Source organism: Nothobranchius furzeri, chromosome 5 (genome assembly GCF_043380555.1).
Source record: "Nothobranchius furzeri strain GRZ-AD chromosome 5, NfurGRZ-RIMD1, whole genome shotgun sequence".
In the NCBI taxonomy this organism is placed as follows: Eukaryota; Metazoa; Chordata; class Actinopteri; order Cyprinodontiformes; family Nothobranchiidae; genus Nothobranchius; species Nothobranchius furzeri.
In genome coordinates, this window is record NC_091745.1 from 4,154,738 (window position 1) to 4,226,826 (window position 72,089).

At 41.1% G+C, this 72,089-nt stretch overlaps 2 protein-coding genes and 1 long non-coding RNA gene across 5 annotated transcripts in view; 2 read left to right on the top strand and 1 right to left on the bottom strand.

The window, feature by feature from the left end:
• Nucleotides 1–6,246, bottom strand: part of baiap3 (BAI1 associated protein 3) — a 76,076-nt gene extending 69,830 nt beyond the window's left edge. For all 3 annotated transcript variants that reach the window (XM_015948596.3, XM_015948594.3, XM_015948593.3), the window contains exon 1: nt 6,050–6,246. The gene's annotated coding sequence lies outside the window, so the exon portion shown is untranslated. The remainder of the gene's footprint in view (nt 1–6,049) is intronic.
• Nucleotides 6,247–16,132: 9,886 nt separating this feature from the next.
• Nucleotides 16,133–49,114, top strand: usp31 (ubiquitin specific peptidase 31). The gene is made up of 16 exons (XM_015948597.3): nt 16,133–17,253; nt 17,366–17,500; nt 17,612–17,706; nt 17,785–17,877; nt 23,573–23,708; nt 23,977–24,124; nt 24,200–24,380; nt 24,488–24,599; nt 26,590–26,684; nt 27,328–27,405; nt 28,074–28,203; nt 28,672–28,791; nt 34,223–34,448; nt 34,535–34,693; nt 35,410–35,562; nt 41,806–49,114. The coding sequence occupies exons 1-16, from the start codon at nt 16,729–16,731 to the stop codon at nt 43,290–43,292; spliced, it is 3,873 nt and encodes a 1,290-aa protein (XP_015804083.3). The 5' UTR covers nt 16,133–16,728; the 3' UTR covers nt 43,293–49,114.
• LOC139069941 (uncharacterized) lies at nt 28,803–34,216 on the top strand. Its single transcript, XR_011520609.1, has 3 exons — nt 28,803–31,249; nt 31,392–31,572; nt 31,908–34,216. It is a non-coding gene; the product is annotated as an uncharacterized lncRNA (long non-coding RNA).
• Nucleotides 49,115–72,089: the final 22,975 nt, after the last annotated feature.

Below are 72,089 nucleotides of genomic sequence, written 5' to 3' on the forward strand. Positions count from 1 at the left end.
TCCGTAAGCTTCATGTTCAGCCAATCAACTACTTTGACGTCATCGGCAGTCAAAGGACCCCGAGCCGATTCTGCACCCGAGCATATCCTGTACCGACACCACCATTGTTATCAGCTAATGGTGCGTTCGCTTTCTCCTCGGAAACTCTAACTTCCCAGTAGGAAAAATCAAATGAAAAAGGATGGCAAGAGGAATTAAGATACACAGTAAATTTAGTTCACAGTAAAGATGTTTGCTTCAGTTTACTTATCAGCTTATAAAACTACAAGGACGATGTTAAAATACAAAGAGTTGTTTGTTATTTATCGTGATATTTATCAAATATGTTTACATATTGAGAAAAATATACATTTAATTATAAAAGAGAATTAAAATATTAAACACTCAAACGTATCGAAAATTGGTACCTTTAAGTACCGGTATCGATTCTTAGGTACCGGGAATTAGTACCGAATCGATTCAAATGTCAAAGGTACCCATCCCTAATTACGGGGCTCCCTGGGGCAGATAAGAGTTGGTCTCTCTCCGAGAATAATTATGAATTTAACAATGATTACTGCCTGATGATATTTTCCCAAATCTGCAAAATTCACTGGAAGGACACAAACAGAGAACAATATTTCCCTGATATAGGGTTTATTACTCAAGTAAGGGTAAAAAAGTATCTGATTAGAAGGCTACTTGAGTACTGAGTATCATCTAATCTAATATTTGTAAAATGATGACAAACAGACAAAAAATAAGAAGTTATGGGCAAATGTTGGTATTTTAAAGACTAAAGGGGACATATGTAAACAAATAAACTACATAATTACAAAATGACACATTTTAGGTTAAATTTATACACAAACTGAGGACAATATTTTCCTGGTATACAGGGTTTATTTTGAAAATATAACACGTTTAAAAAAATACCGCAATAATACCGAAAACCGTGATAATTTTTGTCACAATAACCGTGAGGTTAAATTTTCACACCGTGACAACCCTACATAGCACCTTTATTTCTATAGCACATTTAAAAAACGTCATGTGCTGCACAAAACAATCAAAAAACAACATCACAATACAGATAAGAACAATCAGTAAAAACTCAATAAAAGCACAATAAAAGAGTTAATGCCCAAAAGCCAATTTGTACCAATGAGTCTTCAGCCAAAATTTAAAAACAGCAATGGATGAAGACTGTCTAATAGAAAGGGGTAGTGCATTCCAAAACACTGGGGTGGCATACACAAAAGCTTGCTGCCCTCTTGTTTTATATTTCATGGGCGGAGTGCAGAGCAGCAAGCAGTCAGCCAACCTCAGTGATCGAGCTGGTACGTAAGGTGTAAGCAGATCCGACAAATAGGTTGGAGTAAGACCATTTAAGGCCTTAAACACAAAAAGCTGAATTTTAAATCTCACCCTGAATACTACTGGAAGCTAATGTAAAATCGCCAGAACCGGGGTGATGTGACTGCATCTATTTGTGTTTGTTAGGAACTGTGATGCAGCATTCTGTATTAACTGCAGCCGGTTCAAGGCTGAAACCGTAGTACCAATGAGAAGTGCATTAGCATAGTCCAGGAGGGAGGTGATGGAGGTATTATTTGCTTTTAAACATAGCTTTTTATTAACCCTCTCAGGCTCAAAATAAGTTTTGATGAAAGGATGAACAACTAAGTCCTTCAAGGGTACTTCTGAGTTAAAAAATGCTCATGAAATACGCATGTGGAGTAACCAGGTAGGTAGGTTTTAATGTTGCTTATCTGCAATGCCTGCCTCCAGAGGGTTAAAATGTTCCATATTCTAACTTTAATACTGCAGGTAACTAATCAACGTTTGTGCTTTTACCAGCTGAGGCGCTCATCTAAGATTAAGTCGATCCTCACAAAACAGGAGTTGGAAACCGTGACCAATGCTTTCATTACCTCAAGATTAGAGTATTGGAGCTCTCTGTATGCTGGCTTGAGCCAGTGCTTACTGACTCGGCTGCAGCTGGTCCAGAATGCTGTTGCCAGGTTTCTTTATGGAGCACAGAAGTGGGAGCATGTCACTCCCCTCCTGACTGCTTTGGACTGGTTTCCAGTGAAATACTGTATCTCATTCAAGATCCTGTCTTTGTTTTTAGCACTTTGTCTGGAACTACCCCACCACATTTGGCCTCACTGCTGACCCGCTGTGCCTGCAAGATCGCTACGTTCGGGTCAGAGTGACCCCCTGGTGGTTCCGCGGTCAAAGCTTAAGTCCAGGGGTGATCGTGCCTTTTCAGTTCTGGGTCCTCAGCTTTGGAAGAAACTGCCACTAGAAATGAAACAGTTCACATCGCTGCCCATTTTTAAAGCTAGGCTGAAGGTACAGCTTAGGTCTAATTCTTAGCTTTTGTACTCACATTTTTAATGTTCTGATCATTTTAGTTTTATGACTTTTTTAATCTTTTACTGCCTTTTAAATGTTGTATTTCTGCATTTTATTACACAGCTGTTTTGTTGTGTTTTTGTTGTTCTTAACACTATGTTCAGCACCTTGGGTCCCCTTGACTGGGGTTAGGAAGGGGCTTTATAAATAAAGTTGAATGAATGAATGAATGAACTAGCACTGCCTATCATGTTAGCGCCATTTACCTTACACATCTCCATACTAGCAAACTCCAGCAACAAAGGTCCGACTTGTGGTCAGATTTTTCCCATTCTGCAAAAGCTACAGCAACTCTGCATCGAGCCAGAAGACGACTCTGCCTTCACAGGGAGCAAAAAGGAGAACATTTGGAAAGATCTTTCCAACCGATTCAGGTACAAATGAATATTTATCATAAATAAACTGACAGTTATTTTGCAGGAGCCATGCACAATTAGTTTTTTGCCACCTGTTTAACTACTCTAGAATTGATAAGAGAATTGATAAGAGAATTGATAAAGAATTGAATCGATAGACTATGTCATTGATATTGATGAAAACGTATCAATTCCCACCCCTAATCAGGATAAAACTAGAAGCCCCAACTGTTGTGTTTTGCAGCTGACTAATAAAACAACTTAAGTTACCTAATTAGACCATCTCACTTGAGTTTATAACCTTGAAAGGCATCCACACACAAATTCACATGTACTAATCACAACGTTCACACGCACAATTAGAAATCTGAGCTAGTGGGCCTTAAAGCCTCCCTCAGGTGCCTCCACCCTCACGCTGTGCTGCAGCTATTTTTATGTGATTTTTGCCACCGCAGGTGAACAACTGTTCAATGCTTCATGCTCCATTGAGTGACTTCTTTTCACCAGTGCTTTGTGCTTTATGTGAGGGCCAAACATCTGTATTACCTGAGGCGTGTTCACTAATTGTGGTGAACCAGGAAAAAAATCTAAGTCAAAGGCGTTGTAGGCTGGATGATACCTGCCCGGGAGTTCTTTCATTTCCACCTGCATACGTATACGCTAGCGAGCATGGATTGTGACAGCTAACAGGCGCTGCAAAGCAGCTGTCTCCCAGGTGAACTCATTTCAATTACAGGGGTGTATTTCTCCCAGCTGGATTTCACACTGCCTCAGTCGTCAACTCATGGTGACAAAACGGGTCGACGTGCCGCCTTGGTCGGGCCTCGGGCTGCCAAGGAAACACTGTGAAAGCTAAGTAAATGCCTTTCTCTCTACGCTGGTGCCGAAGTCATGCCAGGGAGACACTTGCTTATACCAGTGTCTCTCCTGTAAGCGCCGAAGAGCCCTGTAGCCAAAGTCGACTTGCTGTTAGGGATGGAGCGTCTCTATGGTAACAGTGATGGGAAAGGAGCCGGTAAATACAGGTAAACTCTACAAAGGCTGGAGAAAAACATCTAGCCTGATGTTCTAATGTGTTCATCATTTACACATGTCATAATGACAGGGTTAACAGCCAAAGCAGACTCCTGCTGCAACCAGACAAATCCCAGCTTCCTCACCCACCGGTGTCAGCCAAGGTAAGAGTCTCAAGGATATTCCAGCGAGAAAAATGAACTCAGACATGTCAGCTGACACATTTCTCATAAAAAGCTTTGCACAGGAAGATCAATTCGTTACAGATTAAACTCTTTTCTACACTTGTCGATTAAAAGCAGCCTCAAACAAACACATGTCCTTGTGCGGGTTTCAACAACTCCAAATCAATCAAATCTGAGCCGTGCAGCACAAAAGGATGATCAGCTTGTTTTCATTTGGATGTAGGCAAGATGTTCAATTAACAACTCTTATTTTTTTCTCCAAAGCTGTTTTAGGCCAGCAGCCAGAAGGTGTCCTTAATCATATAATAACATTAAGAAGATTACCCTGTTCCTGATGCTTCCTGATGAGCTTCAAGACAGAACAAAGAGCCTTATCGTGGACAATTAATGTCATTATGCAGCAGGTGCTTTGGGACACATGGACTAAATGGATCACACTGTCAGGTCTGAGTCAAATCTTTAAAGAGCTTTCCCGGGAGCGTGATGGCTAGATGTAAAAGTGTGCAGATGTGATTGTGATCTATATGTTGCTGTGGACAACACATGATCTATAATCCTGCAAAAAAAAACTTTTATTCTCTATAGCTTATATTGTTCACACACATGACAGGCACTTTGGCTTCAGCATTGATTGTTAGATAATGCCCGATTTAATGCTTTTGTAGAAAACGTCTGCAGCACAGCCTTCGCCAAGCAGCAGAAATCACTGACAGTTGCACACAAAATGTAAAAATTGCACAATGGTGCAATTTCCTGCTTATTATCATGCAGATAATAAATCCTTTGTTGCCCTGATAACACTCAAGGAGTACCTCTAGTGTCAAAAATAGCAGCCATTGAGAATTTCTGCAAAAAAGCAACAGAGCCACCTCCATAGTGTACACCAAAGCCTTGATCTGCACCTATGAGGCACTGTGGGGCAATATAATTCTCTGTAGTCAGACTCAATAGGCTATCAGTGAAATCCTGCTTCTGACTGTTTGTACTGCTCTACTACAACCTGTAACGCCTCAGTGCATGTTTTTATAGATCTGTTTTTATAATAGCCACAAATGTACTCTACGTGGTAATGACTAATTAATGACCAGTGAAGGCTTGATGATGATTAGCCTTAAGTGAGGATACAACCTGCACCAGCTCGATTCTTGAGAAATTAGATGGAAAGCTCCACAAGGAGAACAAGAGCCACAAGTGACATTTATAACAATTATTCTCTGAAAAGATGAGCCCTTTTTTATTAGTGTGCAGTTTCATTTAGAGGATGAATTATTCCTTTTATTACCTTTTTAAGCAAATGAATGTATAATTATTGTCAATATAGACAGCACAGGTGAATTAAAAGCTCTGAATTGCTGTTGCTGGGAAAAAAAGACACTGATCAATGATGTGTGTGCATGTGTGCGTGCACGTGTGTCTGTGTGCACAGGTTTGTCCAAAGCCCCATTACTAAAATGAGCCAAAGAATAAGTAAAAGGGTGAAATCAAGCTGATTTTAACCTGAACATGAAGTTAAAAAAAGCTCTTAACCCACTTTTTCCCTTTAAAAATGCAATTGTTTCCATCAGGTCACACACACACACACACACACACACACACACACACACACACACACACACACACACACACACACACACATCCGAAGCTGGAACATGCATTTGTTGTCGCATCTGTGCCAGGATTGAATCTGTGTCATTCTACCGACCAAGCTTCTGGATTCAGGTCTAATATCTGTTAGTTGGAAAGGGAAGAAACTTCTGGCCATATTGCAAACACACAGGATGGCATTTTATTTGTTTATCCCCAGCATGTGCCCGTCGTCTGGTTCCTGTGATATAAAACCCCACGAGCCTCATCATCAGCCATCATTCCTCATATTTCTACATTTTTTCATCAGGACATCATATGAACTTTGCCACTATTCACAGAAGCTTAATTGGAATTATTTAAAACTCCAAGGAATTCCCATCAACAGGTGTCTTTTGTTTATCTTCATTTTCAGTTACGGTATCAATTGCAGCATAGCTGATTATTTTAGCTATAACTGCATTAGATAAATATATTTCCCGTGATGTTAAAAGATAAAATCCATCTCACCTGCGACTCCAGACAGTTTTCCAGAAATGTTTTAGCTGCTTCGTGTGTCAGAGTTGCTCTGATCTCTGCAGCAGCACGTCGCCTCTTGCTGTGAACGTGACGCACTCAACTTATGAGAAAACAACGTTTGGATCTTTTACTTAACACATACGACAGACGAAAGCTCATTTTAGCCCCTCGAAACGTTCCCCCACCGCTCCCCCGATGCTCACCCAAATATGGACAAAGGAAGTAAGGAGATAGTTCATGGTCCTCCACGGCTGTCGGAAATAATCCTTTCCCTCTACGAAAAGGGAAATACAGAAATGTAACATCAAAGTAGAATTGTGTTGCTTGTTATTGTGCTACATGACTAAGGTTACCAACTTTTTAAAGATAGAAAATACGCAGCTTCCCAGTGTTACATCCTTAATTATACATTTAGCTTTACACAATTATAAATCACATTTTTCATTTTCCTGAAGAATTCTTTAACTTTGTTCTTTTTTCACCACGAGCTGTAAGACTTCATGATTTTACCACATGTAAGTAACTTTAAGTTGTATAGCACTTATCACAGAAAGAGAATCACAAGGTGTTTCACAGAGACCAACAAAGCATATAAATATATACTCAATCAATGATGGTACTTCACTCAGCCGTTGTAGATGGCGTTGGGTTTCCTGGTGTATATTTGTGTCATTATCCTATCTCTCCGGTTAGTTGCTGCCTTGTTCAGAGTTGATGTTAACTTCCCTCTGACCTTCTCCCCCTTGCCGTAGCATTTGTGTTGTATCTCGTCTATCTTAAGTTGTGATAGCAGTTGCGGTTTGTGAATGTTGGAACACAGTGCTACTAGTTGTTTGGCTATTAGTGTTGCGTGCCAGTTTCGAAGTAACCATTCTTACCACATTGTTTGCATGGGTTCCTGGACTCATAGCATTCCAATAGACCCAGTTTCTTGCATCTTGCCTATTTCCGTCTTGTTCCTGTTCCAATAGCCCTTTTCATCGTGGTGCTTTGGTTCCCCAGCACCTGACGCAGACCTTGTTTGGTCGGGCGACGTCTGAGCCGGCATCTCATTCATTTTTTTTGGCTCTCACTATGTTATGAGGTAGGCGAGTAGCACGAAGGTTCTTGCCTAAGGTCCCAAACTGGATGTTGGTGTTTTTGCCCCAACCCTGGTTTCTAACCAGGGAACCAACCCGGGTTTCGAATTGGTTTCTGCTTGTAAGTCCAGTGCTTATCTAGTTGGCTCTATCCAGCCGCTTTGAGCAGAGTATGGACTGGAAGCCCCAAGGTCAAAGTAGGGTAACACCCCCTAAGGTGGTTGAGAAAAAGAGAGCTATAGCTCCTGTGGGACTTCCAGATCCAGACTGACAAAATGGTGAAGGCAAACCAACCGGGCATGGTGGTGGTGGACAACACAGGACAGCCTCCTGGACTCCTCCCTGGTGAGGTTTTCCAGGCATGTCCAACTGGGAGAAGGCCTAAAAATAGACCCAGGACACATTGGAGTAACTCTGTCTCTCACCTGGCCAGGGAACGCCTTGGGATTCCCCCAGAAGATCTGGCCCAAGTGACTGGGGAGAGGGAAGTCTGGGCCTCTCGACTGCCCCTCGCGACCCGACTCCGGATAAGCGAAAGAAAATGATGGATGGATGGATGGATGGATGGATGGATGGATGGATGGATGGATGGATGGATGGATGGATGGATGGATGGATGGATGGTCATAAAATCACAATCATCTTAAATAAATTAAAATCAGGAAAACAAAGCAATGAAATTATGAAATGATAAAAAAACGAAAGATTATTCTAAATCTGAGTTAAAAAGAAGAAAACAAAATATGTAGGTTTAAGCACCTTTAAATAAAAGAGTCGTCAGCTGTTTTTTAAAAGTGTCCAGACTGTCAATGCTATGTAAGGATGAAGGAAGTTCATTGGGGTGCAACAGTCTGGAAGGAGCGATCACCTCGACTTTTGTATCTGGTCTTTGGAACTCCTAGAAGGTTCTGGTGTGTAGACCTGAGGGCTCGGGTTGGAGCATACGGCTTTAACAGTTCAGTAATGTAGGGAGGAGCTTGATCATGTAGAGGCCTGAAAGTTCTAGTCAGGATTCTAAATGAACTCTAAAGTTAACGGGTAACCAGTGCAGAGACATTAGAATAGGAGTGATGTGTGCTCTTCTGTTTGCTCCAGTTAGGAGCCTCACTGCAGAGTTCTGGACCAACTGAAGGTGGTCCAGGCATGCTTTTTTGTTAAAACATATGAAGAGTATGTAACAGTAATCTAGACGGGAGGAGGTAAATGCATGGAAAACCATTTCAAGTTCATGTTTTGACGGCAACCTTCGCAGTTTGTAGATATTTCTTAAATGAAAATAATAGTTTCATACCAATGTTTTTCAGTGGCCTTCAATAGACATTGATTGGTCAAAAACAACACCCAAATTCCTCAAGTTTGACTTGACGGCAGAATATAAATGACCAAGTTGTTGACTAATCAGAGGAACCATGCTCTAAGGGGCAACGGTCAGACATTCAGTCTTTTCAGAGTTTAATTGAAGGAAGATTTCTTCTAGTCAGCTGGTGATAGCCGATAGACACTCTGTTTCAAACTGTTTTTAGACCTCAGAATCCTTAAAGGAGACCAATAATGCAGTTTATCAGCAATATAAAACGGATCTTTGAACCTCTTTAAAGTATATAAACTTTTGTTGGAGCTTAAATTGTCTCAGAAGCCCCGCTGCCAGCAGAGTTTAAATAATACTGATGCTGAAGTGGATTGGAACATGTAACTGTAGCAGGAGTGGTTACCTTGTGACGTTACTATGAAAGCTTGCTCAGAAAAGGAGACTTTTTTCCCCACCTTTTTCAATTTTCTAATTTACATAAAAAGTAGGTCACATACAGTTTAGACTTTTTGGCATGAGTACCGTATTTTCCGGACTATAAGCCTCTACTTTTTTCCCACGCTCTGAACCATGCAGCTTATAATGAGGTGCGGCTTTACTGAAGATTTTCCTTCACCTGCCAGGGGGCGTTTCAGCAGAAGGTGAAAACAGGTGGAAGTCAAAAGTGGAAATTGAAGAAAGTGCTCATTTTAATTTTGCTCATGCAAGCAGCCGGCACGACGAAGAATTTTTTTCAAATCCATACCCCCTCATCATGGAAACTACACGTATGAGTTCATATGTTGCCGCATTTAAGTTGAAGACCATCGATCTGGCAGTAAAGGAGGGAAACAGTGCTGCCGCACGTAAGCTTGGCATGAATGAATCCAAGGTTTGGCGCTGGAGACGGCAGCGGGAAGAACTCATTCAAGCCAGCTTCACCCGGGGATGATGACAGCAACACGGACGAAGCTCTTCTGAGGCTGTTCAACTCCGACACTGAGCAAGAGGACTTTAATGGCTTTAGTGCGCAAGAGGAAGATGAGAGCGAATTACTTTTTCTGGTTGGCAAGTGTGTTTTATTTACTAACCAGGCATGTTTTGTGTGCAGTTTTTATTTTCTAATCGTCCAGGGCTTATTAATGCTGTGTCAGCGATGTTCTTTTCTTCTAAACATGCAAATTACCGGTAATAACGTGTCAGTTCTGGTTTTATTTTTAACCATCCAGAAATATGAATGCTATCAGTGCTGCTTTCTTTTCTAAACTTGCAGGCACGTTCACCCGTGTTTAAATTCATTTTGTTGAATTAAAATGACAACGAAAAACCTCCGTGTAGCGTCTTTCTGTCTACTTATCTTATGTTATGGCCGTACATGCGCTGTGCGCCAGAGACCTGCATGTGGCTGCTGCGCCGCGGCTTGTATTCGAGTGCGGCGTGTGTGTGTGTGTAGAAGAACTTTTTTGTTGGTGCGGCTTTTATTGAGGTGTGCTCTATAGTCCGGAAATTACGGTACTTTTAACTACCCAAGCTGTCTTTATTCAACAACAACAAGGAAAATGTGAGTTTACATTCTTGGTCTCCTTTAAAGGAGCTGTACAGCAGAATGTCAACTGCATATAGGTGACAAATGACATTATGGGGGGAAAAAATCAGTTATACATGTGTGTCTATATATATATATATATATATATGTGTATGTATATATAGTAGAAACACAAATGGACCCATAACAGAGCCGTGGGTTACCCCAAAGAACTGATCAGTAGGATCCAATAGTAATTGCTTTATAAAGACACTGTAACGTCTGTTAGATAGGGAACGATCTAGACCAATCTAGAACTGTAGAGATTCCCAGCCACAAAGTTTTAATTCTGTTTATTTTATTGATGTTGTTGTAAACTTTTATTTTATTTGGTTGATGGCCAATTGTATGTATTTTTCCTTGGCAATGTCATTGTTAACTTTTTAGCTGATATTAATAAAGTTGTTTATTTTTTTTAAATGGTACAGGACAGAAACCGTATTCAAGATCCATAAAACTTTAAAAAGGTTTAAGTTTTGCTTTATGCTTTTTTTATTTTGATATTTGTGTTCATTTTTACGTCGTTGTTTATAATGTTTATAATGCAAAAGAGGCTGGATTAGGGAACTGAAATCCTTTACAGTGACTGTTCGCATCTTTTGAAGTTGGGTTCAGTAGACGTGTGGTTTTACAGTAGCTTAAGTTTGGAGTAAATGGGTGTTACAACCCAGCTCAGTCAGGGGGAAGAGAAGTAACATTTAATAAAATAACCAGATGTAAAAGGTAAAAAGGTAATAGATTTATTCAGTGCAGAGCTTTTTCCTCTAAGTTTCACAGAATCCACGGTCACATACCAAAACAACAATCTTGGCTCAATCCCGGAGCTCAGGGATGGAATGCATCACGCTGTGAATGCACGAACTCATATAATTGTCGAGATGAGTCATAAGCTTGGAACTTTGGCTGAGATTCAGGCTCTGGCACACAAGGTGGATACCATCAAGGAGAGAGTAGGCGGATCAGCACGGATTGGGATTGATTAATTACACCATTATTGGATCTAGAGGGGTTGTAGACCAACAGAACACTAAGGCAGAGAGGAAATTATCTCTGTCTGTCCCCAAAACAATTCTTATCTGAATATGGTGCCCTTGGAGACTGTGAGGCTGAAGTGAAAACTCCCCCCAGAAGAAATGTGGAATGCTGTCATCGCATTGAAACTCTTTCTCCCTATCCCAGCCTGGGCGGGACTGTGACCAGTGAAGACCGTGGAACCGTATCTAGGAGTCACTGTGCCCTCTAACCCATTATCTCCCTCCCCTGTCCAAACAGAGGTGTTGAGCGCTGCCCCATGAGTCCCAACTCCACCTCCCCACCTAGTGGACACTTATGTTGTGTAATGTCTGAAGTCTGTGTGCATATCTGTCTGAGGTGGGGTTTTTTTGCATAGCAAAGCTGCCCTCTCTGTTGAGGGTAACTCTGAAGTGCCTTTTTCCCCTCCCCCTGACTCTATCCTCATATAAACCCTCTTGATCTATTACAATAGCGCGACTCGGGTTGCGAATGACCGCAGCCACCAATTCTTGTCATGTGTCTATGTACGTATGTCTGATCTCAGAATTGTGTGTACTGAAACTCTAATTTCCCTCTGGGATTAATAAAGTTTTTTTGAATTGGAATTTGAATTGAAATAGCACTAACATGAAACGGGCTTCAATGAACAAGAGTGTAAATTAAGACAGAGTAACCCAGTTCGGGACTCCCTACTAACAAACCCAGAAGCATACACCATAATTAAGAAGAGAAAAATAAATATCCACACATCAATGCCTCAGCGGGAGTTAGAGGCAACGGGTTGTAAATAACTACAACGCCAAAACTGAACACAAGGGAATAAACACTAAACACTTGATATAAGTAGGTTTCAGAGAAATGCTGTAACTGCAACACAACTTGAAAAGAATGAACCCAACCAAGATAGGCCATTGGCTGTAACGACGGGATTGGCAGAACAGATTCCAGCAGTTGGGAAGGTTTTTACTTTCTTTCACATTTCAATCCATTTTAGTTTGATGTAGTTTTGTCCTTGTTGGGTTGTGTTTATCTCTCCCTTTGTCTTTCTCGTTATTTGTTGTCCATCCTTTTTATCTCTGTCTCTCCGCCCTGCAGAGCGGCTCTTGTCATAAGATCAATCAAACCAATTACGTAAATGGAGGAGTATTCTACACTTCTTATTGTCAAGTAAATCTGCTTGGAGGAAGGAACGTTTCATTGCTATCAGCCAGAAATCTAATGTGATTCCATGAAGAAATAACCCGAACCTGTTATGCACCATACAGCATATATGATTAAACACTTTGTATGAGCCTCTTTCTTTTGCCTTTAATATTTTACAATCCAGGCAACCGGTTCATTGATGGAGCTGGAGTTAACGGAGTGTACATGAACGCATCATTTGACTGTTGCTGAGGGATGTCGCTGAGAAAAAAAATCCTCTGCAGAAAAAGGAACAAGTTCAGCTGTCAATCAAATCGTGATGCATGATTTTAATTTCCCTCTTAATTAGATTATAAAATCGTTTTATTGTAATGTTATTGTTTAAACTGACAGTGGCATCATACATATGCAGGTGGCAAAGGGCGCAGGAAGAGTGCCTGTCTCCCAAGAACACATAAGGCTGTGGTCACGTGTCTTTTATTTTCAAATTAATGAGTGAAATGAAACATTTCTGTTCTATTTTACCCTGAAAAAAAAAGAAAACATTTGGAGACAGCAGCTCAAAATTGTGTTTTTTAATTTCCAACCAGATTGAACACAGCATTATTCTTAAACACTGCTGGCTACAGTTCAACCATGGTTTACCTGAAAGTTCTTACCTTTGTTTCATTAAAAGAGGTGGATATTTCTTTAAAAGCTCTAAGGTCCTTATTGCACCACATTCTTAATTGCTCATTAACACACATGAAGGGAAAGACAAGCATGCTTTAAATAGGCACAAGGACATTGATGGCATGCTTTCAGGTGAGATCTTTTTCACACATGACCTATACAGAACCTGTATCTCCTCCTATGGAACAGAGTTTACCATCATCACCAGTAATGTCCACAAAAGTCCGTTTGGAAGTATTTTGTTGTTTGACCACAGAAAAGGTTCAGAGTACTGGATTAAGTTAAAGCTGACTGCAAATTCCCACTGCAAATATCAAGTTTCTGAGCTATTTTAGCAACTGCATAAAAGTACAAGCACACTGAACTTTGGACACATAAAACAATGCTGCGTTCAAAATGAAGGCTTCACTGCTTTTCTGCCCAAAGCTAATGACTAATGAATGTTTGACTCTTGGTTGGATAATTGGGTTTGAGATGTTTATTTATAGAGGATTTATTTATTTAATTCATTTTGCTTTAGCCAAAAATGCTAATAAAAGCAGCATTTTAATGACTGATGTGAGTGTCTGCAAACGATGCAGAGTGTGACAAGAGAATGTTATCATTTTCACATCCACTGATAAAAAAAGGCAGACTTCTATGTACTTGAAATGTCTTGATATCATGCTGAAAATCTTAAAGCAAGGAAGCTTTTCCCCTGTTGAGTGATAAGACACATGTGAGCGTGTGCCTGGTTTCCATGGACACAATGGAGAACTTCCTCAGTGGGTACTTTTTCTACAGTCACTGGTTGATGCCAAATACTCGATGGCAAAGGGCGAGTGAAGCCTTTAGTCATAACCAGGACCAGAGCAAAAAGGACTATGAGTTTCACACTTAGTCCTGATTTGGTAATAATAATGGACTAGAGTGGATGTATGCAATCATTTCATGACACATTTTGTTATTTTAGTGCAAATTTAAATGACTTGGAGCTTACAAAGAAATTAGCTCAAAAATGAGCTATTTCATACATTTTCCCCATTTAAACCCACATTTAACTGTGCAAATCTTCCCTTTTGCTTGTGCTCATTTTAGTCGAACTGATTGATTCTTACAGATGGTCTGAAATGCTTTTTTACAATCTACTCAGATTATTACTGTTAATTTGAATAACATCTGTTTTAAATGGCCGGGTTGAGGGAACGCATCACATGTTGTTCCGATTTAGATTTTGTATTAGCTTTGGTTTTTATTACAGACTTTAAAATGTTTTTTATTTTAAAAATCATACCAGCTCAATTTTGGCTCATTTGCCCCCATATGACTCACTGGGGAAATGGATTTCTGGATGCAAAATCACTGAAACCCTGCTGACTTGTGTTGGGAAGGGGTTTTATGTAAAAGTGCAGCACAAATGAAGACTGAACTATATAAATGGACAAATATTATATGTTTTTAATAGTACTACTGCAAATAAAAAGGATTCAAGCAATATTCATCCTATTTCAAAACAAATATGTTTCTGTCTTGCTAGAAACAGCAGCAACACATTGGTCAGGAGGACACAATCAAATACATAAAAAAACACCTGCTTGCATTTTTGATTTGGAACTTAAATATTATTCATCTCAACTTATTCTTTTAGTTTTTGCCTTTCTGTTCACATGCCTATTGTGCCTCCTGGAGGAAAAGAAAAGGAATGACAAAGCAACCGCAGCAATTTTTCTTTTCTCAACTGTTGTCTAGATCTGCCCTTTACTGGTGGATAAAAACAAACAGGAGAATCATCATAGTTAAAGTGTAACGAGACGGAACACGCATGCTTTTTCAGAAGGTAAATAAAACAAATTAAAATAAATTCTGGTTAACAACCTGGTCCAAGTGCCAGTTAAGTTACATTTTTTCTGCCTAAAATGAACCAGAACCTCATAATAAACATTATATATCCAAAGATTTAAAAATGTTCTTCCTGCCACCAAAAAGACAACAAACAAACAAACAAACAAACAAAACAAATAAGAAACCCCACAACTTTATGTTCTTTGTCGGACTACAATTGCAAAATAAAACCTGAGCTCAATTATACATTCCAACAATAAAAAATGAGAGTAAACTCTCTTTGATACATTATATTAATTATCTGTTTCTACTAATGACTGACAAATATCCCATACTTATGTATTTGTAAACAAATATCCCATGTCTATGTATTTGTAAACAAATATCCCATGTTTATGTATTTGTAAACAGTAAGTTGTAACCTTTAAAAAGTCTTGATTACTACCATCCCTAAGCATGGTCGGTTGAATAGTAAAACTGGAAAATATTTTATGAACATTTAAAGTCACAACAACAGAAAGGATTAATTATTTACTGTACAGTAAGTCGGGCTCGTTCCCAGTGAGAGTTGGACCCTGCCAAGGCTGCACCGATTCTGTTCAGAGCTTTTATGGACAGGATTTCTAGATGCAGCCATGGTAAGGGGATCCGTTTTGGTGGCCTGGGGACTGAGTTTCTGCTTTTTGTAGATGATGTGGACCTGGTGTTGTCCTGTTGGCTTCATCAGAATGTAGTCTGGCTTTTGCTGGAGCAGTTTGCAGCCGAGTGTGGCTCATCTGGAATGAGAATCAGCTTCTCTAAATCCGAGATCATGGTCTTGAGTCGGAAAAAAGTAGAATGCCTTCTCCAAGTCAGGGATGAGGCCATTCACCAAGTGGATGAGTTTAAGTATTGCAGGGTCTTGTTCATGAGTGAGGGAGAGACGGGTTAGGACAAACAATCATGCACACACACACACACACACACACACACACACACACACACACACACACACACACACACACACACACAGAACATGCAAACTCCATGCAGAAAGATCCCAGGCCGGGAAGCGAACCCAGGAACCCAGTCGTTGCTGCAAGGCAACAGCTCCAACCACTGTGCCACTGTGCTAGTAAACCAAAAAGAACAAATGTGCTCAATTCTATGTAACTAAGTGAACTATTTAAGGTTTGGCTTTAATCAAGTGTGTTTTGTTATAAAAATAGAAGGTTTAACCATTTGTTAAAATTAACATTCTGTGAACATAAAAAATGCTACAGATTAATGTTGTTGTAATTAAAACAAAACTTTTCAGTAATTCTAATTTAAACGCAACCTTTCCAAATATTCTTTTCTTTGTAGCTGCACGAAATCATTGTCTTAAAAATAAAGTTTTATCTAATTAGGTTTATGGGTTTATTGACGTCAGGTCGTTGTTCTCATCAAGCCCGGCAGATGGCGGTCACGAGATTGTAAATGGGACACGCGCCTCCTAATTGAAGGCGAAGAAGAAGAAGAATCTTGTCCAGTATGCTCCGAATGTGCCTCTAAATGTGCTTGAAATGTGAGGAAAGTCGATCTTCACGCCTTGTCTACTGTACCTGTCATAGCCTGCATACCATGGGTGAATATCAGCTCCATCTGAACTTTACTGTCTCGACCGGAGAGGACTGTCTCTGTTTTTGTGGTTCGTGTTGTTATTTCAGCTAGCACTAACCTCGGCTAAATTAGCTCACGCTGCTGTTTTGACTTCAGCGACACTGATGCCGAGTCGTTGCTGCAGGGCAAAGCCCCGCAAAACAAGGAGACTCCACAGCAAGTAGCAGGAATAAGAAACCAACCCGAATAATGTTCATGTGAGGTCGTGATAAACTGGCGTCTTACGAGGGTCCGATGCCACCCCGCTGCACACAACTGCTGAGCTTTTAAAAGAAACAACTCAGCCCAAACATGTTAGTGCGCGTAAGGTCAGCCAACACACACACGATACGCTTTAACGTGAACCAGCTGGCGTCCTCGCTGTCTGCGTGTTTCGGGACGGAGCAGCGGACTGCCGCTGGGCATCTGTCTGAGTGAAAAGTCAGACATGTCTTGCAAAGCCGCCACCAAGGACAAGAAGTCCAGCTTCAGCAAGAAGCTGTTCAGGCGAGGCTCTGTCCGCTCCGTGGGCAGTTTTATGAGCAGAGTCCTGAGGACATTAACAACATTATCACACTTTGGATCTGAGGTACAAACAAAGGATGACAAAGACGATGGAGGCTTCTCCACTTTTAAATCTGGAAACAAAGATGCCCCCATGGAAGATGGAGACCTGGGAGGATTTCTCTCAGGAGAGAGAGTTCCTGGGGTGTCAGGTCTGAAAAACCACGGGAATACCTGCTTTATGAATGCTATTCTGCAGTGCCTCAGCAACACCGAGCTGTTTGCTGAGTACCTTGTTTTGGAGCACTACAAGGGCGAGGAGTTGGATGAGGACAGGCCAAAGACAAATGGCATGCATTTGCAGAAGAAAGGACTTCTGGGTAAAGGAGAAGTGACCGAGCAACTGTCAGGACTTGTTCGAGCTTTGTGGACGTTTGAGTACACACCCCAGCACAGCAGAGACTTCAAGGTAAGACGTCACATGATGAGTGTGGCCTCCATAAAATACGGCTAGAGAATCAGTTTCTGCTTTTCATTTCTAGACGTTTGGTCTGAAGAGAATAAAATGTTATTGGTTGCAGAATGCCGTCTCCAAAAATGCCACTCAGTTTAAAGGGAACGCTCAGCACGATGCTCAGGAGTTTCTGCTGTGGCTGCTGGACAGAGTGCATGAAGATATCAACACCGTCCACCCCAACTGCAGGCCTGCTATAAAGGTGACTCTTGGAAGTTATAGATTTCTTATTAATGTCACCATTTCTCACAAGTAAAGAAGTGTGTGTTTACAAAATACTGATGATCCAAAAAGCCTGTTTGTATCTCATCAGCCTCCCATAGAAGAAGATGACCAGAGCAGAGAGGGGCCGTCCCCCCCCCTCTCTGCTGGGTCGTTTGTACAGGAACTGTTTCAGGCGCAGTACAGGTAGGCCTGATTCAGTCAGTCTGGTCCCAATGCCTCCTAATCACAGATCAACACATTTGATTTGAACTTTCCCTACAGGTCTTCTCTTACCTGCCCACATTGTCAAAAACAGAGCAACACCTTTGATCCCTTCCTCTGTATCTCCTTACCCATTCCGCTACCACACACTCGGTGAGTTTTGCTTTTACTGCTCTTTAATGACAGGAGCTGGTTTCCAGACTTCCTCCTGCAGGTTCTTACAAGCTCCTGAGGGATTGTTTAGTTCTACATCTAAGAAAGGAAACGCTGCATTTGAGGTTTTCAGCGCTTTGACATCTTTTGTCAAAGGTCAAATTCAACGCGTGTGTGTGCATGCGTATGTGTTTTAACAAATTTGAGAGGGTGTGAAGAAAATATCAAGGTGTGTGTGGTTGTAAAAGGAAGAATGCAACCTGTTCTGTCAGGAGTGGGTGAGTTGAGAGTGCAGGAGCACGCACTTTTAATATTCACTAAACTGTGAATATTCAGGGCAGAAAAAGGAAAAATAGACTGATTAAATGTAGCTATCTAGCTAATGGCTGAACCTTTAGGTAGTGTGCTTTCTTTGTTCTGGCTAAATAAACAAATACATGTCTTAGTTTGTCTATTTAGGTTGAAGTGCAGATGTTTTAGAGTAAAAGGGTCATGAGAAAGACTATCAAGCACTAATATGCTAATACCAACAGTATTAACATTTATGAATCACACAAACATTCAATTAAGGTTTTAAACTCCAGAAGATGCTTTTCAAATACTGCTTCTAAAAATGATTTTGCAAAATCAAAGTATTCTCTGTCAATTGTAAATGACAATATAAAACTTAAAAAATGCCCTTGTTTAGATTTGTCTCCTTGCCTGTTTTGAGTTTCAGTCCAATCCAGATTAATTTATATTTAAGGTTGTCACGGTGTGAAAATTTAACCTCACGGTTATTGTGACCAAAATTACCACGGTTTTCGGTATTATCTCGGTATTTTTTTTAAACGTGTTACATTTTCACACAATTAAATAAACCGTATATCAGGAAAATATTGTCCTCAGTTTGTGTCTAAATTTTGCCTAAAATGTGTTATTTTGTAATTATGTTGTTTATTTGTTTACATTTTTTCCCTTTAGTCTTTAAAATACCAATATTTGCCCATAACTCCTTAGTTTTTGTCTGTTGTCATCATTTTAAACATATTAGATCAGATGATACTCGGTACTCAAGTAGCCTTCTAATCAGATACTTTTTTACCCTTACTTGAGTAATAAACCCTATATCAGGAAAATATTGTCCTCGGTTTGTGTCCTTCCAGTGAGCTTTGCAGATGTGGGAAAACGTCATCAGGCAGTAATCGTTGTTAAATTCATAATTATTCTCGGAGAGAGACCAACTCTTATCTGCCCCTGGGAGCCCCGTAATGCATAGCGTCATTTCAACATGGCGGTGTCCGCGACACGGTTTATATGCAGGTAGCGGCGCTGCGGCTGCTTTATATAGCGACTCGTTTTATTCTCCCTCAACCCAAATCCTCGGATCACGCATTTTAGCTAAAGCGCTAACGTTAACTTGCCTTGCGTTGACTGTAGAGTTGTGGGTGATGGTCACGCAGCTGTGTCGATCTGAAGCGTTGCTGCCTTTCACAGACACTTTTTCTGCACGTGCTGCAAACAGGATAGCCGTCTTCTATCAGCTGTCCCTCTGCATTCTTCAAATATCCAAAAAATTCCTGTACTTCCCACTTTGTCTTCTTTGAGGGATAATAAATGTCCTGAGTGCTGCTGTCTCCTCCTTTGGCCATTATTTCAGCTTTAGCTTCAAGAAAGTTTTGGTTGTAAACAACAAAGTGCGCATGTGCCGCCGGCAACTTCAGCAGATGATACGGTGGCTGGTAAGGGTCACCGCGCCTACACCGCAGCCACGGTAATCCATGAGATAATAGATTTAAAAAAAACAAGACGGTTATTATTATTGTCAACTTTTTTACCGGGGTTTACCGCTACACCGGTTACTGTGACAACCCTATTTATATTACACATAAATCAACAGCATGACAGCTTAACACAGTGCTGACAGCTGGTCAGGGTTGATCTTAGGGCTGCACGATATTAGGAAAACCTGCGATATCCGTTCCTGGAGACCCCCGCTTGGATCCGAGATGTCAGGGAGTCTGGTGACCCCTGTGCCTCGAGGTTCGTAGGATAATTGTGAGGCGACCAAATCAGTCCTGAGATGCCTCCGGGTATCAACAATAGAGGGAATTGTTTGTGTCTAGAACAGCTGTTTCTGAGTAGCTGAAGGCAGCTTTTGGCTTGTCAAAAGACTTGATGGTTCAAAGAGTTTTGCTCCGGCTGGCCGGTCCGGAGCTCTTCTCAAACTAACAGACTCACTTAGCAAGTGATTCTGTTTTTAACAATCGCCATATTTTGATTTACTGACAAATCAGAATCTTACAAGTAAATGGGTTTTGCCAACAAACCTCAGAAACCACACCTTCCATCACATACAGGAGTTCTGATTTGTGGAACAGAAAGCAATGTGTCATGAGATTAGTTTTACCTTGTCATCGTCATGTGTGTGAGTGTGTGAGCTGTCAGTAGATAGTGATTCACTTGTTAAGTCAAACTTAACTGATCACAACATAATAATATTCATTTCAACTTCAGTAATTTAAGCACAGATTAATCAAAACATTGTTGTTATTCTTCAGCCATTATTATTCATTCAACCAAATTATTATTTACGTATTTCATTGTGTCATTCAGTATTCGTTATTATAACGGTTCATTCTTATAAAAGTTCATTGTTCTTTTTCTGTGAAGCAAAGCAGATAAAGATAAGAGGAAACTTGAGAGGGACCTTGGTCAGGCAACAGTATCTTTCTTGCAGATTAAACGCTCCATTTAAGACTTACGTCTCCATATGACCGGATACTGAAGAGGTCACTTGTAGATGAAAAACGGACCATTTCTGGATGCTACAATAACAATGATTAATATTGTGATGACGATATTACCGGTACTTGTGATAAATAAAAACTTAACTCAGGAACAAAAATAATCAAGAAACAAATAAATAAATAAATAAATAAATAAAAGAAAATGAACAAGAAAAGGCAATCAGTGGATCCCGGGAAAAGCAGAATCAGCAAAAGAGAAGAACAAAGCTAACTCAGGTGTTTGCTAACCATCAAAATTAAGTGCCGTCCGCCTCAGGGGCAGACATCTGACCTATGAGAACCCACCCAATTGACCAAATGGGTGAATAGCTCTATTTGATTTGTTAAAGGAGTAAGGAGTGTGCACGTACAGCATGCGCGCCTCGTGCACAAGCCTACTATTGAAGCTGCCGTTACACTTTTGGCCTGAGGGGGCAATCGTGAGCATAAAAATTCAAAACTCCATGAAGTCCCTTTAAAAAAACATGATGTTTCCGTTTGATCGAATGCGTTGTGTAGCAAACATTTGAGCTGACTATTCATTGCGATATTTATCTGTTCTTTGCGATATGCGTATTCTGCATGCTGATATCTCTATAACGATATATTTACGATATATTGTGCAGCCCTAGTTGATCACTTTATTTTCAGAATACTACCGGTATTTAGATAAGGATACATTATATTATTGCTATAGAGCAGCAATTACAAAGATGTGTTGTTAATTGAAAATTAGAACTGCTTTCCATACTGGTTGTTGTAGACAAAAACAGGGGAAATGTAGTCCAACTAAATGAATTGTAACATCCTCTGCGCATAATCCAATCACTAGATGGTGCTCCACAGCCAAAGAACAGGTCTCTATTTGTAATTATCTGAGGAAATTTAAAAATCCTATTTTTGATCAGTCAGGCATGTTTCTTTTTCTGTTTTGATGATAAACATTTAACTCATTCGCTGCCAGCCGTTTCCTTATCGGTAAAGCCTTTCGCTGCCAGCATTTCTCACTGTTTTTACAGTTTTTCTTAAGAGTTGCAGAACGTTTCCTGCTAGGATGATGTCGATGCCAAAACAGCCGAAACAAAGCGAAGACTCACCTCTTACATCAGGAAGAATCCGCGCGTTTCGAGCGTTATCCGTTCTTTCATAATCCGTTGTTGAATTGTGATCGGCAGAAGCTTTTCCGGTTTGTGCCTCACTTTTTTTACAGCAGCGGCCCAAAACGCTCCTAACACATGGAGGTTCTGCTTCCTGATCACCTGACGTGTGACGTATGCAGATGAAGATCGGCTTTAGAGCTGAGAGGTTTGTTCTCACAGTGTGGGGGCTCGTTCCGACGCCCACACAGTAAAAACATGCAAATGATGATTTTAGTCGTCATTGGCAGTGAATGAGTTAATAATTTATGGTCCACTATATCATCTTACAGGTTGATGACACTTCCCAGGATTTATTGTTATTTTTTTTTAACTTGTGTACTCTTACTCCTCCTACTGATGAGTGTGTGTCCAATAGGGAACACTCCCTGATTAAGCGCACCTGTATATATTGAATTCAGCATGTTGTTCAGGTGTTACTCTGACGAAGACACAAGTAAGTGTCGAAACGTTAAGCCCTTTTCAGACAGACATTCTGGAACATTTGCGGACAATTCAATCCGGTTTTTAACCGGAACTGTGTTTTCAGACACACCACTTTTGTACCGGAACTTGTCCTTTCGGCTGCGTTCACACAGCAGGAAAAAGTTCCAGATGTCTGACGGCGGCGGGGGGGTGGGGTGGGGTTGGGGGGGGGGGGGGGGGGGGGATCGGACTTATGTTAAGAAGAAGAAGAAGAAAATATCATTTCTATAGCGCCTCTCAAGATAAAAATCACGAGGCGCTTAAGCATAATTCTGCGCACACGAAGACGCATAAGAGACCTGGATGATGAAGCTCAATGGTTAAAGGAATCACTGAAGCGGTGTGAAGCGCTCCGTCGCGCGTCTAGACGGTACCGTAGGAGGCGAGCTGCCGTGGTTCGCTGCATGCTACACCAGGGCTATCTAGGTGCGCACAGCGTCCCCCGGTCCCCTCCTCCTCCCCCTCCCTCTTGTCCAGATCTTTACCTCACCAGTCTGAAGCAGCCACCCTGTCCGTAACAATTCCGGACCTGTTACTAGGGGCTTCGTCCGGATAAATTCCGGAACACGTTTTCCGGATGTTTGTATTCAGACAGAAAGGTCTTACGGACAGATTCCGGAACATTTCCGTTTTTCATGGCCTGTCTGAAGGGGGCTTAAGTCTTTTGTGCTCGTGCCTATTAAATATTTTTTTCACTTTCAATGCTCTGGCCGTCTTTTTGCTTATTTTTACTACTAAATGAACCCTTGTTTACTGGATTGTTCCAATATTACTGTCTCGCCACTTCAGTCACCAACGTAATCTGACTCAGTTTGAGCCGATTTGTCCGCTCCATGATCTCAGAGTGGACCAAACAAGTTGGGAGTGCCACAACTTTTTCCTGCTAGCTCTGCAGATGGATGAGCCATGGTCCTAATTCTCCTTTAGCAGCCTCAGAATCTAAAATATTCCTACGTAGGGAACTTCAATGTCTTCCTAGGTGGAAACAGACCAGTCCCGGTGGTTGTTGGCGCCGGTTCTGATTCTGTCATGATCCGCGTACGTTCAGTTCAGTCACGCTGTTGTTTATGTCCTTGTGGGTCGCAAGCTGTTGTCTTTGTTTTTTTTGTTCTGCGGTGTTGGAGAAGCCTTAACGGTGGATTAGCTGCAGCGTTTCACACTGTAGTTAATAGTCAGACCGGTTAATTGATTGATTGATTGATCGATTGAAACATTTTATTTGAGACATGCATTATCCTTATGACACAAATCACTGCAACCCTATTTGCAAGTTTTATGAAACTCATGTTCTTGTTTGTTCTTTAGGCCTCTGTATGTGACGGTGGTCTACCAGGGGAAGTACTCTCACTGCATGAGGATCGGAGTTGCTGTTCCTCTCAAAAGTACCGTCTATCGCCTGAGAGATGCCGTGTCACGTGAAACCAAGATCCCTCTGGACCAGGTGCTATTCCTGTCTCTTAACAGGGTCTGGCACAGAGAGACTATATTACAGGCACAAAGTGTCGCATCATTGTTTGTTAAACCAGTCCTACCTGCAGTCAGCTCCTAGTAATACTTCAATCTGACGCATTTTTCTCACAACACAACAGAATCTAAGTGCTATCACAATCTGAAAGGCACTGAAATGTCCTACAAATGACTGTGAATGCATGATGATTTATTTTGGTGTGTTGCTCAATTTTAAATGAACCCGAGTTCTTTTGTTTTAGTTTGTTTTGACAGAAATGTACTACGACGGCTTCCATCGTTCATTCTGCGATGATGACGATGATCTCAACATCATTCAAGAGAGTGATTCCATCTTTGCCTTTGAGACCCCAGAGACCTTCAAACTGGAAAATATACGCACGAAAAGAGGTAACTCGGTTACAGATTTTTTATACCGATTTTGCCTTATCCACAAGACACAAAAACGTTTTTTTAATTTCACAGGGAGCCTTCTGGCAAACCTGAATCACAACAGTTTTCAGTATGGGACAGAAATCAGCAGGACTCCGTCCTTCATGCAGGGGGCAGTGACTCCCGTAACCGGATCGCCCAATAAAAACCTTGGGCCAGAAAAGATGATCCTTTTAGTGTGTAACAGAGCGTGTACAGGCCACCAGGCAAAGAGGTACAGCCGCTAATCATTTGTGATTTTTAAAGACATGTCCGTTCAATTGATAGTCCTGTGGATTATTATCAACTCGTTACCATTTTACTTGATGTTGTTTTTTTAAGGTTTGGCTTGCCTTTTGTTCTGTACATGGAGCGCACTGTGACCTGGGATGCTCTGCAAAAGGAGATCCTGGAAAAAATGCGCCATCTTTTGAGGCCGGGTGTCTACATTCAGGTAAGATGTGGAACATATAAACCTTAAAAAAATGTTTAACCATACAAATTGTCATTAAAATATACAATTGATATTTTGTTGAGTGGGACATGTGAGCGTGAATCTGCGGTCTCTGGGTCTGCAGCTGTGTACTATTGTGGAGTTCACAGAGGGGGAGGCGGGCAAATCCAAGTGTCTTTTTTCCAGCTTGAAGAATTGTCTCAGAAAAATAAGTTATATTCATGTATCTTATATATATCTTAATAGTGTCAACAGTAATATATCGTATAGTAGGAATGTGAGTCTTACAACAACTCACGATTAAATTTGATTCCGATTCTCTTGGTGTTGAATCGATTCTCGATCATTTTTAGTAGCAAAGAGTGTCAGCTAAGTGTAGAGTAGTAGACTAGTGTGTGTGTGTGTGTGTGGTCTGAAGAAGTGAGGAAAAAGACAATCCAATGTGTCAGTATATTTGAAACATCTCAAACTAATAAACATGATTCATAACATCCAGTAGCACGTATCCATATAGACCAGTAACAGTTATCAGAGCTTTCAGACCTACAGGCACTAACTATTCTTAAGAAGCATCAGTAATGCACGGTGAATCACTCCACACAGGCTAACACCACTTAAACATTATAAAACACAACAGAACTTACTTCTTGACTCATAAATTGCACACAGGATAATAATAAAGGTGAGTCTCTGTCATATTTCAGTAGATTGCAGCGCTGCTAGCACTGGCTCCAGTGATGATGCATTCAGGGACACTCGGAAGTACGGCAGTTTACATAAGGCTTTTAGACGGGATCGATTCTGAATATTTATGAATAAGAATCGCTGTTTGGCTTGAATTGTTTTTTTCATGGACCTCTATCATACACAGGGTATCCGCGGGTCCTTAAAAAGTCTTAAAAAGTCTTAAATTTGCTTTTCCAAATTTAAGGCCTTGAAAATCCTTAAAAATGACAAATAATCCTTAAATCCAGTTTCCAAAGGTCTTAAATTACCAAAGACCCAATAAACAAGATTATTTTATTTCTATAGAAATTTTTGTGAATTTCTAGTTAGTGTTCAGCATTTTTTGTGTACGATGTTGGCGTAGGCGGAACCGTACACATTCAGTTGGTTGTGAAAGGGGGCTGTTTTTAGATGAGCACATTAGCTGGTTAAGCTAGTGGGAGTTTGCGCCATGGGGAAGTGCAAGTTTAATGGTAACTGGATGGCTAATCCCACGTTCACGATGTGGTTAGCACCGGCTCCAGGCAATAGCTGGAATATTATAGCTTAAATTTAATTTTAAAAATAGCTTAAATTTGGTCAAAGTGGCCTTAAAAAGGTCTTAAGAAGTCTTAAATTTGGCTCCCTTAAACCTGCAGATACCCTGCATACAGTGTGCCTCCTTGCTGTGGATGGTGAAAATAGCGTGATACAGCCCCTTTAAAGGGACAGAGCCTTGTAGGGCTGGACGATATGGCCTAAATTTAATATCACGATATATTGAGGATTTCACTTCGATAATGATAAATGGACGATAACTACAGGTATGCGTAGAAACAAAAGTTGTCCACTAGATGGGGCTGTCACATGAACTGCGTTGGGTCAAATTTTACGGGACTCAAAGTGGTACAGCTTCTTAAAGGGACATGGACGTTGCCAACACATCTTTTTATTTTTAATTATCAAATTTATTGACATGGGAAAAATGATCTCGGTAAGAGTCAGACATTTCGATAACGATACATTTTCGATTTATTGCCCAGCCCTAGAGCCTTGAAATGGCTCATTCTGGACGGCTCTGAAAATTTCCAGAATGAAACAGCTGAAATCGCTTTATGTAAGAGGGATTTTATGCAAAAAACCTCAAAAACATGTTTTATATTGACTGTAGAACTGTTACAGCTTGAGAAAAAAGTCATAATGTGTGTTGTAATAAATAATTCACATGGTGAATTCATAGCATGGATGCATTAATAATGGGGGACCTGTTTTATTCTATGTGTAGGTTGGACCTTTCAGTCTTCGAGTGGTTGGCGTTGTTGGTATTACCTACCTCCTTCCCCAAGATGAACGACCACTGTGTCACCCAACTGTTGAAAGGTCAGCCATGACGATTAACCTTATGTGTGGTAACCTTTACAAGAGGCTGGGCTTGTGACCTAAAACCTGTTTGTACAAACATTTGTATTTTTTACCTGAGAATTTACCTGCGGACATCTTTTTCCAAGTAATTGAAATCAGAGTTTATTTTGTATGATACAATGTAAAATGCTATCTGTCTGTCTATAATACGTGCTGCAAAAGTTACCCTCTTCGTTGTTCTTCAACAAGATCCATGTTAGTTTGATCAGCTTGCAATGATGATGAGTGGAAGTAAAGTCAGCCTGTTTCTAAATGACATCAGTAAAGATGAGCGTGGGTAGAAAATAGAGTGAACTCTGATTTAAGTCCTACTCGCATGCTTCATCAGTTCCACTCATGCCCTAACAGGACTTTAACGGTTTGGTAAAATGCCAGTTTAGCCTGTTCTGCTAATCTATGAGCTTATGTTAAAATAATACACAAGTCAAGAGTATAATCCAGGTGTAAACAATCAGGGTTTTTCTGTCATGTTGTGGTATCTTAGCCTCAAAGTGTTTTCTTATTTGATGCTGAAGTAAAACCAAAAGCACACCACGTTTTCTGGAACACGTTCCTGACACTGTAGTTTAAATGCTTTACATTTGAGTGTTTTTTTCTACAGAGCGTACAAGTCCTGTGGACAAGGAGGACCTCCTCATGTGAAGATTGTGGTTGAGTGGGACAAAGAGACCAAGGACTAGTGAGTTCAACAACGACACAACAGAGTTAATGATGTATAAAAAAAAGAAAGGAGACGTTACAAGCTAGGACTTTTTGACTGAATGAAAGGGTGACGTATGAGTACCCTTCACTGATTCTGAATAAATGTGTTTTCTCTTTGCTTCAGAGACGGCAACAAAATTAGCCACAGACGCAAAAACATCCCTTTTCTGCAAATCTCTGCCTCCTGATGGTTAAGAGGGATTTGCACTGTAGTTAACAGTTTAATAACAGTGAAATGTATCAGTTCAGCACCTGAAACTTTGAGATCATTTTAAGGACTCAAAAATGCTTTTAATTAGATTAATTAGTTTAAATAAAAATTCATATGAGATTGTTCAAGTCGTGGAACGTGAAATGTTCTTGACGCGGTGAGGCACGTCGCTTGTGTTGTTCACTTCTCTGCTGTTTTGTTAACACACATACCAAGAAGGGATCAATCGGAAGGTTTTTAGGCTTTCCTGGACCCGTTTGTTTTGGCAGCCTTGAATCCGCTCAGGTTTTAATGTTTGCGCGAGCGCTGGGCTCATACGGGCTCCTGCTCTGCTTCAGCAGTTACATCAAGTAAACAAAGACAAGCTCTCACAGTAGACCCAATGATCTCTTCCTGGTTTTGTGAAAACTGAAATGCTCTTGCTGCTCCTGCAGCCTGTTTGGACACACTGAGGAGGAGTATATTCCAGATGCTGAGAGCGTTTATCTGCACAGACAACAACACCATCAGCCGCAGGCCTGCAGCCTCGCTCAGTGCTTACAGCTCTACACTAAGGAAGAGCAGGTAACGCTTGGACTGGAGTAATGCTGTTGGAAACGGTGTGTTTAAGGACTTCAGCTTTATTTTAGGAGTGCTGGAACATTCCAAAATAAGTCTTAAACCCACCCTGCCATTATTGGTTGGTATTAACTGGTGGGATCATATTTGTCTCGTCACACATTGATTAGTTTTCTTGTTTGAAATTCCCAAACCCTTTCAGTCACTGGTTTAACTGTGTTTGAATCTTAATGCTACAGTAGAAATCAGCTAGAGGTTCTCAGCTGAGATGTTTTATACGTTATGGTTTAACTGGCCTCGAACTGTTCTCGAGGAGAGGAAGGAAAATCCTGGCCTCACCCTGTGTGAAGCTAATTTGAAAAGCAGTGTGGTTGAAACATACTCTTCTTTACTGCAGCCTGAGCTGTGTGTGTGTGTGTGTGTGTGTGTGTGTGTGTGTGTGTGTGTGTGTGTGTGTGTGTGTGTTACTCTTAGCTGGCTCCTGACGATGCCTGGCGCTGTCCCCACTGTAAGCAACTGCAGCAGGGCCGGATAAAGCTGAGCCTATGGACGCTGCCCGACGTGCTCATTCTGCACCTGAAGAGGTTCAGACAGGTATTCTTGCTGGTTTAATTCTAACTCAAACACAAACTGTGGCCAGCGCCTTTTTATGTGTTCTAGTGGTTTATGGGTGCCACGCGTCATAAATAAACTAAAATAAATGCATATTCCGGGTTTTTATTCATATAAATACACATTTAAATGCTTATTGCTTTAAATGTGTGGTTGACCGAAAAACCTTTTTTAATGATTTTATCAGTCACTGAGTTTTTCATGCAGGCTGAACATGAAAATAGTCTCCTACACCTATCTCCTGCATTAGCTTCTGATAGAAAATAAACGGTGAAACTCTATGTGAGAATAACCAGACAGATCTACGTCACACTGTCACTGAATTTTCATGGACTCATCCAGCTTTACTAAAGGACGGGGAAGGCTGTTGTTGGTTTAGTGTCAAGTAAACAGCAGCAGACTAGCAGAAGCTAACCATTAGCATTAGCATCTCCACCACACAGCAGAACTTGTGTTATTTGTGGAGATAAAACATCAATGTTGCCCAGCAAACAAGAGTCAGTGGTAGAGTCGTGTTGCTCATAACCAACGCAAGGTGAGATGTCCAAACATAATAGTCAAAATTAGGGCTGCACGGTATTAGAAAAACCTGCGATATTCGATAACAGTGCTTAATATCGCGATATCGATATTACTCACGATAACTGAACAAATACTAAAGTATGCAGTGTTGATGTCGTCTGGCGTGTGACGTCTGCTCTGGGCTCAAAGCAAACAAAAACTAATGCATGAATTCCATTACAGCATAACATTTTTATTGCAAAAATATGCAGCTGCACTTGCTACTGTATTAGCAGCAAAACAACATACTGCATGCATGCAGTTTCTCAGTGACTTTAAAACATCACCTCCACCATAAAACTTTTTCTGATGCTCCAAATACAGAAAAACGTCCCTTACCAGGGTTTTTTTGAATAAATAAAAAAATCAGAAAATAAGTTTAAATGTTAAATAATAGTTAACGTCACTTAAATGCAACAGCAAATTCTCTCATTGCTACTGAACATTTTCTCCGCTTATGTGGTTATGATATAAGGCTGTTGCTGTAATTGGGAAGTGATCTGTGCTGGGCCAAACTAGGAGAATATTAAGACTTTCTGAGGGAAAGAGAAAAACAATTATCTACCTTTCAGAAGAGGAACTGGCAAAAAACTACATGGAAAATATGTGAAAACGTTTGTTTTTATCCCCCAAATTGAACAAGTTTACCTAGATCTTAAAAAGCAGCTCAGATGATGAAACTGCAACTATGATTCTGATAACAAGCTAACAAATTGAACTAGCTCCTCTTAAAGAGCAAGTAACGTCTAAATTAACTTTTTTTTTGCTGATGAACTGTATAAATGAGTGTCTAATAGTGTTTTAAATGTGTGCATTCTTTATTTTAGCATTTTGGTGCATTTTCTTTAAAAATTAAAAATTCTGTCTAAAAACCACAGTAATGCGCCACCTTCAGCTGAAAACAGAATTTTAGTCATTTTGAATAATTTTTAGCCAATGGCTAAAGAGTAAAGTACTACGTAAACCAGTAGAGTACTACGTAGCAGCTCCGTGCCAAAGTTATAAAAGCAACGAGCGTCTCGGCCACGCCCTGTGGCGAGTGGGAGTTGGATTTGCAAGCGAGCATAGGAGGTCAGCGGTAGTTCAGCATTAGCATATAGCATTAGCATATCCTAGTCTTTAGCATATCTTTTAGTGTTATAAATACTTATTTAGTGTTAGATTTGGCTGTTGGATATTGTAGTTTAGTTAGTGTTTGGCTGTTAGTGTAATTGGGAAAGTATTTCGGGTTTAGTGTTCCATATCGTCTTAGTATTGGTGAGTAGGTGTAGTGTAGTATGCTTGCGGTGACTCTGTGGGCATTTTACCCGCGATTCTGCACGCCTCCGTTTGAAGAGGGAGGCTGCCCACCGTGGCTCTTCCGCGATTTAGATGCAGCCCACCGACTCTGCTCCCCCACCACGGCGGGCTCCAGTCTGAGGTGAGTCAGCTAAATAAACGTTTTAACATCTTCTAAAGACAATTCCCTACCTAAATGCAAAGTCTGAGAGACGTGGTTCACTTCCTTTAGCTAGTCAGTCGGCAATTCTGCTACAGTGTCTCTAACTAACGCTGCACTAGTTGACAGACATCATTACAGCGTGAAATCCAGCTTGTGAACAGGTTCTGTGAGGAATTCTGTTCAGGAGGTCGCATTTCAGGCTCTCCACATCATATGTGACGGACTTTTACGTTATAACAACGATCACACACTAGGAATGTTATAAAGCGCCTATATAGGAGATTCTTTTGTATATTATCTGACTTTATAAACTCCCAACAACAATGTGCTTCTATTTTTTTTTTCAGGCTAAATCTACCCAAGACACTGGCTGTCAGACTGATTTAGCTGCATGAATGTACTTTTCCAGGCTGATGTGAAACCTTCCCTGTAGCAAAGGTGAATTATTTTTAATAATCTTCTATGTAAACATTTTATTATCACCTTCTAGTTTTAATTTGTTTTACAGATTATTGTTACACGGGATTTTATGCTCTTTTAAACATTTATAAATGTGCTGCTTCTTTGTTTTTGTACATAGCCAGCCAGAATGGAGTTCACAGCCGCAGTGTGTCTGGTGACCCACGGGGACCATGATGAAAATTCATCTTCCAGAAGGTCCCAGAGCGTCCAGACCCCCTGAAAAGACCAAGATGTGAGGTGTCTGCTGTTGATTCCAGCTTCCACCTCAGTGACAGTGCAAGCTCAGTGAACTGTTCAAGGTTAAAAAATTTTTTAAAAATTTCAGAATTTTTAAGATATTAACAATTAAATAAGTATGTGATTACATCATGACGGAGGCTACTGATTCTGCCCGTGACACTTGGTGGTGACGTGTGAGCTGATTCTCCTGGAAAATAACTTTTACATTAAATATTTTGTTTTTGCTATCAAAAGTAAATTAACTAATAACCTGCATTATTGCAAGACACTCAGCAAAATATGGACTCTACACCATGAGGCATGCACACATTAATATTCTATAAGAGCACATAAGGTGAGCAACACCACATATTGTACACTGTCCTGAATTTGTTTTCTTTCTGCATCTCATTAGCCTGGCTGATCACCTGATAACCCCTGTCATCTGGTTATGACAGCATGAGGATGTCCTCACACACCTGTAACCTATCAGCTCATCCTGCTGAATAGAGAGAGAAGAGACCACACCACATCTCCTGTTCCTGGAAAGCCTTCAGCCATCCTTCGATGACTGAGAACCTCCATCAGCTCTGTCTCCTGTCTGCCTACAATTATTATAATAAATATTGTGTTTGACAAGTTTTTTGTGCTGCCAAATATCTCATTTAGATTCATTTTGATATTTTAATGGATATTTATAAATTACATTGAATATCACATTTTTGTTGCATGTTTAACTAGCTCTATTGTGATTAATTAAACTAGCACCTCACTGTTAAAAGCTCGTTCTAATTTCAAGCATGTTTAAGTATTTATGGACATGAACAAAAACAGGAAATATATAAATTGAGATTTATTTAATTAATATAACAAATAAGGGGGAAAGAGTCATTGAAAGGCACGTTCTTCTGAAAGTTCCTGATCCTGATGACACCAGCAGAGGAGACCAGCTGCAGACATCAGAGGACCTAGAACCAAGAGAGCAGCTGTTATCAGTAAATAAATAAAGAAATCAGGGCAGTTTTAGTGGGCTGAACACATTACAGAATAATTTTCTCATGGGGTATTTTCATAACTTTATATGCAGCAGACTGTAACTTGAGCCCAGAGCTACCGGAGAGCTGCTATCCAGCATGTTTCAGTGGATTTTCCTGCTTTAACAGGTTAGATTAGCTGTTAAGCAGCTCAGCTATTTGTTGCTGATTAAAACCAGGTGTGCTGAAGCAGATAAACCTCTAAAACATGCTGAATACTAGCTTTTTAGGGCCGTGGAGACAAACCCTGCAGCTAATCCAATGCTATGGCTAACGGCTACTTACCTTTCAGAGGTGATTCTGTTGGGTCGGTTCTGGGAGTTTCAGGCAACTCACAAGCTCAAAACAATAAGACTCAGGTCCGCTTGTCTCCTCCAAATAGACTTGGTCCCTTTCTTCTCGAGTGTCTGTGTAAGGAGGGGGAGAAACGTCCTCCACTTCTAATAACTGCTCAGAGTGAAGGGAGCTAGCTTCGTCTAGTTAGCCATCGTCTTCATCACTGCCGCGGCTCCGCCCTCTCGGTCCTCCAGGCAACGCCTACTAATGTTGCATTTTTTAAAATTGATACGTGGGTGGAGAAGGACTCCGAGGCTCAATTGACCCGCTCTTTAAGATAACCGGCTAGCAGAGCTTCTGGCTGACAGTTTATGTGCAGCAGCAAATCAACTATCCTGATTAACAAGGTTATAAAAGCTCATAAATGAAAAATCACTTTGATGTGTGGGGGAACTTTTCCAGGCCCTCTTTAGCAGGGTGGGACTGGGAGGAGAGTGCAGCTGTAGCCTTTTAGCTGGAAGCTAACCGGAGCCTGGGGCCTAAGGTGGGTTGGTTCACCGGCACGTGTCAGAGTCAGCCCGGTTATTATCAGCTGCCTAACGACACCGAGCGGACTCACGTTCACGTTTGAAAGCAGTGCTGATTCCAGAAACCTCAGCACAAAGTGCGTTTGTTAATCTGAGCCAGCATGACGAACAAGGGAACGGCGCCGCTAACTCAATTTGGGTGTTGCGTTCGGCGTTCCACCCATCCTAAGGGTCTGTGTAGGGGGTGGGCCTATTACGTGAACGGACCCATCTGATTGGCCGCATATCAGAAGGGCTACATTTGATTGGTCAAATAATACTTCCGCGTAAAAAACAGAGCTGGTTTACAAAAAGTTGATGAATGACACGGATGGAAATGTTTGAACCAAACATTTATCGCCGTTTTTGACGTGCTTTGCGATGGGCCAATCGCACGTCCTGTTATGGCGAGGACGATAATTTTTCGATATACTGTGCAGCCCTAGTCAAAATCCTGTCGTCTGAAGCTCAGCTATGATGTGGCTCATTTATAGCTCCTGAAACTGGTGCGCCAGAGCTTTGTTTCCCCAATATGACTTGTAAGGCATTCGTTCCTTCTAGAGACCACTGCAAATGTAATGACTAAACGAGTGCTTATTTTCTGTTGCAGTGTTTTATTTTACATTTGGCCTTAAGACAAACACTTACTGTAACTCGCTGTGATGGATAGAAAATGCAGAAACAATGAGTCTCTTCATGTGCGTCAGCTATCCTGCTACTTCTGGCATTTATGTTTTCCTATTGCTTAATGTAAAAAAAACTAATTGTTGTACATTCTGTCTGAAGAACAACATAACAAGGAATCTAAGTGGACGGCTGAAACATTAACCTTCTAGTCTGCTTTTTGCCTCCAGGAGGGGGATTGGAGGGTGAAGATGCAGAACATGGTGAGGTTCCCACTCATGGGGATGGACATGGCTCCACATGTGGTCAAAAGAAGCCAGAGCAGCTGGAGTTTACCCTCTCATTGGTCACCATGGAGACGGTCCTATGGCCTTGGAAGAAACCCTGATGACTTCCTGTATGACCTGTACGCTGTGTGTAACCATCATGGCAACATGCACGGAGGCCACTACACCGGTAACACAAACGCTGTTTCAAGTTTACACGTGACGACTGTCAAAATTAGTTCCTCGTTTATTTTCATCTTCGCTTTGTGTTCCCAGCTTACTGCAAAAACTCTATAGACGGTCAGTGGTACTGCTTTGATGACAGTGAGGTGTCACCCGTAGCTGATGACGATGTTTGTCAGCAGACGGCGTATATTCTGTTTTATCAGAGGAGGACTGCTATTCCCTCCTGGTCTGCCAACAGCTCTGTTGCTGGTCAGTATCTCTTTCTAACTGTTGGATGTTTACTGACTAAATGAAGCTCATTTTAATGATGTGAAACTTTTAAATCTTTTTGCTAACTTGTGACGGGCTCGACACACGGGAGGCGACAAACGACCGCGATCAGCGAACTTTGTCGCTTTTATTACCTGACACACGGGAGGCGATCTGCGGCCAGCGGCAAAGCCGTCTACGCCTTCTGTTCCATGGCGAAATCGAAACTTCTGTTGTTTTGTTTGGCTGTGTCAGGTTGGAGGGAATTAAGGTTATTTAAGCGGTTCAGAGTTAATAAATCGGTAGATATGATGTTTCACAAGGTGCTGCTAGAGTTATGTGAAATCTTACTTCAGATTTTACTATAAAAACATAATAATAATCAACTTCTCCTCCATGTTTGCTCGGAGATGTACGGAGCATCCTGTCCGCTCATTGGTCAGTGAATGAAAACCTCCGTTGGTCCTCGTCCCAGCAACAGTCATGAAAAGTTGAAAATGTTTCAACTTTCTGGAATCGCGTCGCTGGGTCACCTGTGCGTGACATGTGCACGAGCGCAAAATTTCACTCACGTTTTTCGCGTTTCGCTTGGTAGGAGGGAGACCCGCGATTATCGCTTTGTCGCGCATGTCTCATTGAAAATGAATGGAGGAGAGGCGATGTCGCCTCCCGTGTGTCGAGCCCATGAGTTTTATAGCGATTGATCTTTTCCTCAGGTTCCACCAGCTCGTCCCTATGTGACCACTGGATCAACAGGCTGCCTGGCAGCAGACCTGCTAGCTTGGCCTCAGGAGCCTCTTCCAGACGCACGTCTCTGGCTTCGCTAGCCGAGTCAGTAGAGATTCCCGCAGAGCGTAATGAGGATGATGGTGAGCCTGCTTTTATTGACCATCTTCGGTCAATCGTAATTCCTTCAGACATGCTATTAGTGTTTATATTCAACTTAATTATTGGGATGCACCGAAAATTCGGCCACCGAAGAATTCTGGCTGAAACACCTAAATTACAGAAGCAGGCCATCAGGTGAACTCTGTTTTTGTTTGATCTTGCTCCGCCCTCATGTGGCATCTTGCTCTTGGCTTCATAAAAATCGTATATTCATACTGATTCAAAGGTAAAGTTTTCCCCTTTTAGTAATGCTGTTACGATCACTAGGATAGTCATATCAATTATGTGACGCCTCTGCGCTGCTTTCTTTTACATTCCTGCCACGTCTGTCATCATTAGCTATGTTTTAGCATCTTTTCTACACCCGCCATGTCCTGAACGCGGTGAAATAAGCTTAGGATCATGTGTGTGAAGCGTGTTTGCTCTCATGAAGCACTCTATTGCTGCTGCGCAGCTGCAGCCTCACGTTCTTTCTCACTGAACGAGTGAATATTACTCTTCAGAACCAGAGTCAGCCATTACCAAAGAGCTTTATCAACAATGAACAGACCTGGCAGCATTGAAAGTTTCTCCTCTCTAATATAATAATATTTGCCCTCTGTTTGCTCTGCTCGTCTCCTCCCCTCAGTCGGGAACCTCCTCATGGGAGGCAGATTTCAAACCCTAATACCCTGAACATTTTAGTAGAAACATCCAAAATCGTTGCTCAGATTGAAGTTGCATAAAGTGGCCAGCATAAATGAGTACACCCCACTACATTTGTCAGAAAACAATTAGCTTCCTTTCTGAATCAACATTTTCTATGAGATACCATACTACAAAACGATCCCACAAATGTGGGCCATTGATTTCAAACAAGATTTGTTAATTTGCACAAACAAAAAAGTGATTTTCCTAACAAATCCATTCAAGCTCATGTTGCAAAATGAGTACAGCCCAATCATAGTCTTAGGAGAAAAGCCACACTTAAGATTAGAGAGTTCGAATTAACAGGCATTCAACCACAAGTCTAATGATTCATTTAAGAGGTGTCAAGCAGACAGGTGATTATAAAAGTGTATAACTTAAGAAAAGCCCATTTCATGCTGTCAGCAGTGGCTCTACATGGAAGAGAAATGTCACAAAATCTGAGAAAGGAAATAATATCTTTACACAAAAAAGATGAGGGCTACAAGAAGATCAGCGATGTTTTACATATCAGTCAAAATACTGTAGCAAAAGTGATCCAACAATTTAAGAAAGATGGAAGTGCAACCATCTTACCGAGATGCCCAGGCTTCCCTTGGGAGTAAACATCTGGACAGGAGCGTCTTCTGATGAGAAGCGTTGAATAAAATCGCCATGAAAGGTCACTGTTAGCTAAAGCAGTAGAAAGACAAACTGGAGTGATCATTTCCCGTGACACCATAGGGCCCATACTGCAGAGGAATGGCATGCATGGGTATCAGTCACGAAGGAAGCCTCTCCTAAAGCCCATACACAAAAAGCACACCTAGGATTTGGTAGGGCCCATGCTGAAAGTGATGAAGGCTACTAGAACTCTTTACTCTGGAGTGATGAGACAAAGATCACTGTTGTTGGAACTAACGGTTTCAAAACTACATGGCGTTGTAAAGGTGAGGATTTCAAAGAGAAATTAATGGTGCCTACAGTGAAGCATGGTGGTGGCAGTGTCCATATGTGGGCTGCATGAGGGTTGCTGGTGTTGGGGGACTGCATTTTGTTTATGTTATCATGAACTCAACAATGTACTGCTCTATACTGAAGGAGAAGATGCTGCCATAACTCGGTGCACTTGGTCATTGTTCACTCTTCCAACAACAATGATCCAAAACACACCTCTAAAGCTACTGTTGCATTTCTGAAGAAGAACTGGGTGAAGGTGATTGAAAGTTAAGTATGTCTCCTGATCTGAACCCAATCGAAAAACATAGATGGTACAATATGCCGCCAACTTGTTCATTCCATGCCTAGAAGACTTGGTACTGTCCTTGAAAATCACGGTGGCCGTACAAAATACTAGATGTAGTAGTGTTACTTGCGGGGTGTATTCATTTTTGCTTCAACAAATTTTAGTAAAACTGAAGATAGAAGTTACATTATTAACCTTAGTTTCATGTTGTGGAGTTAAACAAGTGTTCAGTCAGAGCCGGCCTTGTGAAAAATCTGAAAATTGTTCTTCTGTTCATTGAGCTACTGATTAAATTTGCACTTCTTAAAGGGAGTGTAGTAATTTATGCTATACACTGTATTTGCAGTTGTGGCTTGTTAAATGAAATATTGGCACTTAAATGGGTAATTTCAGTCCTCAGCAGGCCTTTCAGTTCTAAGCACTTACATTTATAATTTATTGTTTTTATTTCAATTCAAGTTTATTTATATAGCGCCAAATCACAACATGAGTTGTTTCAAGGCACTTCACATAGTAATTTATAATTGTTATTTAAAGTACTCAAGTGGCGTCAAGTGAAACATTTAATTTTGAGATTTATTTTATATTTTATGTCAGTGCTCAATAAAAATTGTCATGGTTTTGTTACTGATTTATTGCAATGCCTTGATTTTATCATTTATCATGTACCGTTATTAAGATCCTATTGTCTGCCCTTAACAGCTGCCCCTTCACACAGTAACAACGTGTAGGAATCGCCAAGGTCGGATGCTGGTTTCAGTATGTTTACATTCCAGGAGAAGAGACAGAAGAAGAGAAGAAGAACGCTTTCCATTAAATAATCAAAGTACTTTATTTGTGAAAAAGCTAATCAAAGCATATGTTGATCAATAATAGTCAGGTGAATGATCTGTGACATAAAGATGTCATGAGTTATGTGTTTAATGAATAAACAGGACTGCACCAGACAGACTGATCTACATTAACATGGAAACGCATGACACATTGTTCTCAACCAATCAGAACTTTCGTCTGTCGTAGGCAGAATCTGGCTTGTTTAATGAAGTTGTCCAATCCGGTGTACTAAGATTTGTAAACAACTAGGGGATATAAAGTAAGGCAACGCCATTTTAAAGGCAGTCCCATCTTAACCTCAGCTCTTTTCGATCCGAGTTCCAAAGGAGTTACATCATACTCTCAACGTAGTTTTCAACCAGCTCTCGATCCTTCAGCTTAAAGTAGAAAGTGCATCTGGCCAGGCTGCACCTCTCTTTTGCGGTGATTATTGATCAACATATGCTTTGATTAGCTTTTTCACAAATAAAGTACTTTGATTAATTAATGGAAAGCGTTCTTCTTCTCTTCTTCTGTCTCTTCTCCTGGAATGTAAACGTACTGAAACCAGCATCCGACCTTGGCGATTCCTACACGTTGTTACTGTGTGAAGGGGCAGCTGTTAAGGGCAGACAATAGGATCTTATTAACGCTACAAGCATTAGTGAAGTTAGTACACATTGTAGCCATAAATGCTATGGTTCTTATTATTGAAATAGTAATTTATTTCTGTGTTTCAGTTTTTGGCCTTGGTTTCCTCATTTTCGGTTTCAGCCAAGAATTTTCATTTCAGTGCATCCCCACTTAATATTCTGGTTAAAACATTGTTGAAGCAAACATTGAGAGTTAAGGATGTTTTTTAGTTGGTAAAAATACAAATTTCACAGGAACAGTGAAGTTTAATCCCGAAGAAAATAGAAAGTTAGTTGAGCATTACTTTAATGAGCAGGGCAATGCTTTTAAGGACATGTTTGTTTTTCTCCTAAACACTCAGTCAGATTAAACAACCAACGATGTTGTCTTGTCATATTTTTTTCCACAAAAGGAGCAGACTGTAGTCATGTTGGCTTCTAAATTCACATACAGTTATATTAAAGGTATTCTGACCCTTACTGTAAATTCACAGCTTCTCTAACAAAGCTGCTGGTCATAAAATTAGAATATCACGGCAAAGTGGATTTATTTCAGTAATTCCGTTCAGAAAGTGAAACTTGTATATTAGATTCATTCATTACACACAGACTGATTTATTTCAAATGTTTAATTCTTTAATTTTGTTGATCATAACTGATTATAACTAATAAAAAAACACATTTGATGTCTCATAATAATAGAATATTGGGAAAAGGTTCAAAACTGAAGACCACTTTTGGCAAGCTCTAATCAGCTAAATAACCCAAAACACCTGCAAAAGCCTTTAAAAGTTCTCTCAGTCTAGTTCTGAAGGCTGCACAATCATGGAGAAGACTGCTGACTTGACAGTTGTCCAAAGCACGACCACTGACACCTTACACAAGGAGGGCAAGACAGAAAAGGTCATTGCTCAAGAGGCTGGCTGTTCAGAGCTCCGTGTCCAAGCACATTAATAGAGAGGTGAAGGAAGGACAAGATGTGGTAGAAAAAATGTACAATAGGGATAACCGCACCCTGGAGAGGATTGTGAAACAGAACTCAGTCAGAAAAGTGGGGGAGATTCACAAAGAGGCTCCAGGGGTGGATGAGATCCGCCCGGAGTTCCATAAGGCTCTGGATGTTGTGGGGCTGTGTTGGCTGACGCGGCTCTGCAATGTCACGTGGACATCAGGGGCAGTCCCACTGGACTGGCAGACCGGGGTGGTGGTTCCCTTATTTAAAAAGGGGGACCGCAGGGTGTGTTCCAACTACAGGGGACCGCATCCCTCGGGGGGTCCTGTGGGGGGGTACTCCGGGAGTATGGGGTACCAGGACCTCTGATACGGGCTGTTAGGTCCCTGCATGACCAGTGTCAGAGCTTGGTTCGCATTGCCGGCAGTAAGTCGAGCTCGTTCCCAGTGAGAGTTGGACTCCGCCAAGGCTGCCCTTTATCACCGATTCTGTTCATAACCTTTATGGACAGGATTTCTAGATGCAGCCAAGGTGCGAGGGGCATCCGTTTTGGTGACCCGAGGATCAGGTCTCTGCTTTTTTCAGATGATGTGGTCCTGTTGGCTTCATCAGAACGTGATCTTCAGCTTTCGCTGGAGCGGTTTGCTGCAGAGTGATCAGCAGCTGGGATGAGAATCAGCTCCTCTAAATCTGAGACCATGGTCTTGATTCGGAAAAGGGTAGAATGCCTTCTCTGGGTCAGGGATGAGGTCCTGCCCCAAGTGAAGGAGTTTAAGTATCTCGGGGTCTTGTTCACGAGTGAGGGAAAACTGGAGCGTGAGATTGATAGGTACTGCGGATTGGTACTGCATCTGCAGTGATGCAGGCATTGTACCAGTCTGTCGTGGTGAAGAGAGAGCTGAGTCAGAAGGCAAAGCTCTCGATTTACTGGTCGATCTACGTTGCTACCCTCACCTATGGTCATGAGCTTTGGGTAGTGATCAAAAGAACAATATCGCGGATATAAGCGGCCAAAATGAGTTTTCTCCGCAGAGTGGCTGGGCTCTCCCTTAGAGATAGGGTGAGAAGCTCGGTCATCCGGGAGGGGCTCGCAGTAGATTCACTGCCCCTCCACATCGAGAGGAGCCAATTGAGGTGGCTCGGGCATCTGGTCAGAATGCCTCCTGGACGCCTCCTTGGTGAGGTTTTCCGGGCACGTCCAACTGGGAGGAGGCCTAAAGGTAGACCCAGGACACGTTGGAGGGACTATGTCTCTCACCTGGCCAGGGAACGTCTTGGAATTTCCCCGGAGGAGCTGGCCCAAGTGGCTGGGGAAAGGGAAGTCTGGGCCTCTCGACTTCGCTACTGGCCCCGCCACCCGACTTAGGATAAGCAGATGAAAATGGATGGATGGATGGGTCAGTTATAATCATCAAAATTAAGGAAATGAACATTTGAAAAAAATAAATAAATAAATAACAGTGTGTGTACTGAATGAATCTAATCTACAAGTTTCACTTTTTGAATGGAATTGCTGAAATAAATCATTTTTGCCAAGATGTTCAAATTTTGTGACCAGCAGCTGTATTCACGCTAGTGAGAACATAACAGAAATAATGACTTCTTGTTGTAGCTTTTATGCTACGACTGATGGGAAACATAATTCAGATTAACTAGTTATAACTTAATAATGCTCACAAATCTGACTTGGGGTTAGTGTTTCCAAATGTTGTGTTTTAGTTGACTAGCCTTTTTGTTCGAATATACTGGTACATTTATTAACGATCTGTATTTACACTAATATTATTTACAATTAAGACTTCCAAAACATTTCTAGTTAACTTTTATCAGGAATAAAATAGCTTTAAAATGTTAAGTTATTTATTGTCCTTCTATAACAAAAACAAATGTCTTTCTGAAATGTTTCCTGTTTTAGGAGGGTTCTCTGTCCGCCCATTTGTAAGAAGCATTCAGCGCCAGAGCTTGTCCTCCAGGTCGTCTATCGCTAGTCCTTTAGCCTTCTGTGACAGTGGGATAAAGCCTTCCTGGTCTCTTTCTGCCAAGCTTCAAATTAGATCCAACTCGCCCTCACGTTTCTCCCTCGACTCCCGATGTTCCCCTCCTCTGGAGAGGATTGGAGAGGTGTGCGATGACAAGGTTTCCACATCTTGTTTTGGCAGCTACAGTAAACATGAGCGCTACTTTGGCAGCAGGACTCCTTTGTCCATGATGGAGAGCAACTTCAGTGACCACGACAATGGCAAAAGATTCGTAGACATGGTGTACTGCAGGGCACCCACTCCAGTGGAGAAGACCAATAAAAACGAGGCAACTGAAAACAACAACAAGATCACAGCTGTAGATCAATACACACTACCTAGTCAAGCTACGCCCTCCAAAGAGCAGAAACGAAAAAGTAGTATTGGAGGATTTGGCTTGAAGTCAGAAAACACCGGGTCCACCAAGAGTTCCAACAAAACAGAGCAAGAAAAGACCTCCCGAAAACGGCTGTGCTCAACCCTCAAGAACCCCGCTGCAGACCCTTCTTCCAGTACACCGACTAAAGGCAAAAAAGTGAGCAGCACTAAAGAAAACACCTCAAATGTTAAGAAAAGCACCTCAACACCCAGTGGAACCCCCTCCAAAACTAAAACCTCAAACCCACTTTTAGACTCAACGCCACAGCATAAGCCAAGTACTCGCTCTACACCTCAGTCTTCAGCTTCTCCTTCTCCTACTGCAAAGAAAAACCTGAGTCCCACTGAGAAAGGTTCCACGAGCAGCCGGAAACGACTGGTAGAGAGGAGTTACAGCAAAGACTCAATGCTCACCAGCCCCTTGGTCGACAGCCTCCGAAGCAGCTGTGCATCTCGTTCTTCACTTTCCAAAACAGAGGACGTAAATCGGGCCGAGAGGAGGTCCGTGAGAAGCTCCAGCAGCAATTCTTCTGTCACTAGCCTGCGCTCACCCAGCGTGTCCACTAGAGACCTGCAACGTTGCAGCAAGTCTGAGGAAAAAGGGTTGTCTTTCTTCAAGAGTGCCCTTCGACAAAGGGAAAATCGCCGGTCGGCCGATTTAGGCAAAAGCACATTGCTGACCAGGAAGACCTCAGAGAGGACATGTAAGCAGAATGGACAAGCCAAGGAGATGGACAATGATGATCCAAAGACTGAAGATGCTGTATCTTTGAAAGCATCTGAGACTCACAGAGGTGAGCCCAAGTCAGAGAAACAGGAGTCTTCCAAACCCCCAAGCTCTCTCAGTCGCACTCTACTAAACGTGGGAAAGTCCAAGTCTTCCACCTCAGATGTAAGTAGCAAGTCCCCTGCAAACGGAAAGAAGCCTCTCGAAAGGAAGGCATCTTCTCGAAAGCTGTCATCGAGCATGCAATCTCCTGCACGAACAGCACAGAGGCCTAAATAATACATCTGTGGTAAATATGTTCAACATATTGTGCAGCTTATTACTTTGTGCCTAGATTTTAGTTAGCAGATGTATCTGAGATGCAGCGTTTTGAGGTTATGACTCTGTGTAATTGTGTAATACCCCTAGAGGCGTATTTTAACTTTGATATTTGAGTATCGTGGTCATCTGGAGTTTTTTCAAAAATGTTTTAGCTGAGGTAAACTCGCTAATTTTATAATACAGCAACAGCATAAACTTTTTAAATTCACGGTCTAAGAAATATCCACCCACTCTACTGCAGTGGTACGTAGTTTCTGTTAGAGAAACATGTTTTAGGTGAAATAGGCTGATGATTCTGCTGCTTTACCATTTGAAAGTCAAAAAGGTACAAATACACAAAATCATCTCATCAAAATCAGCCTCTTATACACAAAATCAGCTCATAAACATTCACAGATTTAAGAGTTTCATTCCAAAAATAATTGCAACCCTATGTTTTTTCATTAGCAATTTTCACTTTATTCCACGGGTCAGTAATGACCTTTGTTTTCAAAGGCTAAAGCAATGGATGGAGAGACATTAGTACTGTAGAACATTAGAAGTAATCCCTCGAGCCTTTAGGAGTAGGAACAAACACATCTTTATTAGGAGTTTAAATGAGGATGATGGTGGACCTGGACCAATACAAAAGTCATAGGGTAATGAACTGTGGAAGTATACCAAAATTTTTAAAGTACTTTTTGATAAAGAAGTTTTTTATGCACCTATGTAATTTCCTATGTTTTGGAATGAAACCCTTTAAAGTAAATGAACATATGTTGGATCTCTACACACTCTGTTAATAGTGTGTAGCATGTTTGTTTTTCTCCATGAGCAAAAGGAAAATGATCGTAAGCGCCTTTCAATGCTGCACATGAAAACAAATAATAACGGTAGTCTTGTGACGTGCGCGTCGCTGGTAGGAATGTTCCTTTGGTAGCACTTTGTACAGATATTAATGTATGATGATAGTCTTCAGCCTTCGAAAGGCACATTCATCTCAATGTTTCTACAGTAATTCCTCCTTTAATACACCTGGTGCTGGAACAGGCCACTGCTCTACTGGCACTGATGGGTTTCCAATAAGTTTATCTTCATATGATGATGATCAGAACTGTAAATGGACATCTCGGAAAAGCTGTTTCATTTTAACCTTTGGTACCTCGTTGGAGATGTGATCTTTGCCGTCTTCATTACTAGAGCATCGATTTTGAGCCATTAGATTTGTTAAAGTACAGAAGCGAGACTCTCCAAATGCGGACATGTCTGCCAAACTATCTGAAATGATGTGGCAGTTTTACTGTAAAATGCTAGAAGCTAAACGAGGAGCAGGCTATTATCCCAGCAGCAGTCATTAGGCTAGTCCTGGTTTAGATCTGATGTTGCTGTAAAACTGCCCCACCTATACGGGCAATACTCTCACATCCGATACCAGCAGTGGATATGTTTTCAGCCATCAACTGTGAGTATACTGCAGAATCACTTTGTACTATACGTGGTTTTTGTTTAAGATCAACAATAATTAATGTATCAGTAGCATCTGTCAGGTTTACGGTCATCCTTTTGATGTTTGAGGAAATGCCACCTTTAAGCAGCACTGTGTTATTGAAATGGCTTGGGCAGGGTTTTGTTGGGGTTTCTGGGGTTTTGGTCGGTGTTGGGGTGAAATAATGTTAAGTCAGGTTTCTGATTCACCTCTAGTAGGTTAAACTATTGTTTGGCTAAATAAAGCCTACACACGCAGAAAAACGTTTAAGACAAAGTGACTGTAGTTTTAAATGTTTGTCAAAAAAAGCCTGTTTCAGACGCGACATCTAGAGACATTTAGTATGACTCTTCCCTGGCTATCAATGATTTAGGTCAAGATAATTAGGTGGTTATTTTTTCATTTTTTTTTTATTTTTTCTGTGCACTCATCACTTTTCTATAAACCAGGCTGATGGAATAACACGTGTTTGAAACCAGTGGTTTTTCCCTCTTGCTGCTTTTGAAACTTCTATCAGGAACACGTTCATAGCACTTTGGACTCAGAGCAGGACACGTTTTTTTTGTGAATTTACTTTCTGTAATCTTTGCCACTTTTGTAAAAAAAACTTTTTGTTTTATTTTAGAGCTGGCTCGTACTATATTACATTCACATGCTCATTTATGGAACTGTCAGATTGAACATAAACATAAAATATATAATATTAATCTATTCATATAACCCAGTGCATTAGGATATGATGCCCTTTATTTTGTCTACTTTTTATTAGGGGTGTAAAGGACGGTGTGACAATCTGCAACATAAGACTTATTCAAAATATATTCATAACATGTAAATATAGATGATAGATTTAAGTGGCATCAGCTTTTATGCAACTTTTTAGTTGTATTTATTATCGATACTAGAATCTGCCCCCCCCCCCCCCCCCATTTCACTACATTGCCAAAATTCTCACATGTAAACAATAACTAGGCCTTGCATGTGAGGATTCTCTCTTTCAGATTTTATTAACAAGCTTCTCATCCTGCAGAAATTTGGTGGATTAATTCTGTCTCGACAGACTAAAGCCGGGCGTACACTGTGCGACTTTTTCACTTTTTTGAGCCGATTTTCCAGTCGTGCGAGAATCCACAAGATCGGGGCGAGTTTTGCTCCGAGCGTCGTGTACAGGGGGTTACGAGAGGCGATTAACACCACGTGACCAGCTAACGATCAGCAATCGTGAGCTCGCACAAACTTCTGGAGTGTTTAATATTTTGCTCGTCCCTCGTGAGGGTATCACACTGTTGAAGCGGCGCAGCGAGCAGCTGCAACCCAAAAAGTACCAGAACCGCTCACAGCGCATGCGCAATCATGTATCAACACCGCTCACCCGCAATTTCCCTAATAACACACGTTGTTCGTTTTTGTTTCTACACGTTTTTTTACTCACAAAGATTATCAAGAAAGCGTGTTTGTCGTGTTCATGTCAAATTAAACTGATCACAAAACAAATTGACTTTCTTTATTTCGTTTTCCTCATCCAACCCCCATAAATCCCTGTGTGTCCTCCTGCAGCACTCCTGAAGGACAACAGGCAAGACAAGACAAAAAAGTCTGACGTGTTGAGTAAAAACTGCTATTTTTAGCATATTTTTAGGTCCGACGTGTTGCTACCAGACGTACAGTGTAAGCAATCAGGTCGCATCCGAGAACTGGGTCGTACAGTGTGAGCACATGACTCGTGAGATCTGCCCTGCGAGGAAATCGTACAGTTTGAGCTGAAGCTGAGTGCTACGAGTGAAAAAGTCGCACAGTGTCCGCCCGGCTTTACACACCGACTTGCAACTAAATCACTCTATTCATATACACTTTTTCTGTTTTCTTCATCCTTCCTGCCCAGGGCCCTCATTTATCAACCGTACCTATGCAAAGATCTGTGTGCATGTTTTACTTGTGTGTATTCCTAAATATAAGAAAACCTCTGATCAAGCTTACAAACAGCCTCTAGTGGTAGAACGAGGGAGCTGCAACACCAAAGGTCATCCATACATGTTCCTCATCCACTAATTATTTTACCCAATAAATAATTATTTTGGTGGAACAGCTGTGCTAAAACCTATTTAAGACACCTGTGACCGACAGGAATCTGAAATTGTAGCATGGCTTACTTTGTGTTATTTTTTAATAATCTTTACTCTTCCCATTTTTATGACATTTTAATTTATTTATTATAACTTCTTTATTTAATTAATGTTTGTGTTCTTGTGAAGCACCTCGTGATTTTCATCTTGAGATGTGCTTTATGAAAGATTGTTTTTTATTATTGGAGAATTTGGCAGAGCGTGCAATCAAGAGGGGACGGCTCCTCCCGATCTCCAGGACCAGAATTAAATTCCCCTGCTCAACAATTTATCATATTAATTTTTTTATTTATTTCTGATGAGGATCTCTCCTCTATCCTGACCACGTTTATAACCTCTGCCAACATTTTTGCTTCTTTTGCACTTTGGCAGCCAGTTTCTCAATCTCTCTGTCAATAAAGTTGTCTTTTTTTAAAATATTTTTTGGGAAGGACCTATATTAATGTCGATGGGAAGGACCCAGGGAATTCCTTTATGAGCTGCTGAAGACATGATGTAACTGAATATTTACATACAGAAATGCTCATTTCTGTATGTAAATGAGCACCTGGGTATGCACAGGTGGGATTTATCATCAGACGATTGCAGACGAACGCGCGTATGCGTGGCCACCGCATGTTTCATTAATCAGGATTTCACTGTTTGTACGAACATTCTAAACTTCGTTCATAGGAAGAAAAATAGAAATATTTCTACGATTGTTTGATGAATGAGGCCCCTGGCATCTTGCTTCTTACCTTGCAGTGGATGTCTACTTTTGATTTAGTAAATTTGTCAAAATGTACAGAAATGAACCTGGTTGCAAATTTCAGTATTGCATGATAAGACTAATGCATGCATTTATCAACTATGCAAGAATCTGCAGCTGTGTAGTGTATAAGCAGTGCATGGCTGATATATTCCATGGCTTAATTTGCACACCATTTCCATATTTCTTAAATATGAAATACAAATACTTCATATCTGTGTAAACTGACTAAGCTTAAAAAACCTGACCTGTAAAAAGGTCTCTAATGACATCATGGATTGTTTATTTTTTTAATTTGTATTCTGATCTTTTTTAGGTGCTTCTATACCGATCTGGTGGGTTTAATGTCTTTAATATTTCCTGTTGTACACCAGCAGAGATAACACTATGGATGCGATAATCTGTACATGGTTACTATGTAGACTCATGATATGTGCCGATGTGTTGTGGAAAGCCTTCTAATCATTTTCTCTTGTCATAGGTTTGTGTACACCTGTTGCCATGCATCAAAGATGTGGTTTATTTCTAAAATAAAAAAATACAATATGAATGATAAAGGTAGCTAAATGCAATAATTAGAGATAGTGAATTTAGTTTTGTAATACAGTACGTTATGAAAACAGCAAATATTTATTGCTTGTTAGTCATTGCAGTAAGAGTTTCTGAAGCATATTAATCATCATTAATTGTAAACAGGCAGATTTTTTTAAATTAAGGTGTTATTTGTGACGTGTGTCTGATGTATTTCTATTGAGTTCTGGTGTCGCTGTCCACACCACAAATAGGTTCAGCTTTTTTAAAGGGTTTTGCACCATTTCCTGCATAATGAGTTGCATTGACTCCCAAGAGCTAAAGTCGACATCCTGGCAACAGATTTACAGTTCTGCACATTCTGTGGCATTACAAAAACAAAGGCTGGTGGCTTCTGGAAGAGACTGCTTGATAATAAAGTTTAACAATGCATTGATGGCCTTTTAGAGCCTTTTAAAACATGTAAACTCTATGATGCTGAAGCCTTATGAGCAAAGGAAGTCTTGCTGAATAATTAGGTAGCTGTGTTATGAAAGAATGTCATCTGTTTTATTTTTTTAAAGTTATTGTAAATTAACACTCAATGCATAGAATGTCTTCTTTGAAATATTTAAAGCATTTGGTAAAACACAGTATATTGCACATTGTTGAATTTTAATGCATTCCTTGTTTATTATTGCCTAAAGCTGCATCATATCTTTGATTTTAGCAAATGCCTGTTCATGTTTTCCGACTACATTTGGTAGTTTTTTTTAAAGAAATTTAAATTCTGTTAATTTATTATTTTTTATTCTTTTTTATTGCATTTACACATTTGTTTTTGTTATTTCATTCAAGAGTACAGTCGTGTAAATACTTTGATGGTCTATCCATGCAAGTACAGAAATAAAAAAAAATCTGTTTAAACTTTAAAGTATCATCTGGCAGATCTTTTTTTAAATGAAAAAAAAAATGCTTCTGGAGTGGTATTTGAATTCCACCACTAGGTGGAGCATTTCTCTAACAAATTGCCCTACGGATGGTTAGTCACAATTCTTGCATCTAGAAAGATTAGCTGATAAAACATTAGATTTAATGTTATTTTGTTTCAGCTGTGATCGACTAACCCTGGAGACTCTTGGTGTTTCATCTTGAAGGTGAAATGATGATAAAACCTTTGTTAAGGTCATAGTTTTCCTACACAGGTCACAGTCTGCTACCATAAAAGCTTTTCTAACAACAAAATGTGACGACTACACCAGCAGAAAAGACACGGAAGGTGTTTTATTCTAACGCTCCAATTTCCCCCTCCATTCATCCTGTTTAGAGCCAGGTAGGTTTGTGCACCAGAGTGTACAAGCATACAAATCTTCTGCTTATTGTCTCCCAGCTGCAGAGAATAAGAGTTATCTGAGATATCAAGGCTGAGCCATGCATGAAAGTTATTTCAGGCTTTTCCTGGTCCCACTGGATAAAGGTGCAGGAAGAGGAATGTGCAGATGCAAGCGTGTCTGAGCTGAGCTGTTGTCAAAGACATGGGTACTAATTTTACCGACAAACTGCATTTAACCATTTAGTTACTTTTCTTCAACGAAGTTCTTTTTAAATATGAAAGAGAGGAAATGTACATGTGCAGATTTCTGCTAAAATATACAGGTGCTGGCCAGTAAATTAGAATATCATCAAAAGGTTGAAAATATTTCAGTAATTCCATTCAAAACGTGAAACTTGTACATTATATTCATGCAATCCACACAGACCAATGCATTTCCAATGTTCATTACATTTAAATTTGATATTCATAAGTGACAACTAATGAAAACTCCAAATTTGGTATCTCAAAAAATTAGAATATTCTGAAAAGGCTGAATATAGAAGACACCTGCTGCCACTCTAATCAGCTGATTTACTCAAAACACCTGCAAAGGCCTTTAAAAGGTCCCTCAGTCTTGTTTTGAAGGCACCACAATCATGGGGAAGACTTCTGACTTAACAGCTGTCCAAAAGACAATCATTGACACCTTGCACAAGGAGGGCAAGACACAAAAGGTGATTGCTAAAGAAGCTGGCTGTTCGCAGAGCTCTGTGTCCAAGCACATTAACAGACAGGCGAAGGGACGGAAAAAATGTGGTAGAAAAAAGTGTACAAGCTCTAGGGATAACCGCACCCTGCAGAGAATTGTGACGACAAACCCATTCAAAAATGTGGGGGAGATCCACAAAGAGTGGACTGCAGCTGGAGTCAGCGCTTCAAGAACCACCACGAGGAGACTCATGAAAGACATGGGATTCAGGTGTCGCATTCCGTGTGTCAAGCCTCTCTTGAACAAGAAACAGCGCAAGAAGCGCCTCGCCTGGGCCAAGGACAAAAAGGACTGGACTGATGCTGAGTGGTCCAAAGTTATGTTTTCTGATGAAAGCAAGTTCTGCATTTCCTTTGGAAATCAAGGACCCAGAGTCTGGAGGAAGAGCGGAGAAGCACAGAATCCACGTTGCATGAGGTCCAGTGTAAAGTTTCCACCGTCAGTGATGGTGTGGGGTGCCATGTCATCTGCCGGTGTTGGCCCACTCTGTTTCCTGAGGTCCAGGGTCAATGCAGCCGTCTACCAGGAAGTTTTAGAGCACTTCATGCTTCCTGCTGCTGACCAACTTTATGGGGATGCAGACTTCACCTTTCAACAGGACTTGGCACCTGCACACAGTGCCAAAACCACCAGCACCTGGTTCAAGGACCATGGTATCCCTGTCCTTGATTGGCCAGCAAACTCGCCTGACCTTAACCCCATAGAAAATCTATGGGGTATTGTGAAGCGGAGGATGCAATACGCTAGACCCAACAATGCAGAGGAGCTGAAGACGACTATCAGAGCAACCTGGGCTCTCAAAACACCTGAGCAGTGCCACAGACTGATCGAGTCCATGCCACGCCGCATTACTGCAGTTATTGAGGCAAAAGGAGCCCCGACTAAGTATTGAGTGCTATACATGCACATTCTTTTCATGTTCATTCTTTTCAGTTGGCCAACATTGGAGAAACAAACATTTTTTCATTGGCCTTTAGAATATTCTAATTTTCTGAGATACCAGATTTGATGTTTTCATTGGTTGTCACCTATAAATATCAAAATTAAACGTAATAAACATCGGAAATACATTGGTCTGTGTGCATTGCATGAATATAATGTACAAGTTTCACGTTTTGAATGGAATTACTGAAATATTTTCAACCTTTTGATGATATTCTAATTTACTGGCCAGCACCTGTATACTGGTTCATATTTATCAGTGGCTAGATGTCCAGTGTATCAATAAAATGTTCCGTAACCATTGTATGGTGTGTTTAGACGGAATGTATTCTGCCATACAAAACTTTAAAATCACTGGAAATACAGATTTTCGCAGATGTTGAAAGACTGAATATAAAACCAAAACCAAACCAATGAATGAAAGCCAAGGACATATTTGCTAAGAAATGATTTATTATTTATTTTGAAAGCATTGACAGATGCAGTGAAATCTGGTGATAAAGGTTCTTTGTATGTTTGGATCTTTGTCTATAAATCCACAAGTTCCCCCCCCCCCCCCCCCCCCCCCCCCAGTGTCATGAAAGGAAAAACACGTTTGTTTGATATCGTTCCAAAATGAAATTTTATCCACATTTTAACATTGCTGTTGTAACCTGCACTACGAATGACACGTGATCAACTCCAAAGAAAGTTCTGTTTTTCTTAAAATCTAGTGAATCAATTGTTTGCATTTTCCTTTCCATAAACATTTTTGATTTAATACTTAGAACATTAAAAAGAATCCTGTAAATTGATCCCCAGATGCCAGTTTAAGTTGGCTTAAAGCTGGGATGATTTTTTTATTTGTTGTTTCTCGTTGAGTTTGTTTAGTTTTTAGCAGCCTGTCAGAAGTTTGGTACCCAGCCAACCTATCACAGCTCCACCACATGCTTCATTTTTAACATCCTGGGGTCTCATTTATCAAACATTGCGCAGAGTCCTTACTAAAACCGTACTTAAGCTCAGCAAAAAAATGTACTTACGCCAAGTAGGTTTATGATCTATCAAACATGGAGTACGCACAGCTGCACGCAATCTCCGCTTCATAAATCGGAGACTAACGAGAATGTTTCTCAGCTGCATTTTAGTCACATCCCGCCCTCACCACGCCCACTTACTGCCATAAATAGTCAATGCAAAGTGCCTTGTGGATCTCATGCATATACATAAGCCGGCTGTTGCAGCGCTCCGCCAATGACATGGCGACCGCAGATCAAGGAAGCTCTATTTCACAGAAGCAGAGATTCAGGTACCTGTGGGTGAGGTGGAGAAATGAAAGGAAGTGCTTTTGCAAAACAAGAGAAAATCCACGGAGTGGCACAGCGTTGCTGAAGCCTTCAATGTTGTGAATTCTTCAGAGAGATCTGTGGCGGATATTAAAAAAAGGTCCAATTGGGATTCAATCCCCAGACTCCCAGGTGAAAGTCACACGCGCTAACCAGTCAGCCAAACGGAGATCTCCCATGTCCAAGTAGCCAGGGCACATGATCAATCGGGTCACAGTGACAGGACACACACTGTCACAGACGCATGACATTCTGTCTCAACCTGTCCCCCTGCTGATATTCTGTATGCCGTATTCTGCGCTTCAGGCTGCGTGTGCGTGTGCGCGCGCATGTGTGCGTGAGTGTGCGCATGTGTGTGCGTGTGGGGGGTCTTGTTCTGTGTGAAAACGAAGCAGTACAAGTGATAATGCTGCAGGATTTCATAATTTTATCTTCTCAGCAGCAGCACTGCAGCTGCTCTCCATGTCCAACATGTGCGTAAGCCAGGTCCTTAGTCAACTTAAAGTTTTGCACATTTTTCCGCCAAGTTTTCTTTCATAAATCCCAAAGTTTGCGTGGAAAGGTTCTTTACGCAGTTTTCCGACCCCGTTTTGTGCGTAAGCAAGCTTGATAAATGAGGCCCCTTGTCTGCATCTGATGCCAGTCAGTCATACTCTCCAGTGCCTTTAAGCTGAGTCAAACCAGCATCCGACTCTCATGATCGGATTAAGTCCTTCGTGGTGCTGTTGAGTTACTCTGGCAATCCACCTGTGGTTTTATCTCCTCTGTCCCGTCTTTTGACTCCACCCCGGAGAGAGCAGAGAAATCAATAATAATTGATTTTACAAGGCAGGAAAAGGAGGTTAGAATTCAGGGGAAGGACCAGAGTAAGACAGAGACAGAGAGGTGCTAGAGAGGGGTGAAAGACCCTAAGCATAATAACGTATGTTCTAGCACGGATAAAGGTCACCAACATGAACCTGTCTATAACAACGCATTAGAAAGTGTCTTAGCTTTGCAGTCTTAGGAAAGAGATGACATCTCTAAATCCACCTCTAAAGGAATGTTTAGCTCATGAACTCTTATTATTGTGCCTATTGGGGTTTTTCCTTTTCCAACCTTGGGACTAATGAATCCAGCCGGAATCCTGGAGACACCTAATGAACACTAATATGTGATCCTCCTAAAGCAGCCCCTCGGTTGCATGTTTTTGCTTTCACGCTGCTTGCTTGGTGTCCCTTTTCTTTCCCAGAGACCACTTCGTCAACCTTCAGAGGGTAGTGTTCAAAGCAAGCTGAGACCGTGACAGACTTTCCTGGCAGACTGAAAAGGCCATTTGATTTCTGTTGAAGGATCCATCTGAGGTCCAGAGGGTCAGTGCAGCTGACAGCTTGGAGATTGATAGTTGAGATCTTTCCCAGGCGGAACAGTGTTGGACAGCATGAGCAGTGATCCAAAACACCATCCAAACAGGGTGAGGCATGTCAGCTGCAGACGTGCTGCACCCCACGGTGAAGTGTGTGTGTATGTGCGTGGCCTTTTTGCTGAGGGCCACGTTTTCCTCCCACCATCAGAACTACTGAACGGTACTCAGTACGTGAAAACTCAGATCTAAGCACCACCTGGGGACGCATCAGTCGTTCAGGATCTCTTAAGTTTCAAGGTAAATGGGAAGCTTATCTTCCTCTGCTTTTTTTTGAAATTTTTTAATCATGCCTTGCTGTCATTTCCTCTGTCCTTATCTTGTGTTTCAGACAAAGCAAATACCTGAAGATGGTGCTGAGATAAATCGTCTCGTTCCCCGATTTTGATCTGAGCTCTCCAAACGATGAGCTGATGTTAATATAGATGTGAGCACACTAGCTTACAATCACAAGGCTATTGTGTTGTTGCAGTTTTTACATTTTACTATAACAGTTTTGGAGAAAATTCATCTTGCTTCAATTTTCAACATTAAAAAGGGTAGGTCTAGTCATTCAAATGGAACAAAATACAACAATTTTTATTTGTATTAAATTAGCAAAGATTTTTGATGTTTATTCAGTAAATACGTCTTAATGAAAATGAAGGATCACAGAGTTTAGGACACACACACACACACACACACACACACACACACACACACACACACACACACACACACACACACACACACACACACACACACACACACACACACACACACTGCTGAGTCCTCTGAAATAGCTGTATCTTTTAATTTAAAGAGCCCAGTTTTGCAGGTGATATGAAGGCCACTAAGATATAAAAAGTCCAGTAAAAACAGATTGATCAGCATGATTATGCATTACTTTTTGAGTGCATTGAACCAGCCCATCAAGTGTGCGTTTTATGATTTCAGGAGTAAATCCATGGCTCTGAAATATCAGACTAGATTCTTATAGTTTCTCAGTTTGTCTGATGGGGTGGGTGAGAGGGGCAGGGTGTGAGTTGGTAACATTCATGGTGTGAAGGGTCTTTAACATTGTCAGATGTTATTTAGCAGAAATAACTCCTGTGGATGTCATCATCTGCTGTACACGTCCTTGTTTTCTGTTACATCGTAACAAAAAGAGCAAATGGAAGCTAATAGTCAAGCTTCTCTTGTATCATATTACTTTGCCTGTTAACATATTGCTGTTGCAGCTGAAGACAGGAAGAATCAGGTTGTTTATATGTTATATTTTTACATCTATGGTATCATATGACATAATATAATATGGTTGTATTATAACATACCTTACACCTTATATGTAACATCACCTTGGAGAGACCAAGTATAATATTATTGTGTCATTTCTTATATAGTATCATATAGTATTGTTTTATAATATATTGCATGGAATGATATGGTATGGTGTGGTGTCATTATATACCATATTACAATGTACGGTAACCATATCGTCGTATTTTCTTGTGACATGTTGTTTCATATCACATTGACATGTCACATATTGCATCACATCATGTAGAATTTTTCAATACCTCATATTGTCTCATATCTACTGATACGGTCCCATCTTGTATTGCATCGTATCGTCTCATGTTTTGTGTCACTGTGGATGAAATTGTATTATACATCATATTTAGTATGCTGACATCCTATAATCTAGTAGTGCTTCATATTGTAACATATCGTTTCTATTAGGCATTGCATAATATCAAGTTGTGAAGTATCTTATTTTCTCATCTGAAATTGTTTTTTAATGTCTCGTATCATATCCCACAGTAAATCAGGCCTCATCAGTTTGTTTTGTTTTTCATCAGGCAGCCCCAGGTTTGGTCCAATGATTACATATTCCTGCATTTTCAAAATAAATGTGTTGCTTTTAACATTGCAAGGAACAAAAAGCTGTTGTTGTAAAGGAAAACTGTTCGCATGAACCCTCTTCATCATGATACATGGTTCCACGAGAGCAGCAGCTAATACGAATATAAAGCCCCATGCCCCATAAGATTCTTCAACATTATTTATTTATGAATGAATATTCTCCAACAGTACTAATGTGTCCCTGGGCCTTGGGAAATGCTTTAATATATTTGTTAAGCTCAGTGTGAGGTTCTTTATTGCCTGCCAAAGTTCTAAAAGTAGTGCTTTATCATGTGGTTTTATTTCTTTTCATGCCCCACAATTCTGGGAAATGGCACAACCTAACAGTGGCTGATAGTTTAGCGTAACAACATAAACAAAGACTAAAATAATAAAAAAAAAACTTATATCCATCAATGTTGATTTGTATTTTAAAACTGAATTAACATTTTGAGGCTATCCCAACCACAAATGTAGTTTGTTGTAACAATTGCACTTTTCCTTTGGACAAACACAGGCTCACTTGTCTTTTCCAGTTTTTATTCACATCTGTTTTAATTTACTATACCCTTAACCTTAGAGGACAAAAACGTCCGCTCGTAAAAATGGCTATAAACATTGTATACAATAATTTTATTTTTGTGTTTTTTTCATAGATCTGTCAAACCACTTCATTCATTCTCAAATTTATAAAAACTTCAATAATTTTTAGGATTTCTAACCCTTAAAAAGACCAGTTTGATTACCCAAAGTCATGGCTGTAATTTATGAAGAAAGAAAGAAAGCAAAAAATGGAGCTATTATTTCTGCCTGGGGCATTTTTTACAAATCAGTCTTGGTTACGTTATGAAAAATCTAAAAAATTAAATGTTTGCATCAATAGTTTTTGTGTTGCAACAGATTTAACCCTAACCCTAACCCTCACCCTCCAAATCAAAAGGTCAACTTGACCTCAGGCAAGTGAATAAAACACAGTTTTACTCTCCTACTGAACTTCAAAGTGTAGAAAACAATTAGTTTGTTTATGCACCTGCCTGGAGCCCAGGATCAAAAACTAAAGTATGAATGGAAGTCAATGGGACATTTTTGTCCTCTAAGATCACAAGAGGGTAGTGTTTTTTATAGTGTTCCCTTGTTCTTTTTTCAAAATTCAAACTTGATTTTCAAAATTTGCCAAGAGAGAGGTTTTGTGACAACATTTTGTACCATATGCACAAACACTACTGAAAAGGCATCCATCTTCACTCATCTTCGCCTCCCTTCCCACTGCCACATTTGCTGAGTGTGGAGCCTTGGTCTGTCTGCGTGTTCGCAGTTCCCTGGTTTGGAGGGCTTAAGATTTTTGGCATCTGTCTAGTTGCTCCTGGCGGCTGCCTGGTGGGATCTGCGTCCCTGGGCTCTGTTGGCTCCCCGGCAGGGTTGGTCACCCCTGGGTCCGGGTTTGCTGAGTCCTGGAGCACTGGGTCCCGGGACCAGTTGGCTTGGGAGGCTGCAGGCGGGCCTGTGGGCTTGCCTCTGATATCTCCCAGGACTCTGCCAGCTGGTTGTGGCCCCCCGGGGCAATCATCTGCATTTCTCGGGGGGGGGGGGGGGGGGGTTGTCTAGTTACAGTCTCCTTGGGGTCCCTGCACTCTAGGGCAGCTCCTGGATCTCTGGGACTTGGAGCTCCCTCCTTTTTTTGCACATCTTTGGGGCAGATCTGTGGCCCCTCACACTCTCTATTGGACGCTCCTATAGAGAAACCTTACATATACAAGCGCGTGTACACACACAGGTGCTCACATGGTGCTCTCATAAGTATGGACTTGGGCATTTTTAACACGTCTTAAGGCTGTGGTTGGCACTAAATGCACTGTGATTTATTGTTGTGTGATTGTTCAGTAAAACAATGTTGATTTTATATTTCCTCAGGTTGATGCAGTGATAGCTTGCTCTAATTGTATTGTTGTCTAGAAGCAGACTCTTGCTCATCATTGATTGTTTATTTTTGTGGACCCCCCACCCCCCTTTCCTTTTGTCTATTTCGTTCTCTTTCACTTCTGTCTCCGTGTCTGGTCGGAATTATAAAGCATTCAAAAAACGATAACAATAAAGTTTTAAGTATCAGGCGTGATATTAAAGCAGAAGCTCTGATGTTCCACCTGAGAGTAAATCCGTAAGGCTTGTCACCAGCATTCGGACATCAATTCTGTTTGCTTCACAGCCAGACAGGACACGAGAAATAAAATAAAATAAAATAAATAAATAAATACAATAGCATCCAAACAAAACAGAAAAACTGCCCAAATGGAAAAAAAACATTCGTAATTACACCTGAAGGTTAATCGTTGTGATACATATGTTCTTACTATATAAATTGCCAGTTATTTGTTTAACCTGATGTTTTAAAAGTATCTTGAAATTCATTGAGCTTTGTTTTGCATCAGTTGTAGGTCATTGAACTTATGAGTGGATTCTTATGTTTGGATTGACAGTGTTACTGTCCCTGTAATTAAACTACTCTGGCCTCCTGTCCGGTTTCTGCTGCTGCGCTCACTGTCTCTCCAGTCCCAATCTTTCAGGACCAAGGATAGCACCTGTGTGCCTCACTCACAGCCAGCCTGAAGGATCAGCACCTTGGAGAGAGTCACGCCTGCCAGCAGCAAAGACAGCAGCTGTTACAAATCAGCACTCAGCCTCATCTGATGATATTGAATGAGGAGTTTAAGCAGGCCTTCAGGGGGAGCTGGAGAAGTTTGAGAGCCAAGCTCAGTGTTGTGTCTGCGGTGACTGTTCGGTTTGGTTTGGGTTGACTTTGAGGGCTTTTCAGGTGGTCGGCCGATGGCCTGTACAGGCGCAGTAAGACGGCGGCCCAGCTTCGCTTCAGTTCAGCCTCGCTTTTTGAGGAGAATGGCGAGGAGGGGGGCGAGTAGGGCTGGAGTGGCCAGTCAGTTGGTGGGGGCTGCAAAGAGGGATTGTGGAGCAGTGACATGTTGTATTGTCACTGGGATGCACAGCTAAAGCAACAGAGCGGTTGGTGCTGCGCGTTTTGCTATCTCTAACCCGTTGACGGTGAGTGCTGTGTTAGGGGATGTGTGAAACACCACTGTGGTGTTCAGTGGGCTGTTGGTGGTTGTGGTGGTGGTGCGTCAGACTGAGACCCAAGGCCTCAAAGTGCGGTGGCTTGAGAAGTTTCTGGGGGTGGACATGGTGTTTTCCGAGTCAAGGTCTGGTTGTATGGTTAAGGGTGTGGTGTACGGCATTTCAAACAAAGTTTCTGAGTCTGAGGTGTTTGAATCCCTGAGTTGGGCGGCAGTGGTGGCTGTTCGGGTATGGAATGGTGGTGCATCCGGGCCTCTGTCAACTGGTGGTGGGGATGAGGGGGCGGGTGTGGTGGTTGTGAGGGATCAGAGGAAGTTTTTGACGTTTATGGTTGAGGCCTTGTGGAGGGTGAAGAATGGAGTGTCCAACAAGTCTGATGTAACTCGTGAGGTGACAGCAGTGACGGGGGCCTTTTTGGGTTTCTGACGTGTTCCCCGAGGAGGTTTGGAGGGCAGCGTGTTTGCGGGGATTGGGGGATCTGGTTCTGTTGTGGATCGTTGGATACTCTTGGTGGAGGGTGTTGATGGTGGGGGTGGGAGTGTGAGCGTGGGGTGAGCCTCCTTGTGGGGTTGGTGTGTGTGCTCTGGGGTGTGTGCTGGTGGAGGGTGTAACGCCCATAAAGGGTCAATTTTGACCTATATATTGACCTGCATGGTGACCGGTCACCTACAGACATAATTCCACTATCTAGGTGGGTTTGCTATTATATCTTCTGACACCCAGAAGATTCTGCAGTGCTTGTTGACAGTCTATGAAGACAAGATTGTCAAATTTATCTCAGACTGCTGGATTCCACACTCTGAATGAAAAGTGAACTTTTACAACTAATAAGTTAAATAATCATAAATAATCAAATGGTTGAATGAACCAGATGTTATATGAAATGTCTGAATAATCTGTGCCTAATTCAGTGAAGTTGAAATGAATGTTGTGCTGATAATGATCCATCTATATCTTATGACCAGTACTGTTTAACAAGTTATTCATTATCTACACTCATACACAATAATCATTAGATGCAAATTAAGGTTTAGCTCATCTTACATAAAGTTTAAAGATTCTTTATCCACATTAGAACAGCTTCTATCTGGAAGGTGTGGTTTCTGAGGAATGTTTGGTAAAGCCTGCAAACATGTCAAATTCTGATTCGCAGAAATCATAAACTCTAGATTATTAAAACTAGAGTGACTTACCGAGTTATTCAGTTTTGAATGGAACTCCGAAGTGGCCAATTCGGAACCAGCCTCCTTGAGACACACAGTCAAACCTGTTGGCATACTGCCAGCTGACAGCCATAAGGCTCCTTAAGAGCCCTTCCGTGCTAGACGCAACAAACCTTCATGCCTGTTGTGACCGGGAGACATCTTGAGACCAGACTGGTCGCACTGCGGTTATTCTACGAACTTCATTGCCTTGAGGTCCACCAGACTTCCTGACATTCCTGATCTGACCGAGGGTCCCCGATCAGGGTTCGTAGACACAACAGATTACGTCTAATGCAGTTTTATTAATAATCAACTCTCTAGTTTATAGCAGACAACAAAATTATTATGCAACCAGAATTCACAATCTCTTTCAGATACAAAGGTTCTGATAAACATCTACTTCACACCACACCACCTACAACACACATTCCATCACCGCATATACACTCCATCACATATCATTATTCACATCTTGTCATGTATTATCATAAGTTTAGAAAAATAAAATTTATATTTTTACTATATACTTGGCTCTGCCTGAATTAATAAGAAGTGTGTTTATGGTCCCTGAACAAGCAAGGAATCCTAAACCCTTCTGGTTAAACATTCAAAGATCAGTCAGGTTGATATTTAATTTTTGGAATCATCACATCTTATTGTTCATAATTAAATAAGCAGTCGTTACGCTATACAGCCTGACACTACAAGGGGTTTTGTTGACGGTGGTTCTGTGGGTGCACGGGCTGGGATGGTTTGTGCTGGCTCAGCGTGTTGGCTGATGTGGCAGCAATGCACCTTTTGGGCATCCAGTCTGCCTAAATTATTGAAGAAGAAGAAGAACCTTCAGGAGGAAGACACCGAGCTGATGTGCTGTTCTCCCAGTTCTGTGCGATTAATGGTAAGTCTAAGGCCCTGTCCACACGTAGCCGGGGATCTGCCAAAACGTAGATATGTTTCTACGTTTTGGCCTGTCATCCACACGAAAACGGAGTTTTTTCACACAAAAACGGATCTTTTTAAAAACTCCGGCCAAAGTGAAGATCTGCGTTTTCTCCGTTTTGGGTGTCTGCGTGTGGACAGACAAAACCGGAGTTTTAAGGTCCGCAACGTCACTTTCCGCAACAAAAAAATCCTGACATCACGTGTGCGACCTGTGTTTACGCTAGCCGGCATCATGGAAGCCCTCAGAGCTGCGCTCTCTCACTACCCGATCCATCAATTGTCCAAGCGCTTTCTGCTTGTTTGTTTTTGCAAGCGGAATTACTGCTCCTTGCGGAAGACCACAGACGAAGGACGAGGTTAAGAACGGGGGAAGAACTGTCGCCTACAGGTCTGGCATGTCCTTAACAACGTATTTATCCGGGTACGTGTGGACAGAGTTTGTTTTTAAAACGTGGTGGTGTGGATGCAAGTTTTTGGAGGGGCGGATATTCGTTTTTAAAAAACCCGGCTACATGTGGACTAGACCTAAGCTTTTGTCTTAACACAAACTCTTGTGGTTGTTAGTCCTATTGAGTTTCCTTTTGAAAACACTGAGCTAAGAGTAATTTTGATTATAATTACAGAGTTTTAGTTTGGTTTGAAACCTGGTGCTTCTTGAGTTGGCATTTTTGATGTATGGGTGGTTTTTAGCTCTGTATTTCTGTTTTGGTTTAGTTTAAAGTCCTGCTTTAAAAGTTAAAGAATTTCCATTAGTTTAGAGCCTTCCTGTGTTTAGAGCCGAGGGTTTATCCAGCCTGTTGTGTTTTCTTAAGTCCAGTTGTTTTTCTCCCAGTGGGTTACATTTCATTTGATAAGTCTGTTTCAGATGTAGCTTTATTTAAGCCTCATCTCATTTGAGTGATCTTTTTTAAAGAGTAAAACTGCTGTTATGGTTGTTGGAAACTCCTCAGTCATGTTTTACTTTCTTCTGCTTTCTGTGCCATCCCCTCTTGAGCTCCTAGACAGGAGGGGGGAATAACAGACTGTACAGGGAAAATACAATATATTCAAAAGTGCTTAAATATTGAAATGCAACAAAATTTCCAGATTAAAAATAGACTATGTATAATAGATTATAGCAGATTATACACTGTGATTGAAAACGTGAATGGACAACTTTCTAATTTCCCTCTGGGATTAATAAAGTATCTTTGTTTTGATTTGATTTGCAAATGAGACAGGAGTGAGTGCAAGTACTAGTCACTTCCATTATACATTTCAGAATATTTCTGCTTAAATAAGTCAGAAAACTGCAGTGCAATTTTATATGGTAAATGGCCTGTATTTGATATAGCACCTTCTAGAGTCCTGGAAACCCCCAAGGCTCTTTACAACACAATCAGTCATTCACCCATTCACACACACATTCATACACTGGTGGGGATGAGCTACAATGTAGCCACAGCTGCCCTGGGGCGCACTGACAGAGGCGAGGCTGCCGAGCACTGGCGCCACCGGTCCCTCCGACCACCACCAGCTGGCAACGTAGGTTAAGTGTCTTGCCCAAGGACACAACGACAGTGACACACTGAGTGGGGCTCAAACCTGCAACCTTCCGATTGTGGGGTGATCACTTAACTCCTGTGCCACCGTCGCCCCTATAAAGTAGTTAGCGTAAACCTCAAATTTTCTGAGATTAGAGTTGTTTTAAAACATCTGAAATCCACTTTGGAGCTGGCTGTCAGATCAATAATCTGATTAACCAGAATGAATCTCTCTCCAGACTGATGTCATTGAAAAAAAAAACTTTGATGGGTGAGGTATTAATTATTCATAACTGTCTCAAAGAAACCCACACCAAAATGGATCTTCAAAATGAATTCACATGTATGTAGAATTTTTAGCTGTCAGGTCGACCCCCCCTGCTGGAGGAGCAGTTGTTCTACTGCAAGCCCCTCCCAGATATCAGCCTAAAGCAGCCTGAGTGGGGCTGTTTAGGTGGGCGTGGCCAGCTCCAGCTTGTTTTCTTATAGTGGTAGAGCCCTGGAATGGCTCATTCTGGAAGGTTCTGAAAATATCTATATGAAACAGCTGGAATTGCTTTAAGTGAGAGGGATTTTGTGCAAAGAACATGGTTTGAAAAGAACATAAAACTTTTATAACTTGAAAAGTTATATGTCTCCTTTAAGCAGCTCATTGCTTCCTTAACAGTTTTAGAATCTCAACAGTTGGCTCAAAAGACAATCTCATGCAAGATATTTCCATATTTCCACATTTCAGTTTTGTAGAAATATTGAAATGTATAACCTCTCTTTCTGCAGATACTTGACCTGAATATGACTACTTTTATCGCCTTTAGAGAGCCAAAATGTCCTCGAGAATCCAGTTTAGCTGTTGCTGTAAGGGATGACACGAAGCCAGCAACAGCGGGAGAACGTTCAGTCGAGTCAGCTCCTCATGAAGAGAGAAATGTCAGCCTTGACTTTGAGGCAAGCTCTTTAAGTCTACCTCTATAATGATGATGTGAGGAGACCTATTAATGAATAAAATATCAAACGGAGCCTCCAGTATGTAAACTTGAAAACCCCATGGTGACCCATGAGGATCTTAAAACTCTTACTTTCATGAATATTTAATTGGTTGTATTATAAAAGAAGAGGGAAAGAAAACAGACCAAAATGAACTCTCCAAAAAAAGACTTGTCTTTACACGAAGTGCAGATGCAATTTAGTGTGGCTGAAACCCAGCAGCCTCCTCAGGCTCCTCTTTTACTTTCATGTGAGAATCAGTGACTGTAATGAATCTTGGTTAAGACCATGCTGCAGTGTAAGCATGATGTTTACTAAACAGTCAGCAAGTCATTGCTTTTGTTCCTCGGAATCGTCACTGCAGTAGATTACATCCCACCGTGTTGATTGTTCTCCCAGCAATCCCTCTCTGGTATTCCCTCCCATCCACACTTCACACTTCATATTTCTTCACTTTGGCCTGAAAGGAAAAAACAACAACAACAAGCAAACAAACCCAAGGAGCCGTGCTTTGGAATGTGAATGCACTGACCTTGGCTTGTGTTATCCTCTCGAGTGCTGAGGTTCCCAGTGGCTGAAGGCAGGAATTTAATCACAGCATCCTTTTTGTCTCTGAAACGGGTTCATTCTGACATTCTGCTGAAGGACGAGATATGTTTGGGGAGAGGCGTCAGGACTTACATGGAAGCAGAACAATTTTTAGTCTCCCCAACTGTTTCATTCATCAATAGGTGGTTGATATTTATATCTGCTGCTGGCGTGGAATCATTCTTCTTCATTATTCTCCCAACATCTGTCAGTAACACTGGAGTAGTGAGTCAGAATAGGGTTACTTAGTGCAACAGTGGTATCGGCGATATTCGTGACCCTACATGGTGTTTTTGTGAAGCAACATTAAGATAATTCCCGTGCATTTGTAAAATCAGAAGTGGTTCATTTGTTCACACTGACACTGATAACTCTGTTTGGTAAATCTAATTTACAATTTTATCAAAAACATTGGTAGCATACACCTGGATGTTTCAGGTGATTTGGAGAAGATGGGAGGTAGAAATTAATAATTCTTTCAAACACTAAAACACAGGAGCGTATTTTGCTTAGTTTATTTAGACTACAATGCTGGATCAGCTGTTCAAACATTCAAATTAAAGAAGACCTGAGAGGAAAAGGCTAAAGTAAATGAAACTGGTCAAATGTTGTTACATTAGGTTTATGTAAAAAATGGCCATTACTACACATTAAATGTTGAATGTGGAACACGAACACCAAAGCGACATCTAGTGTGTGGAGGTTGTAGTTGCAACAATAAAACAAGGTTTACAGCCGTCAGGATATCAGGTTAGTGGATTTTTTTATTTGGGTCCATCCTTTTTAGACTTGGCCTAAGCTCACTCTGGTTTTAGATCTTTTATGGTCGCCCCTCTTCTGAGACGGATTACAACAACCAGCAGCGGTGCCCTCTATTGGCTGGTAGATGTTGTACCCATCAAAATAAACATTTGATTATTTTTAAATTAAAATATAGTATTTAAAGAAAATACTGTACCTTTATTCTGCACACCTCTAAACGCCCCATGGATGTATTATTTTTTTTAAGCATAGCTTTTTTATTAAATTGTTCCATATTCAACATTTAAACGTGTATACATGTTGCAAAGCCAATGTTAGGTCATATGCAGGCTTTTCTAATGGTAAACCCCCCCCCCCAAAATAAAAATATAATAAAAATCCACCATTCCATTTCATAAGTACATGATGGTAACTGCATCGTGTGGACTGCACTGCATGTGAAGGCCAGAGGGAAGGTGCAGAGGTCATGTTTGATTTTGGCCCTCTTTTATGCTGAATTTATTTCACAGTCTTCAATGGTTCACTCTATCCACTGTTTTACACATTTGTCCTGTACCAGAATGTTTGACCTATTTTGTAATTTGAATTGCTTTTATTTTTGATTCATTCAATATATTTACCTTCAACTGAACCATGTTCAGCGCTTTGGGCTTCCTGACAGGGATGCGGAAGGCGCTTTATAAATAAAGCTTTGATTGATTGATTGATTGAGCTAGCCTAGTGAACTAGACCAAATTCTTGCTTTGCAAAGTTTGGTCTAGTAATGCTCCACTGGAACCTCTGCAGCCCCTAACAACATTCTGGCTGGCCAATCACAGCTTTCTAGAGGGGTTTCAAACACATAAAGAGCTGTGATTGGTCCGTGATAGTGGGCCAATCATAGTGCTCTATTTGCTTAGTGAACAAATCACAGAGCTTTATCCGCTTTGTGGGCCAATCAGGGCACTCTATATGCCTGGTGGGTGGGATGATGCAACAGAGTGAAACAAGATGGCGACAGCTCGCTTTTACATACATTTTGGACTATTAGAACTTGGGCTTCATTAGAATCAGGAGCAGATAGATGTATTTATTTATTTATTTATTTTTTTAGAAAAAAATATGTGTTTTCTCCTTCTTCAACTGTGGACTGCCTCATTTACCCATAGCTGTTGCGGTGAGTATGTCACATTCATTGTTAGTTTGATGTAAATAAGCTATCACTGAATATAAAAAAGACTAAATTTATGATTTTTGGGAATAAGAAGGTAAAAATGGGGACTTTAAATTAACAATTTCAGATACTGAAATTGAAAGAGTGTCTGAAATAAAATTTCTTGGTGTTGTGATTGACTCTAACTTATCCTGGAAGCATCATTTAAATTATATAAAAGGAAAAATTGCCAAATCTTTGGGTCTATTATATAAGCTGAAGGACATACTAAACCATAAGGCCTTACGTCTAATATACTGTTCACTAATACAACCATACATGGCATATTGTATAGAAATATGGGGTTCAACTTTTAAAACGTATATACATGAAATAAAAACTATACAAAAGAAATCTTTTCGAGTTATAAACAAGAGCAATTATTATGCTCATACTGACCCGTTGTTTTTAAAATCACAGATTATGAAATTAGAAGATCTATATTATTGTAAAATAATGCAATTTATGTTTAGAGTAAAATTAACGGCTCTGCCAAAAAATATACTAATATTTTTTGCAAAGAGGGAAAGTAAATATGATTTAAGAGGTGTATGTATGTTTGTTCTACAAAAAGCCAAAAAGGGCATGAAAAGGAGATGTATCTCTGTAATGGGAGTAAAATTTTGGAATGAGGCTAAAATAGAATTCAAATTAGCAACTTCTCTTTCAGTTCTTAAAAAACTTATCAGTAAAAATATTTTTGAAGAATATTAATTTGATGTTGATGGATGGATTTGTGTTTTATTTTTATTTGGGTTGTTGGTTCATTGCGGGAAATTGAAAAATTGTTTTGTAAGTAGGTTAGGCAATTATATAAGCTATTGCTTCTGCCTAAACCTATTCAGTCATGAGATACCAAACAGACTAGCCTAGTGAACTAGACCAAATTCTTGCTTTGCAAAGAATGGTCTAGGCATGCTCCATTGGAACCTCAGCAGCTCCTACCAGGACTCTGGCTAGCCAATCACAGCTCTCTAGAGAGGTTTCAAACACATAAAGAGCTGTGATTGGTCCATAATGGTAGGCCAATCATAGTGCCCTATCTGCTTAGTGAACAAATCACAGAGCTTTATCCGCTTTGTGGGCCAATCAGGGCACTCTATATGCCTGGTGGGTGGGATGATGCAACAGAGTGAAACAAGAGTATGTCACATTCATTGTCCAATAGCATGCGGAGATCATTTGAAAGACAACGGTAGAACCCGCCCCACAACCGAGAGCCGTCAATGGAGCGTGGCCAGACTAAATAATACATTTATTTAGTCTGGCTTGCCAGGCTACAAACAGACACCATATACAAATGAATGCATATGTTAGTGAGAAATGGTATTTGTATCTATTTGTATGACATGTTATTGTACATTATCTTAAGATGAATGACTGAATAAACTGATCATTCATTCATTCATTCGTTCATTCATTCATTCATTGTCCAGTAGCATGCGGAGATCATTTGAAAGACAACGGTAGAACCCACCCCACAACCGAGAGCCATCAATGGAGCGTTACCAGACTAAATAATACATTTATTTAGTCTGGCTTGCCAGGCTATCAGCACCACTTCTAGTCATAGATCCTAGATCGTGTCCAATCTTGTACTTTTCTTTCTCGTTAGTTTATCCTTTTAACTATCTTGTCATGTGTAGAAGTTGATTAGATGAACTTAGGAAAAGATCGTGTCTGGTATAAAAAAGGTAAAATAAAATGCCGTTTATGACAGGAAGCTTCATGTTTTCCACATTCTCTGACACGCCTTGAAACTTTAATATTTTGTGACCTCTGGAGAGATTTCTTGTCCAAAGGTCTGTGCTTAAAATCAGCACAGTGAGCTTGTTAGGCGATGACCTGGGGGACAGAATGAGCTGACCCCCTTCATTTTTAAAAATGTTAGACTATTCTCCTATAAACCAGAAACAGAAAATCGGTCATGAGTGAAGAAACAAATAAAACCAACATCAGCAGTATTAACAACATTTACTTTGAAGAGAATAAATGAAACATGGAGTATAATTTTGTAAAAAGTGTAATAGTTTTTATTTGGTATGAAAATTTCATTTTTAAGATCATTTCAACAATTTATGATGCCAATAGAATAATTACATGTGTGTGAGGATGTCAACTTGTTTAAAACACATCCTGCTAAAACTGAATATATTGAGATTGAATCTGATTCTGGCCCAAGTGTGAAGTACGCTAGTGTCGTGTTGCAGCCACCAGCTGTCCATCCTACTCCCATCCTTGGTGAGAGGATCGATCACAGTCTACAGGACATAATGTGTCTCAGACTGAGAACACTCAGAGCTGCATGCTGAACAATGAGCCACTTGCATTACATAACTCCCCAGCTGCTCCCCTGCAGCTCTCTAAAGAACTTTCCTCTGGTCATGCTCACAGTGGAGTATTGACCAGCTGAGCCCGACAATGTTGGTCAAAGTCTTTTCTTGAAACCACAAAGAGCTGGTTCTGAAATACCTGCAAGGAAAGGTCTCCAGTGGGTGATCGTTGGTAAAATGTGCCGCCAGGAGGAATCACACACAAAAAAGCAGCAAATATTTGACTTTCGTCTATTATTTAAAGGTAAATATTAACCAAGTTAGAAGAAGCACTGAGGTTAAGCTGTTAGCAGATGGTAGTTTTGCAGAAATGTGTGATTAAAAAAACTGTTAAGGTAAGAAACCAAAAACTAAAGAACAAAAGGCAAAACATGAAAATATGCACCAGAATCAGAAAAAAAGAAACACCTGGTTTGCACATAAAAATCTACTTTTTTAGTTTGTATGTTTTTTACCTTTTGGTGAAGGAGAAAAATGCAATTTCAAATGTCTTACCACCATCCTGACGAACACATTTAGCAATTACAGAATAACTAGAGTTTAGCACAAAATGCTGACGCAAACACAAAGCTAAGCCACATAAATTATTGATTTGACTCACTTAAAAGCTTCTAAAACAACAATAGAGTTAGAAAAGTTTATTAAGAAAATTTAAATGTCAAAAACTCTTCATCTAAACAGAAACCGTAACAGTCATGACAATAAAACCCAAGCAAAAGTAATAATTTCAAAATGCTAATTAGATAGCGCTTCCATTCTCCTAGCCTAGAGAACCAAAACCACTGGAAGACAGGGGAGGATGATACCTAAAGGGAGAAACGAACTAGACAATCTACAATAACAGAAAACTAATGATAAGAAAAGTGACCAAGGGAAACATGAGGGAAACCTGGAGAGAACCTGGAGGGGGCTGGGGACCACAGGGAGGCACCTGAGGGGGGATGCAGACAAGGAGACACATGAGGAACACAAGGAGACACATAAGGGGAACCTAGAGAGGGATGGAGAACACACGGATACACATGAGGGAGACGCAGACCATGACAATTGAGATATTTTTGAAATGGTTCTTGTTTTGAGACTGACTAGCTGTTAGCTCATCAGTCCTCCAAACTCAACAGGAAAAGTTATATTTCTGCCTGATTAAGTGTAAAATGAAAAATTAAGTTGTCTGGTTATAGTTTATTTATTGTTTATTTTCCTTACATAAATGCCTGTTGGAAAAAAACTGTTTCGGGAAAAGAGAAAATCAAATTTTTTAAGCAACCTTACACGAAGTTGATGGCTTTAACACAACCTGCATGGGCAAAGGTTTCAGCTTCAGAGTACGTGGAGTACATAGATGTGTCTGATGTTATTACCATCATTTTATTTTCTCCTCTGGATTCTCTGGAACAATGGAAACCTTTTTTTAATTGTTGTTAGTCTTCTTTTTTCCTCTCATGCTGCTCTCTGTTTTTTCAATCAGTCCAAAACATGACATAATTGTGCAAAAATCAGATTTAGTATTCTGATGGGGCTGAACAATGAAAAGTGTGATTGTCACTAACCCCAAACACTACATGTTCATTTTGAGTTGCTGAATAAAATATGGCTGTACGTGTTGAAAGTCTCATTTCTGTTCTCACAAAAGCCAAACAGACAAATGCAGCGTGAGAATTGAATTGGTTCAACTTGTTTACATGTCACTGCAGCAACTAATCGATTTCAATCTGTTACACAAATGTCTACAAGATGTTTAAAACGTAAAACTTGATGGATGTAAAGAAATACCAATCAACACAAAAAATACACAAATATCATTGAATCCAACCTTTTCCTTTGCTTTGAGAATGCTTTGAGGAGTCCCTTTTCTTTGTTTAAATGGGAATTCTGTTGCTCACTAAGACAGACACATAAGGGGAATCACTATGCAGAACACTGAACTTGTTTCAAGTACTACAACAACCATTAGGTGGATCTTCTCACAAAGCAGCAGCTGCTCATACTCAGATTTCCAAGCTGAAACTCCCCACAACACATTTGAAATATCAAATAGCTAAAAACTTGCTGTAACTGCACCTTTTGCATTGCAGGTCTTGTTGTTACTTTGCTTGAATAATCGCAGTCCCAAACCACCCCCTCTCTTTGTCTACTGGGAAACCTGGACGATGTCCCGATTGAAACATCTGTGGTTCACGTGGTTCTGACTGCCATATGCATCGCTAAGAAAACTATCCTCTTGAATTGGAAAAATAGAGAAACTCTCTGCATTAACCAGTATAGAAATCTTTTGTTAGATCATATTGCACTTGATATAGCCTCTGCTTCCACTTCAGAAGAATCTCTCTGGGCTCCTTTGATCGGTTCCATTACATAGCGAGGGTGAGGGGCCGTTGATGTTGTCCTGCGGGATGGTGTGGGTGGGGGGTGTGGGGTCTGAGTTTGGAGTATCCGGATGTTCCCTGGAGGTGGGTTCACAGGGGGTGTCTGGGACTGGGGGGCCGTTGCCCCCCTCTGGAGGTGCTTGGGTTGCCTCGGGGGGTGGACTACTGGCGGTTGTGAGTGGGGCGCCTTGGGGGTCTTGGCGGTATCCATGGGTCACTGCCTGGCAGCTGCAATGCTCCTGGGCGGGTCTGGGTGGGGGCCTGGGGGCTCGGGGTTTGGGGGTGGCCTGCCCCGTGTGGGGATCTGGGCGGGGTCTTGGGGGTCGGGTCCTGACAGGTATGCTGCCAGTAAGAAGGCAGGAACACACAGCTGTGCCTGGCCCGGGTTCAGGTGCCTCAGGTAGACCTTGGCTCCTCTGCCGTTCCATCACAGGGGAGGGGGAGGTCCAGGAGGGGGAGGACCCTACCTTACCTGGATGTCCCATGTCTTATATATTCTGGAAGTTGTGCAAATGCAGGGATGGGCATAGATATTCTGCTGGGGTGGGGCTGGGTTGGTGCCCTCGGACTCCGCAGGGCTCTGTAATGCTGCTGCTTTGGGCCCTGGCAGGATGGGCTGGGGTCTCCATGCCCTGGGTGGCATCAGCGTCAGCCTGAAGAAGCCGGCAGCTGTCGGCGAAACCGTAGCTACAAACAGGTAAACAAAACTGTTTCTGTGTTTAAAAAAGAACGAAAGCATGGATTTACAAAGACACAGCAAGAACACACCTAAGATGAACAGAGGTGCCTATTGGGGCAAGTAGGGGAGCTGGCTCCCTGGAGGGCTAAGCCCAACCAGCCATTCCTCCCCATCCCCGCATATTTCTCTCCTCCTGCTCCCTCACATCATCACACAAACAAACACATAGGACCTTGGGGGGTGGGCAAGTTAGGGAGTGCGGGTATGGACCCCATTTCCGCATTCCTGTGGCAACCTGCCCCCCCAATTTTATTTGCACCTTATACACTTCGACTGACGACATTCCACACAAACACACACTTAGGGCCTTGGGAGTGAGCACATTCAACGGCATTTGGCAGGGGGACATCTCAGCCTCCTCCTGGGTGCCGGTGCCCACTTCCAATTTTAAACTGCACTTAGACACTGATGGCTGAGGGTGTAAGTGGGATGGTGCGGTGGCATCAGCTGGCATAGGCCGGATGATGCCCGCACTGCCCACTCACCACAGCCATGGAATACACCTCATGATCACACAACACTATTTTGGAGCAGGCGGAGGGAGACTAGGGGTCTTA

Excerpts from the sequence above, each read along its gene's own strand:
- usp31 (XM_015948597.3), top strand. The coding sequence starts at position 16,729 with ATGTCTTGCAAAGCCGCCACCAAGGACAAGAAGTCCAGCTTCAGCAAG. Across the intron at positions 17,254-17,365 it reads AGCACAGCAGAGACTTCAAG|AATGCCGTCTCCAAAAATGC; the intron begins GTAAGACGTCAC and ends TATTGGTTGCAG. Across the intron at positions 17,878-23,572 it reads ATTCCGCTACCACACACTCG|GCCTCTGTATGTGACGGTGG; the intron begins GTGAGTTTTGCT and ends TTTGTTCTTTAG.